Genomic DNA, 69,783 nt, shown 5'->3' on the forward strand with positions numbered 1-69,783 from the left:
AGCCTCCCTCCTCAGCAGAGCTGTGTCCCACTGAAAACACTGCAGGGGAAATGCATAGGATGGAGAGGAGGGAAAGAACTCAACAACAGAAACAGACAGGTGAAACCAGGGTCCTTTCAGGGTAGAAATATTCAGGAATTCCATTTATTTCTCAGCTACAGCACTGCAGTGCTTTAGAATGCAAATTGCCCCTTTAGCCCACCAAGCTTGGCTCTACTGCACAATACAGTATTTTGCACATCTGCTTAATGAGATGTGCAGAATGGGAAAACCAGATGTAATGGTCTCTGCTGCTGAGAGGAGACGACTGGAAACAGAACCTTTTGTCATAAAAACAGTCATGCCCTTCTGAACCTGTTGAATTCTGAAACTGTCTTGGGCATATTTTTGCAAATCATGATTTGGTATTTGCAGCTGAATGATCCTGAACATGGTCTTGCAGCTGTTCCTTTGCAGCTCAGAAATGGGGTTTGCTGCTGTTGATATTAGTTTTTTCCCAAAAATTTAAGCAATCTCTATTTTTCTGCTTTTAATTTATTTCATAATTTAAAAGCTTTTCTCTTATGAGATATATTTAAATGGTTTTGGATGACTTTTCCTGTATTTCACAGCTGCATGGCCCAAGGCTCAGTTATAAAGCCTTGCTGATTCAGTTGAAGAAATGTGCTTGACCACATCTGTTTCTGTGTTAATTTTCATCTTTAAGCCACTGCTGGAAAGGAAAAACCTGTAAATTCTAATTCCTTCCCTGTCCACTTTCTAGGTTTGATGTAGTTTTTAATGCTCCTATGAATATGAATTGTGACTTGCCAAATTAGTGTGAATTAAATGGGAAGAGTCATAGCACAGTTATTCAAACCACTTCCAGGGGATGAGACTGTTCTTCTAAAATAAGTCATCCACAAGTCTGTAACACAACCAAAGCTCTCAGCATTTACTTTACAATGTCCCTGAGCCTCAGAGAGATGATGTCGAGACAGACTTTGCCTTATTCTATAAAATCCACACTCTGGCCTTTTTAGAAGATACTATCTTACTTTTTAAGGTGGGCACTGAAAGTATCTTGAGTATCTTTATCTGTGAAGCTGTGTCACGTTGAAGCCTGGGTTCTGCCTCATTTGCTGAGCTCTTCACCAGGATCACACTCAATCCTCACATCTGCAGCTCCCACCCAGCTCCTCTTGGTAGAAGGGATTCTCATTCCACTGAGTTTGTCTTCCTGAGAAACAGGGACACTGCTTGGCTTCACACTGATGCTCCTTGTTTCTCAGTCATTAAATTGAAAAAAATGTGAAGTAGAAATTTACTTCCAAAATAGAGCTGTCTTCCTTAGGAATTTGCTTCAGTGGGGACTGTGAGATATTCTCTCTGTAATGATTTATATTACAAAAATAGCTCTGCCCTATGTCTGCAAACAGTTAGAAATGTGAGCCTGGAAAAGCAATCTAGCAGCTAACTCCTCAGCCCTAGAGCTTAAATAAACCAGTCATAAACAAAATGAATTACAAAAGCAACTGAAGAACTAAACTTCCCTATAAATACAACGTCCTCTCCTCGGAAGTCTGAAAATACTCCAGGTTTTTAGCCTGACCCACAGGCTGCTGTATCCAGGATTTTCTGGCCTCAAAGCAGAGAGTGAGTTCCAGAGCAGCAGAGTTTCAGTGGCTGTGCTGAGCAGGGTCACAGAGCTCCCATCCCCACTGCAAAACGAGGTCCTTGAGAGAACATCACCAAAAATTCCCATTTACACACCTGAGCTAGCAGTGCCCCTTCCACACGCCCTGCTGGTGCCACTGCTCGCACCAGCGACCCTGTGTGAAGCCACCGAGGGCTCTGGAATGGAGCCTGAGCTCACTGGGCGGTGACAGCTCCCTCCAGGGACAGCTTTCCTCTGAGCAGGAACGGGGACTGGCACATTACACACGGTGCTCGCTTCCTCGGAGCCCGCATGCCCTTTGGCTGTGGTTTTTATCTCTGTTTACTATTGAAAAAGCTTTAGCCGATTATGCTGTGTCATTCAGTTCCCTGCTAGAGTGGATGTCAGAGAAACTAGAAAGTGTGTGAGTGCAAAAGAAGTAGCTGTAATTTTTTGTGGCACAGGCAAGGTCATTAGAAATTATATGAGGCGATGAGCATGTGAGGATCTTAGATCAAATTTAACTGCTTTATCTGGAGACTTGAGAAAAGAGAAAAATGTGCTTTTTACTGATATTACCAATTAGGGAGCTGCCAGGTGGCCATTTAATAACCCAGATGTGCTCCAGGATGCAGCATCAGCAGAGGCTGTGTGTGCAGTGGAGCAGGGGAGAGCTTTCCAGGGCACAGCACCAGGCAGCTCCTCCTGGCTATGGGAGTGACTGGGGTCTGGGAGATGTGACAGCAGAGGGAGCCCAGGGTGGGAAATGCAATCCATGAAGGGATGAGAGCTTAGGAAAATTGCAGAGAAGGAGAGAAATGCAATGAAAGAAGGAAATGCAATGAAATCACAGAGCAGTTGGCCCCTGGCAATGGTGCCCTGACTCCGCATCACACAGACACACAGGTGTCCCTGGTGCTGCTGGGCTGATTTAGAGGCAGCTGAGAGCAAAGGCTGGGTGAGTCATGGAAATGGGTTGCAGCACCTTCCCCTTTTGTCACTAGCTGGAATCTGTGTCTGTCACACTGATGTCAGCCCAGTTCCTGCTGGAAACTGCATCATCACTGGCACAAGATCAGCTGCTGTGACTCTCTCGTGCCTCAAGGGACCAGAGCCTCAGACAGAGGCGCTGGAGCCCAGGCTTCTTGCTGATCCCTGAAGTACACCAGGAATGATGTAGGAGAGGGGGGTAACCTTCCACTACAGACTGAGCTGTCTGGGCATGATGCCCAGTGAGAATTCGGGAGGAAGGATTGAAGGGAGCAGCACGTGAGCCTGGGAGGCAGCCAGCAGGGCTGAGCCTGCAGCTCTGCCATCAGCAGGAGGCACAGAGCTCAGCTCAGCTCACTCCAGGCACTCCCTGCCCCTGCCACGGAGTCAGCCATAGAGATGGAATAAATACAGGTCCCTGTGGCAAAGCCAAAGCTAATCCTTGCTGCTGACAGACTGGGAGAGAGGGTTGTAGGAAAACAGTCCTGCTCCTGGTTCCCCAGAACTTCTTGAATAAAATGTCCTGCACTTGTCCCTTCAGAGTACAAACCCAAGGCAGAAAAAAGCCTCAAAATCACACAAGGAAAGAAACTGCATTGCCATGAAGCCTGTAAAGAGACAAATGTTGCTAGAGATGGTTCTGAAGAGTTAATTGCAGGTACCTTTATTGGAGGGATGCTGCTGTGAGGAAATAAAGTCAATTCTGTAAGGACAAGAGAAGCTGGACCTTTATCAGCTGCCACCAGCAGTGGGGAAGCACCAGCTACAGTGGCTTGCCATTTATAAAAACATCTGGAGATAAGAAGCTTATTTTTTGGCAGAGTGGTAGCTGGCTATTCCAGCAAGCTCAAGTGGTGGTAATAAGGATTTGGCAAAAGAACAGGAGAGGAAGACACCTCATCTTAACCTTGCATAGCCTCTGTTCTTCTTGCTTCCCCCTTGCAGCAGGAAGCACTGTGAGCTGCTTTAGCAGGATTCAAATGGAAATGCTCAGAAATAGCCATCAGACTGCCTTCCTTTGCTTTCTTTACTTTTTCAGAGTGATGCTCTTTTCTCTTAACTTTCAGGCACAAAGAGGCTGAAAGTCTTTGGGTAGGTTTGGGCATGGCGTGGCATTTTGAACACCAACATCCCTGGTTTGGTTTGTCTGGGAAGCTGCTGAGCTGATTTTGCTGCTTGCTGGGCTGGTTGTAACAACTCGAGTGCATGCTTTGGATGAGCTGATGTTATTCCCAGTGTGTATTAGCAAGAATAGAAATCTGCCATAAAATCATGTTCTGCAAAAGCAGTATTCATTTCCTCATTTTCTGCTTTAAAATATCCTGCATTTGCAAGCCTGGCCATCTGCATCACAGCCATTACATGTGGGAAGTATGGAATGTGTCTTATCACACACAGAGCGTGCACAGCAAAGGACATCCAAAGGTTATGTTGTCATCACGTCAAATGGATCTGTTTATTCTGAGTGCTGGAGGAGCAGAGCTTAATCAGAGCATCAGCCATATGCAGATTTGAAATTAGATTTTACAATAACCACCTGTCTACTGTTTTGAATCCTTGTCATATTCCTTGGGTTAGAGCTGTGCTTGCTCAGTGAATGTGTGTGCTGGGAGAAAATCATCTAAAAGCCTTCATGGCATGATGTAAAAAGCACTTAAATGCATGTTTATGTATGAGTGTGCAAGGAAGCACATGTCTCTCATGGCTTTGTGCTACAAGCTGCTGTGAGGGCATTCCTTTCATGTAAAAATCAATAGTATTGTGACTCCCCACATAAACTTCTTTTGCTCTTCTTTTTTTGGCTCATAAATTTTGTATGCCTTCAGCCAAAAAAGTCACTGTGAAGTGATGCAGCATTTGATCTTTCTCTTCTGTAAGTTTTTAAAGGAATAAGTACAAACATGCACATAATGTTTGTGTAGTGCCTGCCACAGTTTTGTGACTCACAGCATTCTGCCTTTAAGGAGTAAAAAAAAAAAAAAAAATCTGTCTGAAAGCTTAAGCCTCTCTCCTCATTATGTTGCAATATAAAAAAAAAAAAGAAAATCTGTGCATTTGGTTATTGCAAGCTGCATCAAGGCAGTAGTGAAAAGAGCAACAATAGTCAAAGTAATGGTTGACATTTTAAACACTGGCACTTGGAAAGAAGTGGAATTAAAAAGAATTGTAGAGCAAAAATTGACAAATAACTTGTACCACCGCTTAATCATATGCTCAAAACTGCCTGAAACAAGCAAGCACTACAGGCTTTTTTCTTGCTTATCTCCACTGTGATAATTATTCTTCTAAAGCAGTAGCTGCTCTCCCTGGGGAAAACAGAGAGTTCATTTTTTAAAAAATTCAGAGTATTGGCCCTTCCCACGGAAGTCAATGGCAGTTTTTCATTGAATTCAACAAGAACTTGAAAGGCCATTAAATGAGATCAGTAATGCAAGAGCTTTCCAAAGACATCCTGGCCCAGATGCTCCCTCCCGACCACAGGGAGCAGCAGTCACAGTGCTCTTAGGCTGGCCACTGCCTGAAGCTGTAGTGTCCTCTTTCCAGAGCAGGAGCTGTTCTCACCACTCACACAGTGCACTGAAATGTGGTGACTCAGAGCTGCGTTGAGTCAGGGAGGTGCCCTGGCTGCCCAGCTGGGCTGAGGTGAAGCTGCTGCCTCTCTGCCTCTGTCCAGGGTTTAGTGTGAATCTCAATGTACCAGGAAGGTGCCAGAAGTGTGGCCTGAGCTTCCTCCCTCCAAAGCCGAGGGCTTTGTTTACACCAGGATGCTGAGATGGCCAAAAAGCTCCACTTTTCCTGTGCTTTCCCTTTCAAGAGTTTGACCTCGGGCATGTTTTGCTGCTTGAGTTCTCCAGGTCCAACCACCCCCGCGGTGGGATTTGCCCATTGCTGGACCACGTTCCCTCCCACCCTGCCTCAGGCTGGACCCAACACATCAGGCAGGCACAGGATGCTCCCTGTGCTCTGTGGGTTACAAGCTCACTGCTCGCTCCAGCTCCTCGCCTCAGCTGCGGAAGGTGTGACTTTGTACGTTTTGACTTTGCTCATTCAAGCTCACAAAACAACCGCATCTGTCTCGAAACTCAGGTGTGTTTTCTCATCCAGCGAACTCTTCGCGGCAAGGCGCTGCCGTGGAATCGCTTTATGAGCCGCGGCCACCGCTCGCCGCTGCCCCGCCGTGCCTCGGCTCCACCGGCGCCTCCCGCGCCGTGTCCCGGGGGCCGGGAGGGCTCCGCATCCCTGAATTTCCGCGCGGGGCCCTCTGGAGGTCAGTGTTCGCCCGCGCTGCGCCGGACCTGTTGCGGGCCCGCGGAGGCTCCGCGGGCAGGGCCGGGCCGGGGGGAGCCGCCCGCCCGCTCCGAGCGCCGGCCCCGCGCCCGCCGCCCGCCCCATCGCCCGCGGGGGCGGCGGGGCCCGCGCTGCGCTGCCGGTGCCGGTGCCCGTGCCGGTGCCGGTGCCCGTGCCGGTGCCTGCGCGGCCGCGGAGCCGCCGCTGCCCGGGGCCGGCCCCGTCCCCCCGCCCGGGGCGGCGCCGCTGCGGCGCGGGTGGGGCCGCGGGCGGAGGCGCCGTGCGCGCCCGCGGAGCCCCGCGGAGCCATGGCGTACATCCAGGTGCGTGCGGAGCGGGCCGGCGGCGGGCCCCGGGGATGGGGGGGTCTCTGGGACGGCTGCGGGACGGGAGCGGGACCCCCCCCGTGCTCCGCGCCCGGTGCGGGTGCGCAACTTCGGGTTAACTTCTGGGGAGGAGTTCCCGGAGGCGACAGCAGCCCCCGGCGAGGGGCCAGGCGGGGCCGGGGCGGCAGCGGGGCCGGCAGCTGTTGATAGCGGGGCACCGGGGCAGGAGGGGATCCCCGCGGGGCTGGCGAGCAGCCCTCAGGCCTCTCTTTGCTGGGGGAGCGGGATGGCCCCGGGGGTCAGGAAGCCGGTCCCCGTCCCGCACAGGGATTTATTGGAGGGAGGAGGATGCTGACCCTGCGGGCAGGCTGAGATGCCATGGGCCGCCCCGGGCTGGGCACGGTCCGGCGGGCGGGGGGCACCGGCGGGGTGAGGGGGCTGCGGGGAGCCCGGGCTGTGCCGTGATGGATGGATGGGCTGTCCCTGCTTTGGGGGGCTGAATTTTTGTCCAGCTGGTCAGACCCTGAGCGACCCCCGAGCCGCCCGCTTCCCAGGCATTGCCCCGAGCGCAGCCGTCCTGTTCGCGATGAACCGGAGCTCGGGGGGGCATCTCCAGCCGGGCGGGCGCTGGTTCCGACCCCGCTACCGACGCCAGCCGTGCCCCGTCCCGCGGGGCCGTGTCCGCTCCGCCCGCCCCGCCGCGCCCCGCGCTCCCCTCCCTGAGCCGCCGCCCCGGGAGCGGGGATGCTGCGGGCGCTGTCCCGGAGCCGGGCTGGAGCGGCCGCGGGTGGAGCCCGCCCGAGATGTCCTGCGGGGCTCGGGGCTCCCGGCGCCCCCCGGCTCGGCGGGGTCTCCAGTGGGGCCGGGCAGGCCTCCCGTAGGGGCCCGTGGGTACAGGGGGGATGCGGAGCAGGGCATCAGCAGCACCCCGTTATCAGTCACGGTGGGATGGTGGGCGGTGTGAGGGGACCGCACTGTCCCCAGGCTGCGCTGTCCGCTGCCGATGGAGCTTGTGAGCCTTTCCTGGGGTGTCACCGCGGTGTGTGACCAGCGAGGACCCCACCCTGCTGCAGCATCCCCGGGGCACTGCCACGCTGGTTTGTTGTCGCTGCTCTGAGGACCTGGCTGGGATTGGTGGCTCTGCTAACCTGGAGCAGGTACCCCCAGCCAGGGTGGTGGGGATGGAGCCCTGCCCCCAGGCTCGCCCTTGGTGAGGGTTCACTCGTGCTGGAGACTCCATCTGGCCTGTTCTGTGCTCGGCCAGTTGGGATGACGTGGCACAGCGTGGTGGTGCCTCCCTGACCCCGGAGACGGAGCCGTTCTCCAGGGGTTGCTGAGCACATGGCAGCTGCTGTGCTCCCGGGCATCCCCCAGCGCCAGCCCGCTGCCACAGCCCTCCCCAGAGCCCTGTCCCTCCCCAGACCTGAGTCCTTCCCCGAGCCCCGGTCCCTCCCCAGACCCCTGTCCCTCCCCACAGCCCTGTCCTTCCCCAGCCCTGCCCCTCATGCCTGGTGCCAGCAAGGTGGGGGACCAGGTGGTTGTGTTTGCTTTCCTTTCATGGGCCCCTGCATTTCAGCCCTGCATTTCAGCTGCTGTTGACTTGTTTACCTCTCCAGCACCGTCACACTCAGTCCTTACCCCTGTCCTCCCATTTGGGGGTGGCCACAGGCTCGTTCTGTCCCAGTACTGTGGGATGGCCGTGTGCCCTCGGGATGGCCGTGTGCCCTCGGGGCTGGTGGCACACAGGGCTGGCCTCCTGTGCCCCGTGGTGGCTGGGAGGGCTCTTGGCTCTGAGCCTGCCGTGTCCCCGTGGGCTGTTTGGAAAATCCCTCTCTTTGTGTGACACGTGCTCGGCCTTCGATCGCGTGGCACCGATCCAGCCGCTTTGTTTTAGAGCAATTTAAAAATCCTCCTTGCAGCTCTTCTAAACCACTGGGGCTTTGGCTGCAACTTTGCATTAATAAGGAATGATGAAGCCCTTTTAGCCATTTAGCATTTTCTTAAACAGCTGGCCCATGGGTATCTGTAATCACTGTCTTGTTTCATTGCACCACAGCTCTTCCAGTCTTTTAACTGCTCCTAACAAGTGCTGGCTTTTTTGACAAGCACTGGCTTCCAAGAAATTTAAAAGGAAGGCTTGCACCAAAACGTGCTCCATGGAAGAGTTCTTGGAACTAAAGGCAACTTCTGCATCCCAGCTTCTTCAGAAAAGGCTGCTTGTGTCATGTCATGAGCATAAAGCTAGGAGCCAATTTCTACACTTGGAAGAGTAGGATGGAATTTTTTGTGGTTTTTTTTTCTTTTTTTTTATTGTTTTGTTCTATGTTTTTGTATTGTTTTGGTGGGTTTTTTTAGGCATTCCCCATATACAAAGACAGCCAGAGCAAATAGGAAACTTTTAGACATTATCAAGGTAATCCAATAGATAAGACATTTCAGCAGGTATCAGAAATGCTAGTGAGTCTCCAAAGGAAATGGGTCCATTATATGTATATATAAAATTCCAAGGGTGGCTTTGTGAATAAAAACCTGGTTTGTGATGCCTTCTTCCTTTGCTGTAGATTTTCCCTGTGCCTTGGGGGAGGTGTCTGCAGTGCAGATTTTTGAATGGGAATGTGGGACTCAAGCCTTTAACTTCTATCTTTTATGTTCTTCAAGTCACATCTGAGAATGAGGCTGAAGGTGCCAGAGATGTGTATGCAATGGAGAGTATTCAGTCTGTCTCCCTTCCTAGAAATGTTGCTTTAGTGAGTTGGTATTGGAACTCCATTGATATGGGCTGAATGTGGAGAAAAGCCTTTTTTTTCTGCTGAAAAATTTGGATATGGTTTGCTGTCAGCAGCAAGTAGTTGCTGCAATTAGAGTCAGGTTACTAAAGAAAATAAAATAAGTGGTTGCATGTGATACCCATTGGCAAGAAGCAATGAGCAGGATTTTCATGCTTCAGAATGGGTTTGGGAGTTTTGATTGTGGGAAGGGAGGAGCAGAAGGAGCTTTGTAGGGAAGGATTGGAAATGGCAGAAACTGATGCCCAGTCAGACCTCCCCTTCCTCTAACATCTACAAGGTACTGTCTTGCCAAAATTCAAACTATCCCAGGCTGGGGCATGTCATGGCAGAAAATTTAAAGTTGTTTGAGCATTGCTAACTTGTTTTTGTCCTTTTCATTTTGTTCCCCTTTGCTTCATCCTGGATGTCTAAAAGGACAGTTGGAACCAATAAATGAGGTGAGTTAATCTGATGATTCACTCCCCGCTCTGTCTCCTTGCTCCATCCTGAGGGGATTGTCTCGTGTTTTCTGACTCTCTACTGATGTCCTGGATATAAGTAATGCACTGCATTTTGGGCTGGTAATTTTTTGGTTTGCAGTGCCCAGATTTTGTTTATGGAAAGAAATGTGTGTTTTACTGTAGCAAAAGGCCATGTTCCAATGAAGTCTTCTCTGCAGATCAGGTTCCTCTGAGGAAACCCCTCCACGTGGTCCACACTCATGAATACTGCAAATGTCTGGAGTATTTTGGGGAGATAACCATGGAGAATCTCTCATACACTTTATTTCTGCAGTTTCTCAGGAGCATCTCAAGGTCACGTACAGCTGTAAAGCAGTTTGACCTGGGTGCAGGTGCTGTGCCCTTGTGGCTGTGTGTGTCCTACAGAGCACTTGTGCTGCTTAATGAGCCCTCCCTGAGCAGCAGAAATTGGGGCTGGTGTGGGTGGGAAATGAGCTGAGGTTTGGCTCTCTGCTCCTCTCCAAGCAGAGCTTTGAAGTGGGGGGAAGGCTGTGGGGATGGTGTGGAAATGGGAACACAGGATGCTGCTGCTCCACTGGGGAGCTGACACAGCTCTGGTACAAGTGGTGCTGCCAGAAACCTGAGAAATGAGACACTCTTCTGGGTCAACTATTGTTCTAAAAGATATCATTGAAGATTCTTCATTAAATTAATCATGGTAGCAGAGCAGAAGCATGAGGATAGTGTGCTCTGGCTACCCCATTTTAGTGGTGAGTTTGTTGGGCTGTAATGCTCCATGTGTATGGATTGTACAAATATTACTGGGACATCTACAGGCATGAAGTGTGTTCACATTGCTGTGTTAATTAAATAGATCCTTGCTGGATTAAATTGAAGCTTTCACTTACCTTCTGGTAGTAATTCCTTCTGTTGTATGTTTGCTGATCTATTAGATTGTTGATGTGTGTGGAGGAATATGCGTGTTTCCACTCCAACAAATTGCTGTGCCACAGTGCTTTGTAAATCACCCTCTTGCCAACCTCCATAATAATACATTGCTACTAGAGGGGAAAATACCTGCAGAGAATGCTTATTTTCCTGCCTTGTTATGGCATCGTGGGGTTGGGCTGGTAACTGCATAGCACTTGTCTGTTGGTATAGATGAAATAAATGCAGTTCTTAATGTTCTGTTGCAGAAACACAAACACAAATACAGCTGGGTGTTTTTCCCAATAACCATTGATGGGCTGTAATCCTGTGCTCTGGTTTGCCATGGCTGCAGGGTCTGCTCGCTCGCCTCTCCGATCTCTTGCTGTGCCGCTGGACTTGCAGGAATTGTTGTCAGAAGTGCTTTGACTGCAGCTGTTGCCAAACAAATGAAGATGAAGTTGAAATCCTGGGACCTTTTCCTGCTCAAACTCCAGCCTGGATGTAAGTTTAGATGCGTGATTTCCTGGCTTTGACCAAGAGTAGGGCTGCTCAGCTGGGATGAGAGAATTTATATGAATTGCAATGGGACACTCAGAGGATGCCACTTAGAGAGCAGGAATCTCCTGAGGGTGGGAATGCTGGCTACTCCTGGCATGGTGAAAAGGGCAGCTCTATTAACTCAAATAGCAAGGTTAGTCTTTGTAAAAAGTGTTTCTGATGGGAAGGACAGAAGTTGTTTTGTAAGCTGGCATAACAAGGATAGCTGGTTTAGCTGTGCCCCTTCTCTAAAGATGCCTTTCATCTTCAGTCCTATTTCCTCTTCAAATGGACCAACCCTTTGGAGCACTTCAGCTTGGCTGAAATGCTGATGAGGTTGTGTAGAAATACTTTCTTATCCTAGCATGAAGGTGGTTATCATACAGGCAGATGAAAGGCATGGCTCCTCTGTGCTCTGAAGGGGAAATTCATTTAAAGTTTCATTCAGCAGGACTTGATCTCCTGAGTCACCATAGTACTCATCAGAATTTCTTCTCAAATCATTAAAGAACCACAGCACCAGGTCTTATCTGGAGCTTTGATTGGTGTGTTTGCAAATCCACTACAAAGGAAGTCAGTGAAGTCTTTCCTCTTTCACTCCCTCTCCGTCAGGAGTCTGCAGCACAGGGGTGACCCTGTGGAGGCAGCAGTGGAGCCAGGGAGGGAGCAGAGCTCTCTGGTGTTTAGTGGCTGTTTTGTCAGCTGGGCTGGGCTTTGTGGAGCAGACCCTTTGATGGACACTGCTTCAGCATGTCTGGAACTTGTGGCACAGGAGAGCCCTGCTCAGCACATCCTGTGATGCTCAGGCTTTGGTACCTGGGCACTGAGGCACTCAGGTAATTTTATCTACTCCTGTGAGTCTGTGCTGCTGTTCTGTCTCAGCTCTGGAAGGGTCATGTCTTGGTGCTGCATGAAATAAATTTTCTCATGTTTAAATCTCAGTCTTGTCCACATACTCTTTTGAATTCAGGTAGAAAAGGATGGTAATTAATACTGAAGCAATAAAAATAGAGCTGTTCAGGATGTGTTAGAGTGGTTTTTAGATGTGGAGCAGCATATTTAAGAGTCTGATATATGCTCAGAAACTGATTCACCTGCAATTAATGGGGAATGGAAACAAAATCAATGCTAAATAGGAGAGCATCACGCACAGGAGAGCACAGTGATGAGGCTGCAGTATTGGACGTGGAGAGGTTGGTGCAGCAGCAATTACATCTTGGGAACAAGGAGCTGGGCTTGAGGGGAGAGGGTGATTCAGAGCTTATCTGCTGTGCTGAGCAGCAGAAGGGACATCCTGTGTGTTTTGGGGTGTGGAGTGATTGTTCCAGGGTGAAGTTTTTGAGTCTTGGATTCTTCTGTCTGGCTAAAGGGCTGATGTGAGTGCTGGAGCCCTGTTCTTATCATCTCGAATCTCAGCTCTATGGTGCCTTTGCAGATGAGTTGGACTTTGCCGTGGGCAGAGAACATGGAGACCTTTGGACTTGTAAAATGCTCTCTGCAGCCTGTATTGTCTCTCCCTGGTCCTGCTCCATCTGAGAGCCCCTACATGGAATGGCCATAAGCAGAGGACAACACTCTTTGGTGAAAAACAACCCAGTTCTTCAACCCTGTTGCACTTTGTGCTTCACCCACAGATGCTCACAGCCCTGGGAAGGGTCTCTGTGACCCCAGCCCAGGCCATTTTCCCATCTTTCCATCCAGCTCTGGGTGGTTTGGTGCAGTTTGTGATTTGGTTTGGGTCTCCCTGTTCTGCTCCAGGCTGAGAGAAGGTGAATTCCCAGAGGTGAAGGCTGAGAGGGGCAGCAGGCACCAAAGAGGAAGGCACAGGACAGGAGCCTGGGTGCTGCCGTGGCCCAGGGTCACTGCAGTCACCTCTCCTGTGACACCACTGCTCACCTGTGACCTCTGAGGGTGCCTGTGACACACAGGGGTGGATCAGCTGGACAGGAGGCTCTGCTTGCTTGAAGATGCTGTGGGCTCCTCTTGAGCTGGCAGGGACCCAGAGTGGGGCCAGGCTGTGGGATAATAATGCTCTGTGCTTCCAGGGTGGTTTGCTGGAAAATGGTCAGGGAGCACAACAACTATTTGAGTGGGGAGGACAAAGGGAGATAGGTTCTCTATTTCTCCCTAAGATGTGATTGAGAGGAGAGAGGGAGAAAATGAGCCTGTAGAGGAACAAGGGTCTGGAAGAAGAAGAGGAAAAGAAAGTAAAAGGCATTAGCCAGATTTGGTATATTTTGTTTGCTGGCAAATAGGAGACCCAAGCTTTTTGTGTGGAAATGATCCCGTGTTGACTCAGAATTCAGAAACCAAAGAAGAATTCTGTTTTTGCTGTGTTGATCTTATAGTTTTATATCTCTATATGCGTTTTTGGGTGTAGGGAATGATCTCTGGAGTTAGATGAGTTAGTTACTCAGAGTAAGAATTTGGACTTGTTCTTACAATAAGGTTTTTAATGTTTTTAAATGCTCAGAGATCCGTGTATACTAGTTGAACCCCTCATTTTTTTTTTTTAATTTTCCTCTCTTATTTTTGGAGAGGGGAATTTTGTATTTAGTGGATTTCCCTACAAGGAAAAACAGGTTTGACGTCACCTTATTTTTCATTTAGATGCATGCTTTGAATTTGGGAACAAATCAATTTATTGTATTCCTTGCTTGCAGCCTGGAAATGTTTTAAAAATAGATCTATGTTTTCAGCTGAGGTCTTTCCATCTTGCCTATGCTTCATGGGCCTGAGACACTGGTGTGATGTAGAATGCAGTTTGTGCCTTCCTCACCTTCCTACCCACTCCCCAGGGGAAAACTGTTTTTATGATCCTCATTGGTGAATGAGCAAACATATAAATGCCTGTGGTTAATGACCCATCCTTTCTATTTTGGCCCCAGGTTTTCCCTTTGGCAGCTCTGAGAAACCTCATTGTCCTGGAAATTCGGGAGTGGGTGATAAAGCTGCAAGTTTAAGCCCTTCCTCTTGGGAGAATATGGATTTTTCTGACTTTCTGAATTTTTTGCAGTGGCAGCTTAGGGAAAAAAAATATAATTCTTGCAATGAGTCCAGTTCAATGACCTGAGTGCGTGGTAACTTTTGTTATTTCATGAGGAGCACTTCCATCCTGGTCCTTGCAGAAATGGCCTGGGAATGAGGGTGGATGTCTGAGCTGCTTGTTATGGAATATTCTACACAAACCCCAAAGATAAACAGTGCACACTGTGAGTCTGAATTGAAATCAGGACACGACTCCTCTTTCCAAAGGTTCAGATTAAACAGAAACAGAGCTGCTTTAACCAGAGCCAAAGTTTATTTGAGGAAAAATTATTGTGGCTCAGTAGCAATTTCCTTACTAAAGGTCATCTGTATGTTATTAACTCACTATTACGTTTACCCATTGTAGAACATCCTTAATGCCTCTCTTCCTGATTCCCTTTTCACCCTGCCTTGCTCTGTGCATTTGCTTCTCAAACACAAGCATATCCAAATGCCACCTGTGATTGTGTGGACCTGCATTTAGGCATGAAAAAGCTATTTGTGTTCTAAGTACTGATTATATATCAAACTGGATGGTTTGGACTGCCTTTAATGGGCTGCAGAGCTGTGCAAATATTGTACACCCCTTTTAGCACAGGGTTTGGTTTTCATTATTAACAGATTTTTTTTTAGTGTGGATGAGTTGTGTGAGTCTGACTTGGTGAAATTTGCATGGATCCTGCTGTGAACTTTGTGGCTTGGATGAGAATTTCCAGTTGGTTTTGGGGGTTGGTTTGTTTTCTTAATGCTTGTTGGGCTTTTATGCAAGTTTACTGCTTTCAGCAGAATATATCAATTGCTCTGCTCCAGTCATTGGTTACTAATGAAAATGATTCAATATATTTCATTTATACCCAGCTGAGCTGTGCACATAGAAAGGGTGGCTTGGAAGCAAAATTCCCACAGAATTCCCCTTTGCTTTGCTCATTCTGTGCTGATGCTTTCCTTGTGATCTGCTGCTGTTTTCTGTCTGGTGGCCTGGCTGTTCTGCAGGATGCACCACACGTCACGGAGCCATTGTGTGATTCCATCTCCACCAGCAGCACTCCCTCTGGGCACACAGCTGCAGGCTTTACCTCCTGCCATTGTCACTGGCTGCTCCTGCCCTGCTTTCAGCCAAAGCTGGGAGATCCTCACTTCTTTCAGGAGCCACTGCAGCTGGGACATGTTGGGGGTTTTAACCAGAATGTTGTTTTAGATAAAAACAACTTGTCTGTACATGTATCTCCCCTTTCAGTTTGTTTAAATGCACATATTCTCTATGATGCCAGCCTTCTGTGGAGTCTTCTCCAAGATGCTACAAAACTCGATTTGTCATTTAGATCCTGCCAAATTCCCTGCTCCCACCAACATCCCTGGGCAGTACAATTATTGTCTGCTGAGAACCACATCTGGTTTATAGACGTGGATAAAAAGCAGCCAAATATTTTAAAAGGCATGCCAATAAATATCAAATAATGAATTGCGTCTGCAAGATCAAGTTTTGAAACTTAACTGGCAAACCTGCAGTGTTTTACCAGGGGGTGTGTGGTAGGTTTGGGATCTCTGAGCATGGTGATTTTCTGTGCTGGTTCCTTCCTAGTGAAGTCTGTGCTTCCAAAGTGTAGCTCTGAATTACAGCAGGAAGATACTGTTTGAAGTTTGTGGGGTTTTGGTTTGATTTTTTTTTTTCCTTAGAGAGAAGTATAATATTGTGGGGGGATAGAATATAAGACATTGAAGATAGTGCAGAAGGTAAGAGATATGTAGAAGATAGTGCAGAAGGTAATCTCACCCCTGAGGAGTTGCAGCTGTACTAATTACCAAAGATTAGGAACAGGCCTGCCCTTAACAGGCCACAGCTGTGTCCAATGAGGATGAGTGCTATAAAAGACTGGGTGAGGAGAGAGTTGGAGTTTGTTGGCTGGGCTGTGAGGTGGTGCCTATGAGAAATCACCAGGAAGGTATGGAACTTTTGCAATAAGATAACAACATAATATTTCTGATCAACATCTGAGTCATATTTGCCTTAGTGGCCTGTGTCATGCTGAAATACTGATAAAGCAGTTTGAAAGACAGGCAGAAAGGTCAAGAATCTGTTTTTTTACATAGATCTGAAGTCAGTTGCTCAGCCTTTTGCTTGCCAGACTGATCAGGAGATACCCCAGACTAGCCCAGAATGCCAGAACACGTTGTTATCCTGTATATCCTCCTTGCACTGGCTTGAATCACCCAAAGGTCTCTCATTACACCAGGATAAGCAGCCAAAACGAGGACAAGGATGGGGACTCTGACAATGCCACCAGCGAGCTGCCTCCTGCCCTGCAGGACGTGTCCCCTGACAGACGGCGCTCGTCCTCGGACACGTCTCGCTCCGCGTACAGCCTCACGCGCCGCATCTCCAGTAAGGCTCCTTCGCCAGAAATGCAATCCTTCTGGGGCACAAATCAAACTGTGCTGCTTGCTCTCATGTCTCTTGGACAGGGAGCCAAGTCAAGTTGAAGGCACGTTGGTTAAAAGCTCATCCTGTTCTGCAGGAGTGCAGGGGAAGGGGCCAGCCCTGTTTTTCTTGCTGAAACACGAGCGGGGTTGTTGCACGTGGACAGGGAGGGAGGAGTGCAGGCCAGCTTGTGCCCCAGCCTGGCTGATAATTGTGGGCAAGAAAAGGGGGAAAACCCCACTGTGGAGCCTGTGCACAGACACAGAACAGGAGCACCCAAAGCTGATGAGCGCCTGTAATTGCTCTAGTGCTCTTTAGTTAACTGTGGGCAGGGCATGGGGGAAAGCCCCACTGTGGAGCCTGTGCTGGCACAGACACAGAATAGAAGCACCCAAAACTGAGGAGAGCCTGTAATTGCTTTATTGCACTTCCTAACAATCACATTTGTGTTTTTCTCTCATTCAGGTCTGGAGTCAAGGAGGCCAAGTTCTCCACTAATTGATATCAAACCCATCGAGTTTGGAATAATTGGAGCTAAGAAAGAAATAGTTCAGCCAACTATCCTGCGAAAAACCTACACCCCAGATGACTATTTTAGAAAATTTGAACCCAGGCTGTACTCTCTTGACTCAAATAGTGATGACATGGACTCCTTGACAGATGAGGAGATCTTGTCCAAGTACCAGCTGGGCATGCTGCATTTTAGCACACAGTATGATCTGCTGCACAATTACCTAATAGTGAGAGTCATTGAGGCTAAAGATCTGCCTCCTCCAATTTCTTACGATGGCTCAAGGCAAGACATGGCTCACTCCAACCCCTATGTGAAGATCTGCCTCCTTCCTGACCAGAAGAACTCCAAGCAGACCGGAGTGAAGCGCAAAACGCAGAACCCAGTGTTTGAGGAGAGGTACACATTTGAAATCCCCTTTTTAGAAGCCCAGAGAAGAACTCTGCTTTTAACTGTAGTGGATTTTGACAAATTCTCACGCCATTGTGTTATTGGCAAAGTGTCAATGCCCTTGAGCGATGTCGACCTTGTGAAAGGTGGACACTGGTGGAAAGCCCTTGTGCCTAGTTCTCAGGTAACAGAATTTATCAGATTATTGCCACAGTTCTTCTTGCTGTTTTGGGGGTTTGTGTGTGTGGTTCCTTTGCCTGTTGGCAAGTAATGCTGTTTCTAATTAGTAATTGTCATCTTGTTAATGCAACATCTGCTGGGTTGGGATTATGTGGGCCTGTGACTGGTTTTATAACTCACACTGTGAGGGAGAGGAGCTGGCTTTATAGTCACGAGCAAAGATCCTGTGTCAGCTTAAACGAGAACAACTCAAGGCTGCTCTGGAAGTCTGCACCTTTGGGCAGGTGTTTCTTGTGACCTGCATCCCTTCTCAGGAATGCTGTGACCCTGTCCCACCCAGGTCATTCCTGTGCTCTGGGGGGGAACCACTGGTGCCATTTAAGTAATGATTTGATTCAATAAAACATGCAGAAGATGAAATCCACCCAGACCTGTGGCATAATGCATTAGCAACAATCTGCAAAGGAGTGGCAGACTTGTTTTCATCAGATCCCTGAAGGAACTAAATTTGCCATAAATATTTGTCTGATGCACGTGGGGTGTTGCATGCATTTTGGGCATTCCAGCCATTCAGTGGGGTGGGCAGAGGAGATCAGAGGGTCTGTGTGCTTTCACCTCTGTTCAGTGGAAAGATCTGGGCTTTGCAGCCAGGAATGGTGGTTACCCAACAAGCTTTCCACTAGTGGTATCACCCATGTAGCAAGAGGCACAGAACCCTCTGAAAAACCAAGAGAAGAACATGGTGTGAACAGCATCTCAAGTGTTTTACTAAGGACAGGAAGATTGGTGTAACAAGCTTGCCTCTCTCAGTTCCTTCCCAGCTCACAAATTGCAATTTCCAAGGAGTCCTTGCTGAGTTAAACCCTGTTGGATGGTTCACTTTTCCTTTGATTTTTAGGTGCTCGCAGAAGAGTGCCATAGCCAGAGATTCTGGATGAAATGAGCAGTAAATCATTGGCCTCACTGCTGTTTTACACTGTGGGTTCAAGAGTCTGATTTGGAGTGGAAATTTGCGATCAGACACTCGTGGAAGGGGAATACCCTGAGCAGTGTTTGGAAGTGAAGCCAGCGGGGCTGGAGAGGGGCTGGGGGCACTTTCCTCTCTTGCTCAGAGCTGCTGCTCTCTGCAGAGGGCAGGAGGATCAGGGCCCCAGGTAACTGAGACAGGAGTGTTGTGGATTACCTTCAACGATGCTCAGGCAAGAAAGGAAAGTTTTGCAAGTTGTGCACAAGTGAAAACCATGGGGTCCCTGAATGTGTGCTCTATGTAGGGCATATCTTTGCATCCCATTGTCCTCATGTGAGTCCCACCATGCAGTTTTGCTTCTCCCCCTGCTCCCTACTTTTGCATGATAAATACTTCTCTGTATTTTGCATCTCTTTCTGAGTAACATGGACTCATTCCACAGCCAATACAGACCTTGATTAGAAAAGATCATCTCTGCCTTCATGTGCCAAGCTCAGAGCCAGCTCTTCCTTTCCCCCTCTCCAAAGTTTCATTGAAAGCTGCTGCTGTTTTCAGCAGTGCTGTCTGCTTCACCAGCATTCAAGATAAATTATTTATGCAGAAGTTGGCATTTCTGATATTTATAAAAGGAAAGAGAAAGACAAAACTCCATTTGAATGCACAGGCTTAAAAGCCTTTGCGTTTATCCCCTTGCTATCATATGGAAGAACTTAGGCAAAAATTCCTCCACACTTTGATCAGTAAAGTGGTTCTTTCATACCTTTTTGCTGGTTTTACCTCAGCTGGCAGATTGCAACTGTAAAGGGATCAACAGTGCTTATACAGGACATCCAGGGATGATGTTTGGCATTATCTTCTCATATTTTCTCAATGATAAAATTTTTAAAGTTCCTTGAGTAAGGCATGTTTCATCCTAGTGGTGATTAAATTAATTGATCAAAGAGTTGAGATAAATGTTAGGAGAAGTAAAACAAAGCTTATTGCTTTGAAAAAATACATTTTTATGTCTTTCAGTAACAGTGATGTTTGTGCTAGAAACTTCTGAGGGATTTTTTAATACTAGTTGCAACCTTCTGCCTATGGAATGATAGATTTGACAGGTTGACAATTTTTTTATACTTCTCACTTTTTTGGTTGATTAGCTGAGGGACAGACAGCCTTTATCAGTTTCTTGTTGGATTGAACCTGAGCCTGCTGAAGTGTGCTTTGTGTTGAGAGTTGCTGATAGGCAGGGACAGAAATAAATATCTACGTGCAGTTGCATTTTATTTGGCAGAAGGCATCCTTGGATCCTGGAGAGCACCACAAACCAACCACTGTGGTGCAGTTCTGATCTTCAGGCAGGAAAATTTGCCAGTCTGGGGCTGTGACACGGAGCAGCAGCTGGCAGCACCCCCAGAGCCACAGGAGAAAAGGCTGGACCAGGTGCTTGGAAAGGGTAACAGGAGGAGAGAAACACAGACAGTCATAGATGTGATATGTGAAGATGAAAGACAAATTACATGAATTTTGTTTTTTTTATAGAATTTATAAACAGAAACATCATGAGCTGGAGGGAGATGGAGGAAAGTGAATCCAGATGGCAGGAGCTGTGGGGAAGTTTTCTCTTCATCCTGGTGGGAGTGGGAGGGTGGCAGGCACTGTGAAAGAGCAGAGAAAGTGGCCAAGTGACACAAGCTAAGATGAGCACCTGCTTTGCACTTGCTGTCTCCACCTGGGAGCCATGGACACAGAGTGTGCTGATAAAGGCAGGTGCCAGGTCCTTGTCCCACCATCACACTGAGCTGGAGCCTGCCTTAGCACAGGGCTGTGCCAGCACCTGTGAGCTGCAGAGCTGGGGAAGGCCAGGAATCTTGTGGTGCATGCAGTGTCAGCAGGGACAGTGAGCTTCTCCCGGGTGGGCATGGTCCAGCTCTGCTGCCAACAACTCTGTTGGCTCCTCTGGGAGCTGCAGCAAGATCAGCTCCTGAGGCCTGTGGATGGGGTGTAGAGCTCCTCACTGTTGGAGAAGTATTTTCATCAGCCTGAGGAGCCAGAGCTACAGACTGCTGGTGCCAGGCCCTGGGCAGGAGGCTGTGCCTGCACAGAAACACCTTCTGAGCTTGGGTCTGCGTTCGGTGTTTAGGGGGATTGTGGCATTCACATTCTCTGAAAAATCCCTTTGCCCAGGATTTTTCTTCTGGGAAGCTGAGTAGCCTCAGAGAAAAGGGAAACAACTGTTATCTCATCTGCTTCTCCTGTGTTTTGCTCATGTGTAGAATGTGTTTGGAGATTGTTTCATTGGATTCTGGTGTGAATTCTTTTGACTCAATGGCCAATGAGTGCCAAGCTCATTGTCGGGACTCTGGAGAGAGTAACAAGTTTTCATTATTATCTCTTTAGTGTTCTCTAAGTATCCTTTCTGTATTCTTTAGTATAGTTTAGTATAGCAATCTTTAATGTAACATAGCATCATAAAATATTAAATTAGCCTTCTGAGAACATGGCGCCAGATTCATCATTCCTCCCTTTGTCTGGGGGCAACCCAAATACAAAAGGGGATTGAGCCCAAAGTGGAGGCACAGGGAGCTGCTGCCTGATGCATCATCAGAGCCAGCAGCTGAGCAGAAGGACTTCTTGTGGAAAATGTCAATGCAGGTATTGCCAAATCCTTTATCCTTGGTAGTTTTCCCTTGCAGGGTAATTATTGCTTTTCTAAAACGCTGTAGCTGCTCATGGAAAGGCTCTTGAGTCCAGTCCCCATAGGAACACTCTGCACTCCTTAAATATCCCCTGAAACATGTGTGGCTTTGCTTAATTGCCATGAATGAAGTTGGCAGGCCTCGCTGAGCTGGGCTCACATTCGTGTTTTTCGCCGCTGAAACGAATTCTGAAGCACATGTTCAGGACCCCAAGTTTTATTGACATATGATTCACTTCTCTTTTGGCAGATTTGAGTGGGCAGGAATAAATGTTTTAGACCAGCAGTAATGAGAGCTTGGAGATCATTTTGCAAAAGGAAAAAAAAAAAAAAGCCTAGTTATGGTGGGAAAATAGCATGAAGTTCCTTCTTTCCTCAAATTAAGCCGTTTTGGTAGTAGAGAGAGTGTGTGTTGGACTTGCTTATTTAACTTCATACTATGAGTGCACTGGAATGACCTGTCAGTTGTGATGTTCAGGATGGTACAAGGTGGTTCCATGGGGCCATGTTAGCTCATCAGCTGGATGGTGAAATCACCCTGGAAGTTTTCCTGTGGCCAGTGGAGGAGATGCCCCGGGCAAAGCCTGGCAGGACACCCCCACCCTGCAGGTCACTGGAGTTAGGTCACTGTGATGGATGCTTGTCCATCATGATAACAACATTTTTAACTTTTAACCTGTGGTTTATTTTCATATTTTGGCTTGTGTTTTTCTATCTTCTTTTATTTCACTCTGTATGTTTGTTTTTCCTTAGTTCAATTTCAGTGGAAATTGAACTTTTTTCCCACCTTTCCTTTTTGAGTCTGTAAAGCTCCAGCATTGAAAAATTTTTCTTCTTGACTGTTCTCCCTTTATCCTTATCTGTATTCCTGGTCACCTCACCCTTCCCCTCAGTGCTGTTCACACCTTGCCCTTGCTGCAGAGAGCTGGGCTGCTGAGGTGTGTTTGTGGAGGAGGAACAGAGAGGAGAGGCTGGTGGGGTCCAGGAGCAGGACCTCTCCATGGGATATCTTCTTCCCAAAGCTTTTTGCACAATAGAGGCTTTCTCATGGCAAAGACAATTTGCCTTTAGAAGGGGTTTTGTGACTCTCTTCATCCTACATCCAGTTGGTGCCAGTTATGTAGGAAACACTGCTCTTATTCATTGGTAAGTATATTTTTTTTTCTCAGGTTCTGGTCCTTAATAGCTCAACCTTCCCCAAGCAATGGCTGTGACACAGGATGCTGTACAAAACCTGTTAAAGCAAACTGTTCTAAACCATCAGTTTCCTAATGTGCCTGGAGGTACCAACACAGAGCACTTTGAGGAGGAAAATCAATCTGAAACTTCATTAGGAGCAGTGCATGGGTGTCAGTGCTGATGCAATAATGTGCTCTGCTCCTTTTGGGAAGGGTTTCAGCTGCAGAATTTTGCTGATGTTGTAACAATGCACAAAAAACAGTCTGGGGGGCTGTGAGGAAGGAATTACCTGGTCAAACAAGATGTGCATTAATTAAAAGCTCATCTTCCTTTGGGGGAACCTCTTTGTGTTTCAGAGATGACAGAAAAGATTCTGGTTCAAAACTTCTGGGTTCAGCCCAGGCAGTAACTGGGGAAGGTTCTGGATCACAGGCGAGCCCGAGGCTGCAAATCCAACCTGGCAGAGTAATACAGCCAGGAGTGAAATGTTAATCAGAGCTTCAGGAGAGCCTCAGACATCCCAGACTCGGTGTCACTCCCGCATCTCATCAAACAGGAAATTGCTTTTCCAGGGTCATCTGGGAGCTCGGCACGAACTGCTCGTCATCAACATAATAATGGCAGCTGGAATGATGCCTTAGCAGAGAGGGGCTCCTCTGCATGGCAAAACACCCAAGGCAAAGCCAACACTCTGTAGTTTCCTGATGGACAGACCTGGGAAACACAAAATGCAGGCACTTCCTTGCCCTGGGGTGAGCGCTGTGCCCATGGCAGCTCTTGTGCATGGCTCCATCCTTAGCTCAGCCCCTGCAGGAGCTGGAGCTCTGGGGATGCTCCAGTGGGGCAGAACAGGATGGTGATGTTTGTTCTGTTCCCCACGGATGTCCCTGAGCACGGGCTGGAGTTAGGTCACTGTGATGGATGATTGCCCAGTGTTCCCAACCTGGGTGACGAGGCTGTCACAACACCAAAGGGAGCCATGGCATTGTTGGGAAAGGCTCAGGGAGCTGGAACCTCCTGCCTGTGCCTCCCTGTACCCCCTGCTCCTTGGGGCACCTGGGAATTGTCTGCTCAGTCACTGATCTCAGCAGTGACTGAGCACGGGGCAGGGACAGTGCCAGCCTTGGTGACAGCAGCCACGGATTCCTTCTCCTGTGGCTGACATCCCTCACTGCCAGCCACAGGGCAGCGTGTGGAGCACCTTTCCCAGATCCTGTGGCTGGGCTGGAAGAAATGCATTTATACCAGCAGAGGCATTGGCTGCTGGCACTGAGAGCCTGGGAAAGGCTGAGTCACCTGCCTGGCGAGGGGAGCTCTCTGTGATCTGGGCCCCCTTTTGGAGACCCCCATTTGGAGACCCCCTTCTGGTGCTGCTGCTCCTCCCTGCTGGCTGAGCTCCCCCATCCTGCCCTGGCCTTTGGGCAGGGGCTCTGTGTTCCTCCCCTCAAAATAATTAACACAAATGTGGGCACTCCTGGAGAGCATCAGAAGGTGCTGTTGAGATTTGTGAGATCAGGCTTGATTTGAGCCTGATTGAAGCTCATAGTCTGCCTGCTGTCTTTGGTGGATCACAGAATCTAGCATTTTGTATCTCTCCTTATTCAATTTTAAGCCTAGATAGCCAAAAGGATTTTTCTAGAAATCCCTGTTAGGTCAGGTCCTACAGAAAATTAGGTCTTGTGGAAGCCTGGGTGGGTTGGTTACACTGTGATGGTTGCACTGAGGGGCTCCTTCCATCATCTCTGCAGGGTGATGGGACATGGTTCTGCTGCCAGTGCCCAAATGGGTGTTACAGATCCAGCCTGGCACTGTCAGTGTACATCATCAGGCTTTTTTTTTTTTTTTTTTTTTTTTTAATAAATGGATCAGAAATGCAAACGAATTGGAAGCAGGGAGCTCTGCCTTCCCTTGCTGAGCTTCATGGCTCCTCTCTGGCCCAGGGAAACGCCTGCAGCTCTTGGATAAGGTCAACAGGTTCCATCAATGGACAGCTCCATAAGTAATTATCCTGAATCTTAATGCAGATTTTCAGCACTCTAAGCCTGAGGTGCCTGGAAAGAGCCCCATGCCAGCCTGCCCCCTGGCTGTGCCAGCAGTTTGGTATTTGCAGCTGGAGCTGTTTGTCTCTCCCCAGCAGGTGATAAAATCACTGAGCAGTTTCCTCATTTGCACTTCCAAATGCACCTGAATTTCCAGGAATTTAAGCCTGAATGGAACCTGACCAGCAGTGAATGCGAGCAGGACTGGGTCTGATAATGTGGTTTATGTGTTATAAAAGATGAGCTGGGGTGGAGGGCTGCCTCGTGTGGCTCCTGCTGAGGGTGGTGGTGTGGGCACTGTGGTGCTTCCATCCTGTCCTGGTAATAGGATTAAAAGTCACTGGCTGTTCTTGATGATAAACATGTCTGCAGGCTGTTCCAGCCACAGACCTGAGAGGAGCATTTTTGGGCAAAATCAAATGAGAGAGGATAGTTTACATCAATTGGATGGTGTTTAAACCACCTGGGAAGTGAGACTCTGGGATCCTTGTGCTGGGCCACCCCAGGGTGTGTGTGGCTGTGCGAGTCCTGTGTGTGTGTTCGGTCAGGTGTGTGTTGGAGAGTGGCTTTTTGATGGAAAGAACTTAAAACATCACATATTGGCCAGCACTGTGATGTGGGAACTGGCCCAGGTTGAGGGAGGAGAGGTTCCTTCTGGGTGAGGCAGGAATAATGCAGCAACAAAAGAAAACGCATGTGGTAAATGTGAGTGTGGGTGCTGTAGAGTCACAGTGTGACCCACAAGCTGCTGTAACAAAAGGAATTTGAGTTAAGGAATCAGATGCTTTTCCTGGCTGGGTTTCCCAGCCTCAGTTTCCCTGAGGCACTGATGTCTGTGCCAGGGGCTGTGCCTCTGTGCTGGCCCACACAATGATCCTGGTTCTGTGGGTCAGTTCAGGCTGTGGCTGTTCTGAGAACCTTTTACTTTACTGTCTACCCATAGTCTCTGGTTTCTGTAATCTCATATTTGGGGCATCAGTGAAGACATTTAATCCTTTTGTTATGATTGCAAACCACTGCAGCTCCTTTTCCTCTAGGGATGGGCTCTGACACCTGACCTGGGTTGGTTCTGGGCTGTTTGGGATGGAGCACCAGCTCTGCACTCGTGCATGGCACTGGCACTGGGCAGTTGGATCAATCCCTGCCTGCTGTGTTCCAGCCTCCAGAGTGCTTCAGTGTGGGCATTCTGCACCCAGCAGTGGGAGCCTCTCAGCGCCATGGCAGGGGGCAGAGGTTATTTCAAACCCTCACACCTGAGCAGCAGTGATGTGGGCTCTCCAGCTCTTTACTAGTTTTAAGCATCGTTAAGGAAAAGGCAAAGGAAGGATGGCAGAACAACAGTCACCTTGGTAAGATCAGAACTGCCTGGAGCCATTAAAAATGGAGCAGGTGGAAGCTACTGACCCTGTGCCCCTCTCTCCTCTTTGCCTGGCTGCTGGGGAGCTGGTGAAGGATTGGCGACTGGAGAAACATCTCCTTTTGGGGATAGTTCCTTTCTTGTTTCCACTCAGCTCAAGGTACCAACAGATGGTTCCTGGTTGCAGTTCAGAGCGTGACTAAAATTCATTTTTCAGGCACTTAGACAAATGGGATTTATTTAATTTCTCTCTCTTCTCTTCCCCTCTGAGCTGTGTTCTAAATCTTCACATTCTCTTTTCCCTGCAGAATGAAGTGGAGCTGGGAGAGCTGCTGTTGTCACTGAACTACCTACCCAGTGCAGGAAGGCTGAACGTGGACATCATCAGAGCAAAACAGCTGCTTCAGACAGACATGAGTCAAGGTTCAGGTAAAGGGCAGTGCATTTCTCACATTACTCATGCTCAGATTATATGTGCCTCTAAAGCAGAGCAGTGAGGCTGCAGTTTGTGGGGGACCCAGGGGGATTTGATGCTCAGTTCCTGTTTATACAAGGCTCTGGATTCTCAGTCCCTCTTGTATGGATAGACAACAATAATGAAAGTATTTGAACACTTACTCTGGGGTACAGTGGAGGGCTTGCCAAATTTAAAGTAAAGGCAGAGGTGAGGAGCCAGGAGCTTTGGTCTCCCTGTGCTGTGAGAGGCAGCCCCTGGGCACTGCTCCCTGGTGGAATTTTGGTCCCTTTGGGCTGTGCTGTGAGAGGCAGCCCCTGGGCACTGCTCCCTGATGGAATTTTGGTCCCTTTGGGCTGTGCTGTGAGAGGCAGCCCCTGGGCACTGCTCCCTGATGGAATTTTGGTCCCTTTGGGCTGTGCTGTGAGAGGCAGCCCCTGTTCCCTGCTGGCCCTGGCCACTCTGCCTGGAGCTGCTTGGTGCCTCTGTGCTCAGGTGGTCTCCCCACATTCCTGCCCCAGCCTCTGCTGTTGCCAGAATCTTGGCATTTCCCAAAAAGAGCAGCATGTCAAGGCTGACATTAGCTGTGGTTTTGGCAGGGACTGTTTTTAATCTGGCTGCCTGGTTTTGTGCCCACTGCAGTCTCTGGGAGCAGCACAAGTCCCAGCCCTTTCCAAAGGCCATTTCCCAGCTCAGTCCATCCCTGTGGTGAGTGGGGCTGCTGACTCATGATCCCATAACACAGGGCCTGTGCTTTGTGCTCTTTGCCAGATCCCTTTGTGAAAATCCAGCTTGTTCACGGATTGAAGTTAACAAAAACCAAGAAGACCTCCTGCATGCGGGGCACAATAGATCCCTTCTACAACGAGTCCTTCAGCTTCAAGGTCCCACAGGAGGAGCTGGAGAATGCCAGCCTGGTGTTCACAGGTCAGTGTGGTGCTGCTGGCAGCAGCTGTGGGTGTGCAGGGCTCTGCCTGTCCCACCCTGGGAGGTTAAGGGGCACTCTGTGCTCTGCAGAAGCTGTGCCAGCACTGCCAGCCTGTGCTAGACTGGAAATGGGCCGAGGAAGAGGAGGAGCATTAATTGCCCTTCTCAGGGCACCCAGCCTGGGCACAGAGTGAAACCTGAACAGAATGAGAGGACAGCAGTGAACAGTCACAGAGCCCAAGCACTGGCAAAATAACTTCTGGTTCTTGCTGTGGTTTGCTGGTGAGAGGGGGCACCCACAGGTGTTCCACAGTGGCCTCAGCTGCTCTGTGAGCAGGCCTTGCTCGTGCCTTTGTTTCTGAAGGGCTGGCACTGTGTGCCAAGCCCTGCCTGGCACAGCTGAGATGGACCCAGCTACAGCCCACAGAGCCTGGGGCCACGGGCAGGCTCAGAGCTGGCCTCAGCTCTGTCAGCACTGGAGGTGCTGGCTGGGATAGGAATTTCTATTTTGAAGCAGTTTCTGTGTCTCCTGTATTTGTTCTCAAGGCATGAAGGCAGGCAGGAGTGGCAGAGCACAGGGCTGCTGTCCCAGGCCAGGGTCCTGCTGGGGCTGGTGGCATTCTCTGCCCTTCCCCACCCTGAAAGCCTTGAGCAGGGCTGCAGGGACCCCTCTGAAGGGTGGGGGTCCCTCCCATGCCATGGCTGCTCCCCCTTTGGAGCTCAGGCACCACCAGGAGCAGGCTCAGAGGGACTGGCTGGGGGGGCCCACACTCTCCGACCACACTGGGCTCTCATGCTTCACAAACACTTCTTCTGACAACTTCCCATCATTTCTTTTGCTGGAAACAATCTGCCTCTGAAAGGATGTATTTTGAAGCATTTTTTAATTTTACTTTTCACATGGAAGATACAGGTGTCAAAGCTGGTTCAAGGAGCCTTATTCCAACCCATTAATTTGTTTTCAAACATGTTGGAACAAAAAGTGATGCTGATTAGCAGCTTAAATGTTGCCCTTCATGCTCAGAAATTTCCTCAGCAGAACACCAGTAATTAATCACTGCTTGGCACGCATGTCAGCCTGGCTGTACCTTGCATGTGCGGGGATGGGTTTGCTCCTGGAGCTCCCGTCAGGTGCTGCTGTGACAGGCCTGAGTCACTCCCTGTGCTTTCCCCTTTGCTGCTGGCAGCAGAAGAGGCAGAGAGAGCAGGGCAGTGCCCTTGGAGGGCGAGGGGAGCAGCGCTGCCCAGCACAGTGCATGGAGCCAGGATTGATGGGTGTTTTTCCCTGTGCAGAGGGGAGTATTCCCAGGGAGCCAATGGGAACCTGGCTGATTCATCACCCTGTGCCACACAGCACTGAGTCTCTGAGTGGGGCTTCATTTTCTGACTGACATACTGCTTGCTGTGAGTTTGCAATAAATAATCCCGGGCCAGAAATGTCTCCAGCAGCTCCACAGCTGGGAAGGAACGTGCAGAGCTTTGGGAGGACCAGTGTGTCACAGACATATTTTATGAAAATTCCTTCTGCTAGGATCTTTTTCTCCTGAGAAGCTTCAGCTTCTCTGTGTTTTTCTGCTTTGGAATGTGATTTGGAGAATTGTTTACCCAGCACATGAAATTGTTTTTACCTGATGACCAATGACAGCTACCTGTGTCAGGGCTGTGAGCAGCCACAAGATTTTATTATCATTCCTTTCTATTCCTTGCAAGCCTTCTGATGAAATCCTTTCTTCTATTCTTTTAGTAAGTTTTAATATATCATTTCCTTTTAATATAGCATATATCATAAAGTAATAAATCAGCCTTCTGAAACATGGAGTCAGGATTCTCTTCCTTCATCCTGGGACCCCTGTGAGCACCCCCAAAGCAGTGAGGGGTGAGGGCCAGGGTGGGCATGGCGCTGCCTGGGCTGGGGCTTCTGCTGTGCCCAGGACACTCTGGTGTGAGTGTGGGGTTGGTGTGGCCAGCAGAGCTGGAGCCAGGGGTGCTGGTTGTGTTTCTGTGTGTACAGCCCTCTGCTGGGTCAGTGCCTGCACTGTCTGCCACAGGGATCTGATCAGGGGACGTGGTGGTGGTGAGGATGCTGAGCCACGTTCAGTGTCCGTCCCAGTGACAGAGTGACTCCTGATGGTGCTGGGGCTGTGTCCCCAGTTTATTGCTGTGTGCATCTGTGGGTTCTGCTGACATGAGTTTCTGAAGGTCTGGGGTTGTGGTGTTCCCCACAGAGCTCCCTCTTGGCACCTCACAGTATTATTCAGCTTAAGGGCTCGTCAAGGGCTTTGGGATCCTCTGTTAAAAGATAATCAGGAACAAATGTTGGGCAGTATGGGTATCTTGCAATGTGAGATCTCTCTTTTGCATCTCTGCATAGCAGGGGTGTAGTTTTGTTTTGCTTTTTTAACTTAGGTGCTTTGGGGTTCTTTTTTGCTGCAGTGATGGTTCTTTCTGTTGTGTGTTTTGTTTGGAATTGTTTCTTATTTCTTTTCTCTTCTAGTCCATTAGGTCAGTTAATTAAATTTGCTGTTGAGTCAAAGTCCAATTGAAAAGCAAAATAATCCTGCTTGAAGGGTGGGTGATGATGCTTTGAATGGAGAGAAGAGAGAGCTGTAAAAGCAGCCATGGGAGCCAGAAGTGAGCATGTCTTCAATAATTTAAAGGAACCTTTATTGTGGCTTTGTGTTTTGGACCCAGTTTCCAGCTGTCTTTACATTGGCTTGGCTTCATGGAAAGCCCTGGAGCTGTGCCAGTTCCCATCAGCTGGGGCTCCTGCTCCCCTGGGGCTGGACACTGCACAGCAAGGCACCATCCACACTAAGTGAGATGAATTTTGTTTTCCCCCCTGTGTGTTTTTCTCCTGTGCATCTTGGATCCAGCTGTCTCTGTTCAGTGCACTCTGGTGTGGGTTTCTCCACCCTTTGCTGTGAGTTACCAAGGGTTGTGAGTGCAGACAGATGGTAAAGCACCATCCCTGCTCTCCTGGAGGTGCTCTGCAGGGCTGGACTCCACACCAGGCTCAGGGCTGAAGCACAGCTGGGTTTGGAGAGGGCTCTGGGGCTCCAAGATGATGTGCCCAGGCACAGCTCTGTGTTAGCCAGGACTGGTTGGGCTGGATCTTTGGCCTTTCCTCCTCCTCTTCAGGCACACAAGGATTCAGTATTGTCAATTATTGGCATTTACAGACCAAAATGCTTCTCCTTCCACCTTAGTGCAGAACACCCTGTCCCAGCTCTGCCTTCCCTCTGCTCCTTCCTCAGATGCTGCTGGGGCTGTCACTGACCCACAGTCCCAGGCCAGTGCCCAAAATGAGGTGGGATCAGCTCTGGTGGAAATGTTTTCTCCAGGAAAAGCATCCAGGGTCAGAATTGCTGCTGCAAGTGTTGTCTGTCACAGCTCCTCCCCAAAGAGGCTGAAACCAGGAAAGCCACTGTACTTATAACAAGTCTGATGTCCTGACAAAAAAAAAAAAAAAAAAAAAAGAAAAAGGAGTGAGGCAACAGCTGGTGGAGAGGAGGTTTGATTTTCATTTACTTCATCAAATAGGTTGTCTAGGTAATGAGCAGCCATTTACATGTTGTAACAGAAATGCACTCTTTTGGGTGGTTCATTTTTGCACTTTCTGGGGGTTTTTTGACAACCTGACACAAATCCCCCATCTCCTGCCTGAGTGCAGGCAAGTCATGGTCACCTCCTGCAGGGAAATGGGGCAGGCTCTGAAAGGTGCGGTGTTCTAGACATGAGAGCAAACCTGTGAGCAAAGGTGTTGCTGTGTCTGATGGCAGGGGGAAGGTGGAGTTTGACCCTGACAGCAGCACTGGCAGCTGCTGCCAAGATCAATTCCATGAAGAAAAAAGAGTATTTGAGATGCAAGTGCAGCCTGTGTGCTGGGAGGGCTGGATGGGCACCCACAGGCCCTGTGCTCTCCCCACTGAGGGATTTGGGGCTGTGCAGTCAATCTCAGTCTGTCAGAAAGCTGGGGCTGTGCAGCAGGAAGGCAGAGCTGAAACCTGAGCCCTGTAGTATTTTGTTAATGATTATAATGTTGTTAATAGCAATCATCAGCAATGCTGTTTGCACTGCAGTAAAGCCCAGATGGCCCAATAAAAACCAGCAGCACTCCAGGGCAAACTGTGTCTCAGTGACTCCTCAGCATCTTCTCATCACTTACCATAAAAAAAAAAAAAAAAACAAAACAACCTTCAGCACTCACAGGGAGGGGATGTTTGTCTCCCCCAGGTCCTCGTGGTGGCTGTGTGTCTTTCTCCATTTAAATGAGCTGTTGGAATGTTTGCATGGCAGGATCTCTGGGGTTTGTTACACAGGCAGAGTCCCCAAAGAGGGAGAAATCATCTCCATGCTCTGGGTAGATCATCTCCATGCAACTGTAGAGGGAAAATCTGCTTTTCCTTCTGGCCTGGCTGGAAGGGCAGCTGGGCTGGGACAGCCCTGGGGCTGAGGGAGAGCAGCAGTGGGAGCCATGGCTCCAGCAGGGCAGGATGCTCTGCCTGGGACAGAGGGAAGCAGGCTGGGCAGGGAGTGCTTGTTGGTGGAGGGATTGACCCAAAATGTGTGACCTGCACTGGTGACATCTTCACAGTCACTGCTGCCTGGGGGTGCAGCTCATGGGCACTCTTCTTCTGGTAGGATTTGCTGATACTCCTCACTGTTCAATGTTTTAAAAACTGGCAATGTCTCTGTTTTCTGTAAATACTTAGGACCCATTTTCCCATTTTATTTTTTTTTCTTTTAGTATTTTTGTTCCTGAGAGTGTTGAGACTCTGCAGAGCTGTACCTGTGGTTTCAGTGGCTGCAGCAGAGGAGCCCTGGCAATGCTGTCAGGCCCCTCTGTGCTCCAAGTGCTGCAATGTGTGTCTTCAGACCCCTGCACAACTTTAATGCTTTATTCCAGGGCTCTAATTAACTTCCAGTTAATTAAAATAACAGGTTGCTGTTCACTAACAATATACCTGGTTCCTCTGTTGGCTCATTTGCAGTTGGCCTTTAGGAAAATATGGGGACCATTTAATGAAGTTTGTATTTTGAAAGGGGAAGAAAAAGTAACTCTTGGTGTGTATTGATAATGATGCAGTTCTGGATATTGGGTGCTTTCACTGAAATGTTTTCTCTGTGAAGCAATGCTGCCTGTTTCAGCAGGATGAAGAGCTAGTGGGGCTTTTCAGTGGTGTTTTCTTAATTAACAGACTGATTTCCAAATGTCCCAATCAGCTGAGCAGGTTGAAAGTTTATAAAGTTTTTGTCCTGAGGCTTCTCCAGGAATGTATCTGAATTCAGATTTCCCTGGCTATGTGGAAGTGTGACCTGGAGATGCCAGCATCATCTCCTCCAGGGATGGAAACCACCATGTCTGGAGTCACCACACATCTGCAGTTTGACCTGCCCATCTCTCCTTTCTCCTCTTGTTTTTGCTTTCCCACATGAGAACCCAACAAACATTCAGGCATTTTGTCTTTTGCACACAGATATAGGGAGGAAATCTCTAATATATGAGCCAAATTACGCTGTTTTTTTCCCATGCAGGAATGCAGGATGAGGATTTGGTTTCTCTTTTGAAATACTATCATAACATCTCTTAGATGGAAGGATAATTAGACAACTCACTGCTAGAAAATTGTTTCTTGTCATCTATTAGCTATGTCTTTTGCAAGTATTGGACTGTCTGTATATTTCCCATATCTAGAGCTCAGAAGCAAAATGTAATCCCTGACTAAACCTGTGTAATCCTATCTTAGCCAAAGGAGAAAAAAATGGAAAAAACCCACTGATGTCAGCACTGTGTTTTCTGGGATTTATACCTGTTTAATTTAGATCAGAATTTGCCCTTTGTGTGTGGTGTTATAAAACACTCCATCCATTCATGCAGCAGCCACCATATGGTCCTTGCCCAGGTCTGGGGAGGGCAGGGAGCTCCTGGCTGGTGCCTCCTGCCCCCAGGCCTTGCTGCAGCTCTGGTGGCCCCACAAGCTCCTGGCAGGGGTTTGGGGAGATGCAGGGCAGGGGAGACCCCTGAGGCCCAGCAGAGCCCCTTTACAGCATCTCTTTGTGCATTTCCACATGTCCACATCCCCTTTGGGAGGAGAAGGGGCCCCACCGCTCTGCATTTCAGTCCCTCTGTCCTTGCTGGGCTCCATGGAGGTGCTGCTGGAGCAGGGGACAGCAGAGGGGCAGGCAGAGATGCTGGGTGGGGTCCTGCAGGCCCAGTCCTGTCTGGGGGCACTCAGGGAAGATGCTCTGGGGTGAGTTTGGCTTTTTGCAGCAGACTGACTGCTTTAACAAGGAGAAGTGAAATGCCATTAATCAGGGTGAGAGCAACAAGATGCTGACCCTTCCTGACCCGATCTGTTGCTTGCTTAGGAGGCAAAATTAGATTCATCAAGTCTCCTGACTTAGTTAATAAATGTACTGCATCTGATGTGGCAGCAACTGCCTGTCCTGGAGCTCTCTGGAATCTTTTGATAATCTTTTTCTCCTAAGGAAGGGAGCAAGCCCTCCTCTCTCCAGGCTGATAATAGGTGCTTGCTCCTTTTGCCAAGCCTCTTCATTTAAGCAGTGCCATGGCTCTGCTGCCCTCAGCCCTTCATCTTGTTTGGCTCACACTGCAGTGAAAGGAATTGTTCAAACCCCTTGCAGGGCCATAATCTGCCTGTGTATCAAAGGAAGAAAAGTCTGGGTGGCAGGAGCTGCTGTGGCAGCAGAGCATTGTCTGCAAATGGAATGTCTGTGCCTGGCCTTGGCTGCCTCAGGAGATGGATGGTGCTGGCAGAGGCTGCCTCTCCTGCATGGCTGTCCCTGCCTGTGTCTGCAGGTGCTGTGTGGCTCTGGTGTTGTCAGGTGTGTAAATGTGCTTTGTTGGATCTTTGTTGGGCTCATAGTGCAGAGAATTAAGATGCAGTTTTACAAAAAGGGGGAATTAGAAGTGGCAAAAGGCAGCCACAGACACTCCTTTTCAGTATGCTCTGGGCTGTTGCAATAGATGATCCCAGCCCATTATTCCAGTGTAATGATGAGGTAATTTCATGAGGTGTCATCCCCGCTGCCCTTGAGCTCTGCAGGACACACTTGTGCATTCACAGCTCCCCTGCAGCCTGGATCCCTGTGTCTGCTCCAGGATTGAGAGCAGGCTGTGACTGGCACACTCCTGCTTTGGGGTGCGTGTGCAGGGAGGAGCTCCCTGTCCCTGGGGGAGGTTTCCAGAGGATTCCTGGAGGAGGTTTCCAGAGGGTCTCTTGCTGTGGCACTGTCCCTGGGGCAGCAGCTGGGTCTGTGTGTGGCCATGAGCTCCAGCAGTGCCGGCTCCCTCTGGAGCTGGGCAGGTGCAGCCACTGCAGGGGAAGGCTGGAAAGAGTTTAATGTGCTCATCAGACCCTGGTGGAGATTAAACTGATAAATGGGAAACCACGGCATCTTCTCCCGTGCTTTTCTCTCGTCTCTACTAAATATGACAGGCCATGCTGGAGGAGCAAGGGCAGGGTTTGGGCCATGCCTGTGACCTTCTCAGTGTGCATCATTAGTCCAGCTGCTGCTGCTCCTCCTAGCACCTCTTTGTGCTAAACAGCCTTTGAACATTGATGTCAAGCAGTTCAGGAGCAGCTTTCAGTCCTACTTAACCTGGCAGCTCAGCCCCACTGGCTGAGGCCCTGCTGGGCACAGAAAGGGCTGGACACTGGGCACTGGCTCCTGCCTGCCTGAATGGGCAGGTGTGTGAAGGGGGCACTTTGTGAGAGCTCACCAAGGGCTGAGGCTGAGTGGGAAGTGCTGAAGTGCTGATGGGTCAGTGCCAGCAGGGATGTGGTTCTGCCAGAGACACCACACAGTCCCATGAGATCCGTGTGCTCAGGGGGACTCTGCCCCTCAGCCCCCTGTGTGCAGCCTTGGGCACGTTTTTGCTGGTTTTTCTCTGAGTTACATGTTTTAGCTGCACTGCAGGTGATGGTGCAGGTGGCTGCAGAAGGGTGAATTGTTGGTGTGGAGCTCTCCACGCTGACATTCCCTGCTGGTGCTGCGGGACAGGCAGCAGTGAGGCGCTGTGTGGCCATACAGGGCAGAGCAGCACGCCCAGAACTGCTGAGGAATTGCTCAGTATTGCTGAGGAACTGCTGAGGAACTGCTTCGCACACCTGGCAAAGCGTTTGCAGGAGATGCAGATGTTTCATGACCCCAGCTGCAAGGCTCAGACGTGTCCCCATCCTGTAAATGATACTGATAGCCTTGAAGTTACCTTAAGGAAATTTTCTTAGTTAATGCTCCTCCCTGGCCATTCCCAGGATGCTGATGTGGTCAGTCAGAGGATGAATGATTTTCTGAAATGCCAGATTAAATCCTGCTGCTGCAGGTGACTCACAGATGATGATGATTTGCAGTCATGCTCTGCACAAGTGCTCTGTGTGCAGCTCTCCGTGCAGAGGGGAGGTGAGAGGCATTTTGGCTGGGTCTGGTGCCAGGGCTGATGCCAGCCAGGCAGCCTCGTGGCTTAATCACAGAGTGGAAACAGCCAACTGGCCAAAAGTGATTCCATGTGACTGAGGCTGGTGGGAGACAAGGGCAAGCTCAGGCAGATTTGCAGCTCCAATGCCCACTGCATCCCCTGGGCAGCAGCTCTGGGCTGTGCAGTGCCCTCAGCCAGGCTGGGGGCTCAGCTTTCCCTCCTGTGCAGGAGCCCAATGGGGAACTTGGGCCCTGACCCCAAAGGAACAGTTCAGTGGCACCCAGGCCCCCATCAGTGGGATATGGATCATTTAGGAACGCTGCATCAATAAGTTCATAACGTGAAAATGTTTTATTTACACCATGTACCTTGTCCTCAACGATTCCACTCTTTTAATGGATATAAGTAAAGGTGATTTGCTTCTGTATTTCAGCATTTCTGTTATAAAGAATGTCTTTTTAAGAAGCCTTTCTGTTTCCAAATGTGTCCTTCTGAAGAGCAGCTGCAGAAAGAATTGGTTTGACCTCTGCTTCTTTAATTGCTTTTTGCTCTGTGTTGGCCTAGAAATGGATGTTGCTATTGCGTAAATTACTGTGAGGGTGGAAAAAGAGCTCATGAGATCAGGTGTGTAGTTTCTGTCAGGAAAATATGCTTCTTAAATGGAAAGCAGCATCTACCAGTTCATAACCAGAGTCTGGATCAGTCTGAAAATCCCAAATGTTAATTACTCTATTTTCTGCTATTGAGCAGCTCCGTGGTGTCACTGTTTCTGTGGACAGGGGCAGATTGAATCTGAAATTTACTATGAGCTCCTTTCAGACTCTGCCAGGGGATGTTCAGACATGAGGGAGCACAGCTCAGTCACACACCTGGACTCAGCAAATCCTAAATCCTGGCCCTTTAGCAGGGAATACAGCAGTTAGCCTCCCAGAAAGGCATGCCCTTGAATTTAAAAGGCTCTGACCTGATGGGTAGAGCTGAATTTTTGGCACACAAAGACCTCTCCTCATCTGAGGAAGCTGCTGTGGTGAAGCTGTGAGTGTGGAAACCTGAGGTCAGCCTAGTGCAGCCTCTTTTGGTCTGTGTGTGAATGAGAATTTGGCCTTGCAAAATGCCTTCCCTGCTCCTCAGCAATGAGTCTCTGTGCTATCTACATCACTTAATGATAGAAGCAACAATGCTTGTATAATTAGCCCATTAATACCCCAAAGGACTCAGCATGCTAATTACCTGACACAATGAGATTAGCAGGTTGCATTACAAGAATTCAAAGTACTTGGATCAACAGTAGAATGGCAGGTGCCCTTAGTTAGCACACCTGCTTGTTTTACAGTCCTGGCATGGAGTGTTTTTGAAGAATCAGTATGCCTGGGGTGCTTCTTCTCCACTGTTAATTTATCCTGTGATTAATTGATGGCCTGTAAGGCTTCTTGGTTTAAATTACTTGGTGCTGTCTCCCAGGATTAGGCTTTATCATCCTTAATTTTACCCAAAAAAACCCCCAAAAACCCAAACCCAACAACAACAAGACCAAAACCAAACAAACAAAAAGACCACAAAAAAAAAAAAAAAAAAAAAAAAAAAAAAAAAAAAAAATCCTATGGAAAATTTTGGTTTTGGGGGATTTTTACGTGGTTTTATCATAATATTTGATTTCTGTAGGCTAATAAATCATAGCAAAACATTTAGTATAGTCCTGCTAGCTACACCTGTGATCCATTGCCTTGTAGGAGAACTCATTAATAACCCAGACAGGCTGTGTATTAGTTGGAGATGGATGGCTTAGAATTCCTGACTGTGTCCTCAGAAGGTGGCCTTTGCAAAAAACACCAACCTGGCCTCTTGACAGAGGCACTTACTTGATAACATGTCCTGATGGCATCAGCCCCAGATAACTGATGGTGACAGGCAGAAGAAGAGATTCAGTCTTCCTGCTGGGGTGGTGAACCCCAGATCATTTCTAAATGTCACTTGAAGATGGACTTACAGGGCTCTGAGTTGCAGGGTAGATTTTTCAGAGCAATTATTTGAACAAATTACTTGGGCATTTGAAGGTTTTGCTGTCACCTGAAAAATCCACAGGTAATTTGGTGAGCAGAAGCATCTCTGCCCATAAACTGTGTGTGTCAGAGCTGTCAGAGGGGATGGAGTGAGCTGTAACCTGGCACTGCTTGATCTCAGGGCTGCACTGGCAGGTGGACCCCAGACTGGTGCAGGGGTGAGGAACCAGCCTGGCAGAGTGTGGAGATGGCAGAGGGGCAGGTTAAAGTGATGCTGGTCCCTTGGGGGTGTGTTACAACAGGAGATGCACATCCCTGACCAAGGTGTGTGGTTGGAGTGGGGCTGAGTGCCTTGTGCTCAGTGTCCTGCCTGCCTGAGAGGGTGTGCTCACACCAGGGTGATGCCACGGGGGCTCCCAGAGCTGGTTTTACTGCCAGTGCTGGTTTCCAGCAGCCCTGCAGGGCTGGTGCTGCTGGCAGGGGCTCCATGCCAGGCTGAACATGCTCTGGCTGCACCAGCCCAGCTGGATTTGGAGCTCCTGTTGACATTTGTCCTTAAAAATCCCTCTCTTTCCTGAGGAGATTTTTAAATCGTTGATATTCCAGGCAGTGCCTGTGGATAGCCTGGCTTCAGCTTGCAAAGACTTCCTTTCAACTTTTTAATGAGCTGAGGCAGGGCTTCAGTTTGCAGCACACGCAGTGCTTTTGCTGCTGTCTGGTGGGAGGGCTCAGCCTCTCCCAGGATCAGGCCCATCATTAGGGTTTGCTGCTGTCTGCAGCCTTTCCTTCCAGCAGACTGGGCTAATCCCAAGGACAGGGTGCTGGGCTGGTGTCTCCCCTCCGCTGCTTTCCTGGAGGTTTAACAAGTAGCTGCAGTGATAATTATGGCAGATGTTGCTGTGTAAACACCCTGCTGACAGCCTGGCCTGTGTAATTCCTGTCTGGAGCAGGGCAGGCTGTGGGTTAGCACTGGAGTGCTTTGTGCAGTGTGTTTGGAGGAGGGCACTTTGAGATGCTGCTTCTGCACTTCCCCAGGGTCAGGCTGCTGGGCTGCTTTTGGGATTTTGTGATGGCCAGGCAGAGTTTTGGCACTTCTTTATATGATGTAATTTTCCTTCAGGGCTGGACAGGACTTTGAGCAGCCTGCTCCAGTGAAAGGTGTCCCTTGCCCACAGCAGGGGGGTTGGAATAGGATGATCTTTGAGGTCCCTTCCAACCCAAATCATTTTGAGTCTACTTTACCTACTCATGGTAAATACTGTGGTAACTGTGGATTTGTGTCTCATTTATTTGAATTGTATTTCAGTCTGTAGTACAGCTCATTTTAGTCCTTCCAAGCTCCTGTTTCTAGCATTTTTCAGATGCTGAGTTCCATACAAAAAATGCTGGCACCTGGTGTCACAGACATATTTTATGAAAAATCCTTTTGTTAGGATCTTTCCTCCTGAGAAGCTGAGAGGCCTCAGGAATGAAATGTAAACAATAATTATCTGCTGCTGTGGAATGCAACAGGTGCATCTTTGATTGGTCTCATGTGTTTGTTTTTAATTGATGGCCAATCACAGCCCAGCTGTCTTGGACTCTGTGATCAGTCACAAGATTTTATCATCATTCCATTTTCCTTTCTATTTCTTGCTACCCTTCTGGTGAAATCCTTTCTGCTATTCTGTTAGTGTGGTTTTAATATATCATTTTTCTTTTAATATAATATATATAAGAAATATATATTTATATAATATTATAGATTTATGTATTATATAAATCTATAATATTATATAAATATATATTTATGATATATGTATATATATCATATACATAAATATATGTGATATTATATAGAATATATATTTTTATGTATATATGTTTATTATATATATTTATATATATAATATATATTTATTAATATATATATTAAAATATATAATATTATTATATATTACAATAATATTGTATATAAATATATATGATATTATATATATCATATATATATGATATTATATATATCATATATATTTATATACAATATTATTGTAATATATAATAATATTATATTTTTTAATATATATGGTGTATTAAATAAATATATAATATTATGTATTATTATATATAATATATATTTTTATATAATATATATCATAAAATAATAAATCAGCCTTCTGAAACATGGAGTCAAGGTTCTCATCTCTCGTCCTGTGAACACCACCACAACCTGTGCTGTGGGGGTTCATCTGTGTTTGTTTTCCTGGGGCAGGGCTGTGCTTTTCCCTTGACCGGTGTGTGTTTCTGCTCTCCCCAGTGTACGGGCACAACGTGAAGAGCAGCAACGACTTCATCGGCCGCATCGTGATCGGGCAGTACTCGACGGGCGCCCCCGAGTCCAACCACTGGCGCCGCATGCTGAGCGCGCACCGCACGGCCGTGGAGCAGTGGCACAGCCTGCGCTCCCGCGAGGACTGCGACCGCGTCTCGCCCGCCTCCCTCGAGGTGACCTGAGCCGGGTGCCCACGGCAGGGCAGGCGGACGAGATGAGAACCGAGCCGACCCCTGAAGCTCCCGCCTGACACCCCGCACGCGCCCCGCGGCAGCTCCGTTGGATTCGCGCTGGCACCCGGCTGTGCTGGCCTCGGTGACCCCACTGGGCCCGGCTGTGCCCCCGGGGCCGGGCAGCTCGTGCCGTGGCGAGCACGGAGTGGGTGCAGGAGCTGGGAGTTGCCTCTGCTGTCCTTCCAGTCCAATTCCATGGCTCATCCTCTCGGAGATATAAGTACCCGTGTGCTCTCGTCGGTGAACGTGGTAATTAGGCTAGAATATTTTTTTAAACGGTAGAACCTGTGGTGAAATCGATTCTGACTGCAGTTTTGTCCTTGTAGTAGTTTTAACAGAATTAAGCTGCTGTTAGTGTGTGTGTTTGTGTGCCCACGTGGGACAGATCCCCTGTCCTGTCAGTGGTGACCTGCCAGTCTCGATAGCAGTCTGTGTGTGCAGTAGATTCAGTGCTGATATAGCAAAATAAACATTTCCAATAGCATCTGTACTGGGAAAACCAGCTCACGTCCTTTCAAACATGTGCTGTGCAAAAAAACACCTGCTCCAGGGACTTTGGCGGTTAAGAAGACCCAGAAACCACAATTTTAATCTCTCACAGACTGCAGTGGCTCTTTCTGTGTTGTGTGTGTTTACCCAGGTAGTTCTTCAGGTCACCAAGTGAACTTAGCTACAGTCAAGCTGTCCTGTTGGTTGCTTCTGTACATTTTCCACAGCGTATTGTCTGGTATGATGGAGATTGTATATTTATTGAAAATAAAATTCTATTTAATTGTGCCATATAGATTGGGGTGATACTTGTTGAATTCACCTTTGTGTTGAGCTCCTTCAGTTATGCTTATGGCAGAAAAAAAGCCAAAATATTGGCAGTTACCCCATTGTCACTCATTGCAGATGAACTGGGAGCAGTTTGAGAGAAACTGGAGGTGGGTGTGGAGAGCGAGCTGGATGCCTTGGTCTGGCCATGGTGTTCCCAGCCAGACCCCAATAACACCCTGGGGGTTGGATGTGTCAGACTCCAGGGATGGCATGTGGCAGGGTGGGCAGCACTCATCTCCCTCCTCTATTCATTAAATGAAACCCCAGTACCTCTGTGCTTTTAATATTTTGATTTTTGAAAAGGAATAACAACACACATGACTATTTCACCTGTTTATTATTTATCTGCTACAGTTAGGGACAGGTGAGTCTCAAAAAGCAAAACAAAACCCAACCAAACCAAAAAAGCTCAGTGCTTGCTTTGGCAGGTGTCAGTGTGTGGGTCAATAATCCCTGCTGCTGTCCAGGTGTTCCTGCTGCAGGGCGGGTCTGTGTAGTTACTCTGACATCAGCACCCCTTCAGCACTTTGCCCATGCACCTGGCTCCTGCTGCTCCCCAGCACAGCTGCTCTGTGTCAGCAGCACTCAGCAGCAGGGCACTGGTGCCTGCAGGGCTGTGCAGGGCCATCTTCTTCCTGAGCACACTGTGGATGCTGGCTATCAGTTCTAACCTGCCTCTCTGCAAGGGGAATTTCTTCTCTGTCCTGCAGTGAAGTTGATGGCAAATCTGTGTTCTCTGGCATCCTCCTGGTTTGTCTCATCAAAAAATCACAGTGGAGAGGGACCCCACAGGCAGTCCTGGGCAAATGTGTGCTGTAGGGGGCTGATCTCTGCCTGTAGCTCACAAAGGCTCTGGCAAGGTTTCAGCAGTTACTCTGGTTGACATTAATATTCTTCCATGTGGGTCCTGTGGACAGCAGAACGAGCTCAGGACATCCATGAGAGCAGACACAAGCTTTGCTCAGCACTGGGGATGAAATGTGAACAGAGAGTAATCTTGCCTGAGTCTGTCCTCGAAGTCATGAGGTGTCTGTTCCACAGGAGGAACAGTCAGGATGCCAAAAGGTGGTGAGGGTGCCCAGAGGGAAGGTCAGTAGGAGCAGAACAGAAGCAGACTGGGGAGCTGCTGGCCTGCAGAGCAAACAGAACAGCGAGGGAGGGAGAGGAGCAGGAGGGATGAATCGTGGCCATGCTGCTGGGGCTGCAGCCAGCAGGTGAAGCACATCTGATGTTTGGTGAAGTTGGAAGGTAACCCAAAGTGCAGCTGCGGCTGGCACTGCATGCACGGAGTGCCTGCACTGTCCCCGTGCTGGCAGCAGAGCTGGTGCCCGGCTGCTGTGCCAGGCTCGGGGCTGTGCCTCAGGGGCAGCTCAGAGCTCCCAGCTGCACTGGGGGACGCCGCTGCCGTGAGTCTGGCTTTAGAAACCAGCATAAAAATTAGTCAGGATCTCTGCTCCCTCTTTAAACATGAATATTCGTGCTTTGGGAGTAGATTAATATGCTCAAAGGTTTTTGTTCTGTAGTTTGCTAGAAGTTGTTTGTAACACTGGCTTTATCTGAGGATGGCACACAGGAAAGAAGGGAAAAGACATGCCTTGACTTCTAATAATCCAAATTCCTTTATTTTTAGCATTCTGCTGTAGCAATGGGCTTTTCCTTGAGCCAGATAATTTCAGATCAATGTATGGAAGGGGGGAGGTGTTCTTAAAAGGCTTTATTTAATATGAAGGAAACTTAATATAGAAAAGTTGTTTGAATGAGTTACTGTCTCTGGAGTAGGTCTGGATGCTTTACTGTACTGAAAGCTTGGTGTCACCCCAAATTGTTTATACTTGAATCTCTAAAAATGGGTCCAAAATGCTGAAAATTTTATTCTGTAGCTAAGAATAAAAAGGGAACAGCACTGAGAGTGTTCCTAAGCAGTTCCTTCAGTGCTGATTTAAGGCATAAATTGGAAATTGAACAGGACCACTAAATTGTATAGTATCTGTGCCTGTACTATTTCCCTTCGGAGTGCAACAGTTAGAAAAGGATTTTATACAGTGCTTTTAAAAATCTGACGTTTATGTCTAACAAAACGTTGACCACAGGAAGGAGACACGCTGAATTACATGGGTACAGACTGCTGTATCATATCAGGTTTTCTGCTGCATGACGGCATGGACCCAGCACGGACCTGGCAGATGGGCACAGAGCGAATTCCTGAAACAGCCTTGGAGCCCCGGGCACAGCTGGGGGATCCTTCTTCCAGGCTCTTTAAGTGTGTCAGCGCATCGCCTTGCTCTGGGAAAAAATCCCAAACCAAACATGGGAGAAAAACCAACAAACCCCACCCCCTGAACCGAACCGAACCGAACAAACCGAACCAAACCAAACCAAACCAAACCAAACCAAACCAAACCAAACCAAACCAAACCCACCACACAATGGGGCACTGACACGTTAATAAACCCACAGCCCCGCAGCCCTGGGAGCCTTTCCCTGCCTCCCTCCCCGAGTGTTCGCTGCCGCAGCCGCCGCTCCCCGGTTGCAGCGGGGTCCCGTCTGTCACCCCGAGGTGACGGGCTGTCCGAGGGGCGCTGCGGGATGGGGACACCAAACACCGCCTGGGGCTGCACTGGGGGGACAAGGAGGGATGCTGTCCTTACTCCTCTGCGGCCGAGGGGGGTGACAACAGCGCTCTGGGGGCAGCGTGCGCCCGAGCCGGGCTGGGGCAGCGCACGGACCCCGGTCCCGTCCGGGCTGCGCGGAGCGGGGCCGGAGCCGGGCTGGGCAGCACTGAGGGTGCGGGTCCCGTCTGGGATGTGCGGAGCCGAGCTGGGGCCGGGCTGGGCAGCGCTGAGGGTGCGGGTCCCGTCTGGGATGTGCGGAGCGGGGCCGGGGCCGGGCTGGGCAGCGCTGAGGGTGCGGGTCCCGTCTGGGATGTGCGGAGCGGGGCTGGGGCCGGCTGGGCAGCGCTGAGGGTGCGGGTCCCGTCTGGGATGTGCGGAGCCGGGCCGGGGCCGGGCTGGGCAGCGCGAGGGTGCGGGTCCCGTCCGGGCTGCGCGGAGCGGGGCCGGGGCCGGGGCCGGGCTGGGCAGCGCTGAGGGTGCGGGTCCCGTCTGGGATGTGCGGGGCTGGGGCCGGGCTGGGTAGCGCTGAGGGTGCGGGTCCCGTCTGGGATGTGCGGAGCGGGGCCGGGGGCGGGCTGGGCAGCGCTGAGGGTGCGGGTCCCCTCGGATGAGCGGAGCGGGGCCGGGGCCGGGCTGGGCAGCGCTGAGGGTGCGGGTCCCCTCGGATGAGCGGAGCGGGGCCGGGGCCGGGGGCGGGCTGGGCAGCACTGAGGGTGCGGGTCCCCTCGGATGAGCGGAGCGGGGCCGGGGCCGGGGGCGGGCTGCGGAGGAGCCGCCGCTCGGGGGAGGGGGCAGCCCGGCCCCTATATCCGCCCCGCCCGGCGGCCGCCCCAGAACCCGCGGGGCCCGGCCCGAGCGCGACCCCCGCTCCCGGAGGGACCCCCAGGCCGGCCGGAGCCCGGCGGGACCCGCAGCCGGCGGGACCCCGAGCGCAGAGCGACCCCCGGGGCTCCGGCCATGGGCCGCGGGCGGGCCCTGTGCGCGCTGCTCGCCGCCGCCCTGCTGGCCGCGCAGGCCTTCCCCCAGACCAACATCAAGATCAGCCAAGGTGAGCGCTCGGCGCCGGCCGCCGCGACTCCATCGGGCGTGGTGGGGCAGGGAAGGAGCGTGTGCCTCCCGCAGGGCCGGCAGCTGCTCCAGAAATCCCTGACTTTCCTTGAAATCAACTTTCTTCTTTGCCATGGGGACGTGCCAAGGGCAGCCCCGGTCCTTGGTTGGGGATGCCAGAGGTCTCTGGGCTGGCTGTGTCTCAGCAGGCACTGCTGCGGCTCGGGGCTGTGCCCTGCCGTGGGACCGGTGTGAGGAATGAGGCAGGAATGAGACACACATGGAGAGTGCAGGGCTGTGGCAGGAATGAGCACACTCATGGAGGGTGCCGGGCTGTGGCAGCAATCCTTGCACACTCATGGAGGGTGCCGGGCTGTGGCAGCAATCCTTGCACACTCATGGAGGGTGCCGGGCTGTGGCAGCAATCCTTGCACACTCTTGGAGGGTGCAGGGCTGTGGCCATGCAGCCCAGCAGGACAGGCTCCTCGTTTATTCACGCTTACTGCGTGTGAAACAAACACAGGATTCTCCCTTATTCCCCTTCTTTGCTCCGAGCTGCTGCTGACTGCTGAATCTCACTTGGGTTTCTTCCAAGCTTTTCCACGGTGTCAGTGCAAGTGGGAGTTGCTGCACTAGTTTGTTTGAGCCCTGTTGGGTTTACTGGGGCTGTGAGTGGAAAGGGATTCCTTAAGTGCTGCTTGGTGAGATCGTGAGAAAAGGGATCAATACAAGCCTGGCTTTCCTGCCAGACGCCTAATCCGTGGGAGCTTCGCCAAAACTAATTAAGGGGGGAAAAAACTCTGCAAGATAACTTCTATCTGTCAGTGCCAGCTGCAAGAGCATTGCTGCTGGTATTGGCTGTAGCCTCCCAACTCCAAACATGCAGAGGATTTGAAGCTGTAAAACCAGCTTGGTTTCATTAAAGAATTTTATAAAGCAATGCCCTTGGTTTGAGAGGATGTCCCTCCCAATGTGCTTCATCTGATGTTTAATATTTTACTTGAAAACTTGTGACATGTGCCTTAAAATCCTTCAGGGTGTGTAAAATATTGCCCAGTTGTGGGATTCCTGTCCATCAGTGGACATACCTTCCCCTGCAGCTCCACACAACCCCAGAGACACTGAGAGCAAGGTCCCTCCCCTGAGCACATCCTTCAAAGGTGGATGCTCAATGTGAGACTCTTTCATCTGTTAATGAAAAACAAATATTGCAAGTAACATGAAGGTGGCATTGTTTGCCCATGGTGACTGGAATGTCAGGGCTTCAGGAGTTGCTTCTAAAGCCATGGGTGAGTGGAGGCATCCCAACATCACACAACAGCACTGTCTTAGTCTCTGCCACATGCTCCTGCCCTCCAGCCCCCTGTTTAAATGCCGATTCTGTGGGTTTGCTCAATAAGGGGGATGTGGTGGGATGGATCTGTGGCTCAGCTGGCACCCCCAGCTTAGCCACGGGCAGTTTCTGCTGGAGTCATGCTGGGGGTGGTTCTGGGGCTCCCCTGTCCCAGCCCTGCTGTCTCCCCATGCCCTCCAGCTCCCCAGAGCTGCAGCAGTGCAGAGCCTGGGTGCAGCCCTGCTGCTGCAGGGGTGCCTTGGTGAGCTCCAGGACGCTGCTCCTGAGCCCCAGCTCTGCCAGCTGGGACCCTGCCCATCCCTCACTGTCACCACCTCAGCCCTGGGTCCTGGTGGAGGCCCCAGGCTTGCCCATGGCAGGATCTCCTCAGCTCCTCTCTGTTGGCATGGGTTTCAGATCAGCCTTGGGGTGTTGATGGGCGCTCTCCAAACCCAGCTGCTGGCCAAGAGCTGAAGAGGTTCACTTGCCTTCTCAGGTCAGATGGCAGCATTAGCTTGTGGGTGTGCCAAGGGGGTGTCTCCGAGCACCTCTGAGATCTGAGGAAATTGTCAGCTGTTGATTACATGGAGTTCTTTGATCCTCTGCAACAAGAGCATCTGCTGCCTGCACTGACCTGAGCTGGCCTGCTGTCCAAAACCCTCTGATGGAGCTGCAGCCCCTCAGGAGCCCTCCTTGCCTGGGCATCTCTTGCCAACCTTGTTCTAGCCCCAGATTTCACATCTCAGACCTGCAGATCGCTGCAAGTGAGGCAGCATTGCTCCTTGGGATGAAGTTTTCAGGAGCAAACCTGCTCTCCACCAGCTGAGTCCAGGGGAGCCATGCAGCTGGTGGTAGGTTTTTTCCCAGTAGCATCCTGAAATGAGGAGAAGCCCTTGTGAAACTGACTAGGATTTTCTCACTTAATTATTTCTAGTTGGAAATAAGCCAGCTGGGGAAGTGAAACTTTTCTGGCAGAGCAGTGCCAGCTTCTGTAAGATTTTGAAAAGTGATTTTCCTGGTAGTTCTACAGTGGGGCTCAGCTAGTAAATAAATAGAAAAGCTCCAATTTGGCACTGACACAAATGCAGAGAGCACAAAACTTTATTTCTGACCCCAAATATTTGTTTTCCAGCTTTTCTGAGTTAGTAACAGCTGCTTGATCTGAATCTTATCCTCAGCCAAGTCCGGACATTTATTCTGATGGAGCTGCTTTAAAAAACATGGTCCTCCTTTAAAACTGCTGCATTGTAAATTAAAAAAAAAAAAAAAAAAAAAAGGGAGAAAGGATTCTTGCAGTCATTTTTCACCAGGAATTTGGGGACAAATGGATGGAGTGACTGGGGATTGAGGATTGGCAGGAACCCCGTGCTGCAGGCACTGGCTGTGCTGATCCTGCCCTGTGTGGAAGAGCTGATGTTTTGCTGGTCATTTAGACCCAATTGTCACTTTCCCTAAAAGTGAGGGTTTGATCTAAAAAGCCTCCAAATGCTTCCCTTGTCACCTTCTAGATCAAAACACCACACACAGCTGCTGGCTGGATTGTGAGGCTTTCCTGTGGAGCCATGAATAGGGCCCTATACTCACAACCCTACATCAGATTTCTTATGGTTTTTCTGCTACAAATATTTCAAATAAAGCAGCTCCCCTAATTGTTCCTGTCTGATAAACTGGGACCAGTAGCTCTCCTCCAAAGAGACAGACAAAGCCTCTGATCCTGACCTAACAGAAAAGATGCTAATTAAAAGCTGACCTCCCATATTTTCCTTTTTGGTATATTTAACCTTAAATTCCTTCAGGCACCTCTGGTTCACTGAAGCTCATCAAATTAATGCTACCTAATGGGAACCAGTATGGAATAACAAAGCAGGGCTGTCTCAGTTTCTGACTTGCTCTCAGCTGCTCTGAGCAAGCATGAGGGTGGTTTTCCCTGGAATTGGGGTGCCTGAGGGTGGTTTTCCCTGGAACTGGGGTGCATGAGGGTGGTTTTCCCTGGAATTGGGGTGCCTGGCTTTGAGGCAGGGCAGTGGGACACCCACTGCAATTAGCACTGGGGAGTGAAGGCTCCGTTTGCTGGAGGTGCTGCTGGGTGAAGCCCTGTGAATTTTGCCACCGTGCTGCCAGAGGTGAGGATTTTGTCAAGGCACTACAATAAAACCCCAGTTGCTGGAACAGCTGGTGGTGCCTTGTCTGGCACAGGCCTCTGGGCTGTCCCTGGCAGGAAGGAACAGCAGCCCCGAGTCTCTGCAAGCAGGACCAGATCCCAGGCTGTCCTTTCTGGGGGTACATGCCTCTCCTGTGAGCTGGTGGTAAAGCTGAAGCCTTGTGCTGAAGGTTTGACCCTTGTTCTGCTTTGGTTTTGGAACCCTGGCCAGCACCATGAGGGGAGGAGGGCCTGGCTCCAGGAATCACATCAGCTTTTGGGGTTCTTGGTCCTGCTCTATTGCTACACTGAAGTAGTTTGTGTCTCCTAGGGCTGTTCTAAGGATTTTCCCAGAGCATTTGTGGCCGGTTGTGAATCAGAGATCTGAACTCTGCCTTGCTGCTGAGCTGTCTTTATCTTACCCACTCTCCCCAAAAGCTATTTTGTTCTCCCAGCCCAGCAGGCCTTATCTTTTGTCTCCTCCACAGCCCATAATTGGTGCTGCTGAGGAGGGGAGAGCCCCTTGAGCCCCTCAAGGGTTTGTTGCTGTTGGTGCAGAGCTGCCCCCAGTCAGCTCCTCTGGAGGGATGCCTGGGGGTCCCAAGGCAGGCTGATGGGGTGACAGCCCCTCAGGGCTTGGCAGTTGATTTGGCCTTGCTCAGGAGGAAAAAAAGGCTTTTTGCATTTGTGGTTTGTCACCTGGAGGGGATGTGACAGCAGGACCCCGTGGGCTGGCTGGTGGCTGTTTGTAGAGCACTCAGAGATCCCCATGTGGAAAGAGCTGATGAGAGATGCAATTATCACCCAGAGCTGCCAGCACTGGCACAGGGAATGATTTGGCTCTATCAATGCTCACACAGCTGCTTTGGATTCACCTTGCCTCTCTTTTTCTCCGTGCTGTTGTTTCCTTTGCCACCTCCCTTGCTGCTGCTGGCAGTTTTGCTCTTCCCTCAAGGAAAGCCATTCCCCTGGCCCCTCAGTGCTGGAGGCACCTCCCTGACCTCTCTGGGCTCGAGGCTGTTACCTGCTTGGATGGTCTGATGGCATCTGACGTCTGCCCTCACCCCCTGCACCCACCCTGCCCACTGCCCACTGGCTTCCACAGCAGCACTGACCCCAACCACAGCTCCCTGGGATGTGGAACTGCCTCAGGGGGGCTGGCAATCCCCCCACGTTCACAAACCAGCAGCCAAGAGAGTTAATCTGCGTGCCCCAAGACCTGAGGGTCCTGAGGGCTGCATCCTCCCCACACGAGGGGGAGCAGAACGCAGAGCAGGTTGGAGGAACGTGTTAATGCCACTGCTGTGTTTAGACAGCGGCAACTCCAAAGGCTCCAAAAGGACATCCTGCCCCCACGGGGGCCTCTTCTGGGACAACTTCCCCTCTGTGCTGAAAAGCAGCAGGGGAGGAGGAGCAGCATGGCAGAGCTGTTATCTGCGGTGGGAAACCTTTTGGATAGGCTGTTATCTGTTGGATGGGCTGTTATCTGTGGTGGGATATCTGTTGGATAGGCTGGCACCACCGGCGGCACACGCGCCTCACTGGCTGCTCCTGGGCTGGGATCCTGTGCACAGCTGCCTCCAGGGACAGGGACAGGCCATGGAGGGGGGTTCCTTGGGGGAAGGAGGTGCAGGCTGTCCCTGCAGGAGGGCAGAACCCAGCCATAGCCCCTTAGCCCTCCCCTCCCAGCACAGTGGCTCCAGTGGTGCTGATAGAGACAAGAGGAGCCCTTATCTTGGTTTCCTCAGTAGCAAATGTCAGTGCCTTTATTTTAAGCATCCTCTGCCTAAAATTATGAAATGATGTCAAGCTAGCTTGGAATGTCCCTCCTGAAACTGAGAAACCCTCAACTTGTTTAAAACGTGTTTTGATTTCTGCAAAGTATTGCCTGGCTCCTGCAGCAGCTGGGTTTTCCCTGGATGTGTTTGGTGGTCATTTGCCTGGGTGAGGTGGGAGAGCAGGGCTGGGCACTGCTGCCTCCATCACCTGCTCAGCTTCCTGGCCAAGCTGTCTCACCACCAGCTGCTGGATGTCCTGTGCTCTGCCCCCAGCCATGCCTGAGCCTGTCCATGCCTACTCCTGCCCGCTGTTCTGGACAGAGTACGAAGGGCACTGCTACCGCTACTTCCCCATCAACAAAACCTGGGCTGAGGCCGACCTCTACTGCGCCGAGTTCTCCATTGGCATCAGGTCAGCCAAGCTGGCCTCCATCCACAGGTGAGCTGTGCAGAAACATCATCCCACACTGACACAGCCTGGGGAGGAAGGAAACTGGGGGCAGAGTCCCATTCCCACATCACAGCCTGTGTCAGCTGCAGGCTCGTGTTCCAGCCCACACATCCCTCTGCAGCAGTCAAGGCTGATGCACAGGTCACACAAAGGCAATATAGAAAATAAATGCCTTTTTCTGAACTGGCAGGAAAACTGGCATAGTATTCCCTAAATTTCCCAAAACTGTGGTTTTTTACTGTTGAAAAAGGGATAGAAGTACAACATGATTACACAGGGCTTTTTCCCTACTCCCTCTCCCCCAGCTCTCACCAACACTATGCTCCTCTTGCACAGGCCTGGGAAAGTAACCACCAGCAGCAAGAAGCAGGGAACCCATTTGCCCACTGGTCCTGTGGTAGGGTGAGTGCTTAGGGACACTAAATGTGACTATTTGCTGACATATCCTGTTGATTGCCCTGTACTGCTCTGTTTTGCCAGCTGGCAAGAAAACGTCTTTGTGTACGACCTGGTGAACAGCCGCGTGCCCGGCATCCCCACCGACATCTGGACGGGACTCAACGACCTGCGGCAGGTGGGAGCTCCCTGGAATCCTGTGGGAAAAGGCTTTGGAAAATTCACCTCTGTGTGTTTTCCTCCTGGAAAGCCACTTGGTGTTCTTCTTTGCTCTTTATACCCCTTTAATCAGGAGGTGGCCTAGAGTCTGTGGTGCAGCACGTGGAGAAACTTGTTATTTCACCTTTTCCAGTCTGCTTTTAAATGAGAAGTGTTACTGGAATTAATAGATTAACCAATAATTACTCATATCATCTCTTATTACAGAATTAATAGAAAGAGTATTGTACTCTGCTGGTCCAAGAAGAGCAAATTAACTGAAAAGGTCTTCAGTGTCAAAAACCACCGAGTTCCATTGCTCTCTTGTGCTACTCTGTGACTTTTGGAAGCTGACATGTTGGAAATATATAGTCTAATATGTTAGAAAGACAAATGGAGACCATCAGGAGAACAGTCTCATGTCAGCAATTTTTTGTAGATATTGGAAAAGGAATGGAAAAGGAAAAGGAATGCAGAACTGGGTGGGGGTGTTAAAAATATATAGATTTGATTTCTGGGCTTCCCCTGGTGAGAAAATTGTGAGGGGCTGTTCTTGGCAAGTTTCCAGTAGTAATACCCAAACGTGCTGTTTGGGCTTTGCTGAGTGGTGTCTGTCTGTGTCCCTGGGCTGTGTGGCACTGGGGATGGGGGTGGCCTCCCACCCTCTGCAGTCACAGCTCTGTGGTTACAGCCTCTCTCTGCTGCCCTCATGGCAGGAGGGTCACTTTGAGTGGACAGATGGCTCCTCCTACGACTACCAGTACTGGGATGGCAGCCAGCCTGACGATGGGATCCACTCCATCCCCGAGGAGGAGGACTGCGTGCAGATCTGGTACAGACACAGCAGTGGTGAGCACCCAGGGCACCCTCAGTGTTATTTGTGTGGCAGTAAATTCAATCCACCGTGGCTACTGCTTTTCTGAAGAGGCTGCTGGCAGGCAGAGGATTCGCATTGTAATTTTTTAGTATTATGTTCTTTTTTTTCTTTACAGTGAAAAGGTGTTTTCCTTTTCGCCATGTACATACATGCATACATGCTCATTTTCCCTCTGCTCCCATCTCCCTCTCCCATAGCAGCAGGGCAGGAGCATCAGCTGCCTTGAAGAATTACCAAATTTAGTCAAAGGTCGAATTTTCCCATTTCTCCTCCCCCATGGGAAGCCTGTGGGAACACTCATTGTTTTGCCAGCTTATCTCTCCCATACAGCCAGGACATCTTGCTGGAGTGGGACAAGACCCTGCCTGTGCAAAAATCCCACTTCACACCCTCCCTGCTGGTGAGACCAGCCAGGTGTGTCCAGGCCCCCAGATTTACCTAAATGTCTGTCCATGGGCAGCCTGTGGATCATTCTGGGGGAACAGGGCTGTGTTTGCAGCTGCCCCTCCACCACCAAGTCCAAGCTGGGGCCCAGCCTCCCCTCTCACATCTCCCAGGTGAGGATGCTGGGAGGAAGCATGACAGCGAGTGGCACAAATGGGAGCACATCCAGGGAAAGCCCCCCACAGTGGCAGGAGGCCCGGGTGCCAAGGGCAGTGCTTGGTTCCCTCTTTTTGCCTTTTTCCAGCTAATGCTTTGTGTTTTTTTGGAGGGCAGCACTGCGCTCCTGGAACGACAACGCCTGTGGCAGAGCCTTCCCCTTTGTGTGCAAGATCCCCTCGCTGGCCCTGGACTGAGGCTGCTGCTGCTGCCCACACCCCCTTCATTCTGGGCCACCTCTCCAGCTGTGCTGGGCTAGAACAGCCAGGACATGGATGGGCTGGCAGGGCCATGGAGCTGCCTGGATCCCCAGCCAGTCCCTGGCTGCAGAATCCCTGCTGGAGGATGGTGGGGATGAGCCTGGCACTCAGCACTGACAGGAGCTGCATTCAACAGCAGAGGAGCCCTCGGGCCTGAGTCTGGCTTTGGATTTCAGACCAACCATCACAGTGTGTTAGAGGAAACCCGTGATTTTACCAGTACACCAAACTGTTAGCACCCAAAAATAGCCGTGTGTAGGAAATGCTTCTGCCTGTTGATCTGTGAAGAGTGGAGGAAAAGTGTTCTTTTCTGTTAAGTTATGCAAAATGCCTCTTGTCCACGTTCTTTTTCTCTCTGCTAAAATAAACTGCAAACAGCAGGTGGAGGCTCCGCTGTCTTTCTTGCCCTGGAGTAGCAGTGATTCCCTGGGGCCTTGGGGTTTCATGTTGAAGTTGTTTTTCCCCCAACCTGCTCTGTGTGCTGGGGGGAAGCAGCTGCTGAGGAAAGTTCATTTTATGGACCCTGTTTTTTGGGGTGCATGGGGCAGCCTGTGTGCTCCCCCTGCCCTTTGCCTGGCCCCAGCAAGCACAGAGGCACCATGGAGGTGTGGGGGGCCCGGCAGTGCCCAGAGCCCAGCACATCTCTGACCCTGAGCAGGGGTTTGGCCCTGGCTGCCTGGAGAGCCCTGGGGCAGCTGGAGAGGGGCTAACACACACCAGCTGGGGCCAGCCCATCCTCACAGCCAGTCCTGGCTGGGGAGAGCTTGCAGAGTTTGCTGCGGCCCCGTGTCCTAGTGGGGTGATGTTTCCTCCCTAAGTCCTTGCTGATGTCCTCTGCAGCACAGAGAAGCGTTTCTGTCTCCCAGGTAAATATTTTTGGGGAGGTGTGTGTAGTTGTGGCAACTCCTGTGCCTTGTTTGAACTGCTCTCTGTGGAGATGGGACACTCCTGCTTGGACAGGGATGGATTTGCAGGGTTTGGGTGACAGTGGGGCTGTGTTGGTGCCAGGGCCCAAGGGAAAGGCAGCACTACTGAGGGAACACCAGGCTCCTCCTTGGGGGACACAGCTCCAAGGGGCACTGCTGGAGCCAGTCAGGCACAATAAATCCATGTTCCCCAGGGATCCCAGGCTGTGAACTCTGGTCCCCCACAGCCCTGCAGCGCCCAGGGGGCTTTGCAGGTAACCTGTGCAGAGGGGCCCCCAGAGGGGCTCCTTGCCCCCTCCTGGGAGCCATGAGTCCCTTTTGCCCCTGCTCTGGCAAAGCCACAGGGTCTGACCCATCTCAGATGAGTAAAGCATTGCCATAAAATTGTCTGGTCCCCCTTGGTGCCACCATCTTAGAAACACAACATTCCAAAACCAAGCCTTTCCAGAGTCATCATGCTGGGTGCAATTGAGGTCAGTGCTGAGGCTCCTGTGGGAGCTTGGAACTGCTTCCTCAGATGGCAGTGGAGCTTTCAGCTGTTTCTACTTGGAGTGAAGCTGGAAAATTGGTAGGGGTAAATAATGGTGTTGTAAGTGGAATGTGGGTGCTGGGAAAAAGTTTCTAAAATGAGAAAGTGCTGTCATCCCTGATATTATAATATACATATATATATAAATGGATAATACATATAAATCAAACACTATTATTTTTATTGTATTTTTAAATGAATATACACACTATTAATATATTTATATGGAAAGTTAGCCATTTGTGTAGTTTTCAGTTCTGGACTCCAGCAATGGATGTGTTTCTAGAGGCTTTTGTTTCACCTGAAAATGATAAATTATGTATGGATGATAACAGTGTGTGAAGAAACCAGCTGTTTAAAGAGAAAGCTCTTGGATGCAGCAAGGTGGGCAAAGCTGATGTGGTCTGTGGCAGAAAAGGGTTTGGAGAGCCAAGTGTGGAGCAGGACGTGTGTGATGAGCCCCTGGCTCTGTGCTGGAGCTGCCGCAGCACAGGAGTGGGGACAGCAGAGCCCAGTGTCCCCTGGGGCTGGCCGTGCCCCAGTCTGTCCCCGGGGTAGGGCTGGATGGACAGACACCCACGGGGTGGACAGACACCCGCGGGGAGATGCTGCTGCACGGTGCTGGCTCCAGGCTGCCCTCCCCAGTTTGATTTCCCCGCTCCCGCTGTGCCTCCTGTCCAGAGGAGCTGGGAGTTCATCACGGCTGGGGATTGGTATGCCTCGAGCCAAACAACTGTCTTTTTTCCCTGCAAGTGGTATGAGATGTTTCAAAAGAAAGGTTAAAACCTTCCCTTGGGAAAGTGTTTGAAGATCTGGGCCCTACTGTGGTTCAAAATATTGCTAATGGGGAGCCCAATGAAAGCTGTCACCTCCAATTAACATCTTCATTTCCAGGTAAAAAGAACTGAACATGCATGACCTGAAAGTCAGGACCAAAGTTAATAGGGGCTTTGTTTCCCAGCCCCCCCGTCTTTCTCTTTTGGCTCCAGGGTCTTTACTTTAAAATCAACCCTCTGTCTTTGCCAGTGTCTTCTGTTTCACAGTAATCAAATAAAATTCAGAAAACAACAGGAGTTTTCACCTCCTTAATGAACTTCTAGTGGATCTGGCTTGATGAAAGATGGGCCACGCCTTTTCTCTGGTTCCAGACTCTGCATGGCCTGGAGCAGCTCCAGATTCCAGGCTGAACTTAATTTTTCTGTTCTCCTTGTCCCATAACCCCTCACTCCCTTGTTATCTTGAATTTCTCCCTTCTGACTCGCTCTGTGGTGCAGGCAATGGGAAACCTGGCAGCAGCAGGACTCTCTGCCACCTTTCCTGCACATCACTTGCAAGTGACTGATTCCCGAGGGTCTTTCTATGACACTGATTTTCTTAGGGGTTGAACACATTCTTTTGTAATGCATGGAGGCTGGAGTAAGTGTAAACAGTGTGTGATGTAGCCTGGGAGGGAACCAAAATAGTCCTTGTCCTCCTTGTACCCCATTTCTGAGCTGTAGAGGCAATGTTGCCCCCAGCCCGGGCATGGCCGTGGGGTGGGATGGGCCTGCCTGAACCTCTGACCCTTTGATTCATTTTATTCCTAGTTTGGTTGTTTCCTGAAACGTGCTGCTGGATGCTGTGACACAGGACATGGATGTCACAGCTTGTGGGCACGCTGGTGTGCCCTGGCACAGCCTGGTGAGGATTTTCCTCCCTGGTGATTATCTTGACTGCTCCAATGCCTAGCTGGGCTGGGCTGTGCTTTCCTCTATTAATTCACTTAGGATTTTTTTTCTCTCATAAATGACTGAGAGAATGAGGGCTGCACGGCTGAATCATGAGCTTTTTCTTGTGCATTTCCCTTGGATTTAATTGCCTGAGCAGTGGCTCAGCTCCTGCCCTGAGGCCAGGATGCCGCAGAGTGGTTCCCTTTGACAGAGAACAAAAATATCTCGGGACCAAAACCGTGCTTTGAGCAGCTCAGAGAGAACATTACAGACTGGCTGAAACACTGAGCCCCCTCACCAAAAACCCCAAAGACCTGTCATAAATGATGTTACCCATCTGTGCAGTGGGGTCAGTGTTAAATCCCACAGCTTTAGCACATCCCAAAGGTCTGCAGCAGGGAGGGAAGGAGCAGTGGGGCACAGGGAGGTGAGCAGGTTTGTGCTGTGTGGGTCCCAGTGCATGTTGGCTTAGCTGAGGTGCTCCTGCTGATCTGCAGGAGGGTTTCCATCACACCTGATGCCATCTGCTCCCTGCTGCCAGGGAATGAGTGGGACAGTGGGAGCCAGCGGGGACAAACCTGCTGGGACTTGGATCTCCTTCTGGGCAGTGTGAGGGCTCGCCTGCAGCAGCCATGCCTCCTGAGAGAGGCATGAATCAGGCTGCATTTACACAGCCTGCAAGCTGCTGGTGTGTAATGGCACCTGAACTAATTGCCAAAGCTCAGTGAAACTTCCAGCAGCAGCAGCAGATCCCCTCAGAAAGGCTCATGGCTGCCAGGGGCTCCTTCAGGCTGGGGGCCCTGGGATGGGGCTGGCTCAGCACAGGAACCATGCCATGCCAGGGCCCATTGTGCTTTTGATTGTCTCCTTTCAGAACTCCAAAAGTCTCTTCCTCTTTTGTGGCCTAGGATTTCCAGGTCTCCTGAGGAAGCTGCCTTGGTGGGGAGAGCTGGCTGAGGGCCAGTGCCCTGTCCCTGTTTGGCACAGCTCTGCAGTACAGCCACCTAAAAAGGGTGGCTATGTTTCTCATTAACCACTTTTGCTTTGCTGGGGCTCAGCAACTTGGCTGGAAATTTTCCCTCCTGGGTGCAAATTGCCAGAGCTGATCAGAGGGAAAGCACAGATCTGACAGGAACACAATTCCCACTGCGGCCCCTGCTCAGAGAGCCCGTCAGCCTTGAAGGACACAGAGCCAGAGCACAGGTGATGGGAGAGAGAAAAGATCCACAGCTCCACCGTGCATGTGGGTGCCTGGAGCTGGTCAGAGAGGACAGGGCTGTTCTGAAAGAGCTGATGCTGCTCAGCAGCCCTGGCTGCTGTCCCCAAGCAGAGTCCTGGGTACCACGGTCCTGCTGTGCTGGCAAAATGTAGCTGTATTTGGGAATCTACCAAAAAAAGTCTAGTCCAGCTCTCAGGGTTACCATGGCAACTAGATATTTGCTCATTTGTATTTCTTGAAAATTATACTGGGCTGCTGATTGCCTCATTTGTGAAGCTCTTTGTCAGGACGCCAGCAAATCCCTGGTTGTTCAAGGGCTGTGAGGGAGCGAGCGGTGCTGTTGTTGAGCAGATTTCTGAATGGGAACTCAGCTGGAGTGTGGGTGTGTTATGACAGCATCCTCCCACAGACACCCAGGAACATACCCCTGGCCTAGGAAGAGGGTGCTTGCTCTGCTCATCCCCTCTGACATAATTTGTTCTTTTGCTATTGCTTGGGTTAACATAAAATCCAAGTGACTTGTGATGGGAGACTCAGGCTGGGACGGGGGAAGGCTTGACAGAAAGCTCTCTTATTGCATGGAAAGAACTCAAAATATCCTCCTCTGGCTGCTCTTGACACTCAGACACAGGACAGGAGAGCAAGAGGTTTGACTGTGTCCCCAGGTGTCCAGGGAAGGAAGCGAGAGCCACACGAGCGGAGGGGCCCCAGGAGCAGCGCCCACAGTGAGATGGGCTGGCTGTGCTGCTGCTCACAGGGGAATAACCACCCTCCTCTGCCTCCAGAGTGCACAGACACTTGCAGCAATACCAGCTCACATTAAACGCTTACTGGGTTTGGGTATTGCAAAGCTGGCACTAACTGTGGAGCAGTGGGAAAGGATGATGCTGCAGGGCTGGCTGGAACTTTCAGAGGAGGCTGGAGAAGAGGATAGGGCGGGCTTCTCTTTTTATGCTGAAGGAAAAATGAATTTGATTTGGATGCTGTTTAGGCTCTATGACCTTGGGTTCCTGAAAGTGACTTGACCCACAACCCAGCAGCTGTTTAAGAGCTCAGCATTCCTTGTCAAGTGTTTGCTTAGCAGCAAAAAGCCACTTACCATGAGCTCCTCTTTCGACTTGTTGAGATAATTAAATTAAGGGCTTGTCCACATGAGGATGTAAGACCTTCATGGGATCCCTCCCTGCTCAGAGTGCTGGCACAGGTGCCCTGTGGAGCACGGGGCTGCTGCACCTCATCCCCACCATGGCCAGCTGCCTCTGTCCCCATAGCACAGCACAGCTGCGTCCAGCAGACACTGGATGTGAAGATCCAGGCAGAGGGAGAGGAAGGAAACAGCAGCAGCACAGGTTCAAGCAATTAAATGTGGTATTTCATCAGTGTGGAGGGCAACTGCTTACAGGAAAGGGCCGTGGCCTTTATTAATCTCCAAAGCATTTTATGACATCATGGTCCCAAATAAATGCTGAATGCAAATGATGAATGTATAATCCAGTATGGATAGCTGCCCTGGATTTACATGGGTTGTGAAAGTGATTATAATATAGCAATAGCAATAAGATTAACAGCTCTAATGACATCTTAAATGCCAACTTTGCAGCCTGCCCTTTTTTCTGCACTGACTCCATCAAGGGATCAGCAGGAGGGGGCTGGGGCCTGTGTCTCTTTGCATGTGATCCCTCTGATCCCCCTGTGCACCTGCCCCACTGGGATTTCAGTGTTAGGGCCCCACAGCCACACAGGTGAGGCAGAGCAGCTCCTGCCCTGGCAATAACACAATTACTAAAAATCCTTGCTCAGATTTGATGGTTTTGGCTGTATTCTGCTTCTACAGGAAGTTCACCCTTCCCTGCACATTGCCCTGGCCCCTTGGTGCTCCCTGCTGCAGGCATGTCCCTTGCAGGGTGGCTGCCAAGCCAAAGCCACCAGGCTCCCAAAGCATCCTGGGGCTGGTGGCTTTGGTCCCTTGAACCCTGGTACCCTCAGGATGTTACTTTTGGGAAAGCACTGGTGAATTTTTGGGGAAGGACTAGAGAGTGTGTGGCTTTGGCTGGAAAGGGGTGAGGTGATGATGAAGGATGTGGCTGTCCTTGCACTCCTGGTTTTAGGAAACAGCCATACAAGACACAGAATGCCTGTCAGGGTGGGATTTTAACCCCAAAATGCCAGCGCAGGCTCTCACTGCTCATGTTGTCTGGCAGCTGCAGCCACCACATTTCCCCTCCCGTTACTTTCTCTATTTTTCTGGTTTAAACTGGGAAAACCCAAAAAAAGCTGCTGTTTTGTTTGAAGAGTTCAGTGTAGTGAATGACCCATTTTTCTTCTTGGATGAGTCATGGATCCTCCTTTGAAAGATCTCATTATTAATATGCCATTTGGGGCATGTCTGAATTTTCCAGCAGTTTCCTTGTCTGTGCTGGAATGAACCCACCATCATTAATGGCAGTGGAATTGCTTCTAGATTTATGTCTTTACAGTCTGTAGTTTGGGCTAAATCACCTTTGGTGTTTCAGGAGAAGTGAGACCATCCAGGAACAGAGAAGGAGCTACACAAATACTTTTGGCAAGATGGAATCTGATCTCTCTTAGCTTACCCAAGGCTGCTTGGTTTTCTGTGGGGTATTTCTGGCTCGCATTCCCCGTTGGAAAGTCAGGCAGGCTGGGTGTGCGCAGTGCAGCTCACAGGTGAGACAGTGCAGGGGGGATGCTGGCATGCAGGATGGAAGCCACCATTCCCTTCCCGGCCTTCACGTGTCTGCTCCAGGCACGGAGGGGTTCGGGAGCCCATCTGCAGCCCCGTGCCAGCTTTGTCATCAAGAGAGCCTCTCGCCACCCTCCCTGGTGTGGCACGTGCTGTGTGTCCCTCTTGGCATGCCCGGTTTCTGAGAACGCACTGCCGTATGTTGGATGAGCTATGGGCCGTGGGGATGAATCATGGCTCCCACTGCTGCCATCCTCTCCCGCCAGGATCTGTTACTGATGCTGCACAGCTGCTTAGGGTGGGGCTGTGATCAGGCTGGGAAGGCAGCCCCGGAGAGCTGGGTTGGGCTCGGAGCACAGAAAGATCTCAGAGCCGGGGCAGCTGCCCTGCTGGGGCTCTCCAGACGGGCCAGATGGGCCCCGGGGCGCTGGAAATGCTCAGCCCCGACTCGGACCTTAATGCACCGCAGATGAGATTATCCTAACGCAGGGAGCTCCTGGAGAGCCGCTGTGCCTGTCACCGATGGGCTGTGCCTGTCTCCGATGGGCTGTACCTGTCACCGATGGGCTGTGCCTGTCTCCGATGGGCTGTGCCCTGTCAGTCACCGATGGGCTGTGCCTGTCTCCGATGGGCTGTGCCTGTCTCCGATGGTCTGTGCCTGTCACCGATGGGCTGCTCTGTAGCCAGGCTTCCCCTGGGGCAGGCACCATGTCACCCATGGCAGACACCCGTGTCACCCATGGCAGGGCACTGCTGCCACCCTGAGCCTGTCCTCCTGTGAGCTCCTCTGCCGGCTGAATTTACCTGCAGCTCTGCCCCCTTAGCTCCTTCTGTTTTCACAGGGATTGTAGAGTACAGCCTTGCATCCAAAAACAAACTTCAGTTCTTCTGTTTACCAAGCTGGGACTGAAAGCTGCGACCTCAGGCAGTGGCAGCAGCCTGGTGGGGTCCCACAGGCTCCTGGGGATGCACCCCAAAGGACAAAGCCAGGCAAGAAATGGGGATAGGGTGGGGGGGGGTATGGAATGGAAGCAATCATCTGATGGATCTATTATTTGGGGAAAGGCACACACTGAGCCTGAGGTTTTTCTGTGAGTTTCTCTGCTGGAGCTCTGATGGTGCACTCGCACAGGTCGGTGTGCGCTGGGGGCAATGGCAGCTGCGCTGTGCGAGGGACAGGGGAAGGCAGACTCATTCCAGACGCACAGCTTGACCAAGGATGCTGTGAAATTATTTCTTTTCTCCCCCAGACAACACTCAGAAGATGAAGAACGGGTCAGTGACACCTGCAAACGCCTGGATGCCCAGCCCATCCCGCACTCAGGGCCGGAGGGGATGACAATGTCACCAAGGGATGAGGCGTCCGCAAAACGATTCCTGCGTGTCCTCCGCGGGTGCCGCTGCTCGGCGGGGACCGGGGGCTACACAGGAGCTGCACCGGGGGCTGCACGGGGATTGCACCGGGGGCTGCACCGGGATTGCACCGGGGGCTGCACGGGGATTGCACCGGGGGCTGCACGAAGCAGCGGCCCCGTCCCTGTCCCCCACGGTCCCCGCAGCAGCCCTGGCACAGCCGCCCCTGCCGTGTGTGACACCGGCTGTCCCCCCGCCGTGCCCCGCCGTGCCCCGCTGTCCCCCCGCCGTGCCCCGCTGTCCCCGCTATCCCCGCTGTCCCCGCTGCTCTCCGTTCCCATCCGTGGCAGCGTGCTGCCATCTCCCGGCCGTGCCCACCGGCAGGAGCGGCCGCCTGGCCCCGGTGCCCATGGCAGGGAAATGTCCCTCAGGCTCCGCTCTGTGCCGTGTCACCGCTGCTCCCTTCACCCTGTAGGTGACCCTGGTGCGAGGGGAGAGCCCCGAGCTCTGCCCGAGGTGCCACCGTGGTGCCACCTGACAGCCCGAGCTGAGCATCCGAGAGATCACACCGTGCACTGGGACACCGGCAGCTCCTTCTTCCAAACAACATGCCAAGAGGCTTTTTACTGTTTCAGCCCAACATAGATAAAGATTTTCTGTGAGTTTGAAAATTATTTACTGTTTGCTTCAGGGCCACGCTGCAATATCCGGAGCCACGTAATGAGCCCTTTCCTGGGCTTAAAAATGGAGCTTGGAAGCTGCAAACAAGTGAGTATTCTATTTTATATACAGTGTTTAGTCCGTGTGTGGCCAGGATTGAATGGTAACTACCACCACCAGGCACAGCAGGTTTCAGAAATGGTCTTCAGAAAGTAGAATATCTGATCCCTCTCTGGTGAGCCCCATCCAGAGCTAAGCATGACTCAATCCATCCATCCCCACAAAATCCACCAGTGTGATTTCTCTCAAAACAGATTGTGCTCTGACAGCTCCAGGGTACCAGCAGCTGTAGAGGTTATTTGTTGGAATGACAGCCCTTCTTTTTCGTTTGTGTGAGACCACATAACTCATCTGGGGTGCTTTGAAAAGGAAAAGAGAAAATGGAAATTATTGGAAAATATAAGTGAGTAGTTGTGGCTGCTGAGGCTGGATGTAGGAAATGCAGCCTGACAGCTCACTTCCCACACCAGGCTGGGGCTGAGCTGCCCCCCACACTGCAGTGGCATGTTCTGAACCCCTGGGGCCAGGTTGTGCTCTGGGATCCCTTCTCCAGTGGTAAAGCACCCACCACTGGCACTTGGTGCAGCTCCACCAAAGGTTTGGCTGCACCTGCAGCAGGGCTGAAATACCTCCTGGGGGTTCACCCTGAGCAAAACTCTCTTTTGGGATGAATGCTTTTGGGAGAACAGCCCACTGACAGTCATCCTGACCAGCATGTGTTCTACAGGTTCCTCCTATCCTTCCCATGGTCATAAAGCAATGTTTGAGCAGCCATTAAAAAACAGATTGTCTGGGGAGATTATCAAGTCAGAGTGTGCAGGTGTTTTGTTGATGCAGATGTGATCCATTTGTATGTGATGTCTCTGGTAGTGATGTAAACTGGTTTCCCAAATATAAGGCTGTCAATAAATCACTTTTCTGACACTGAAAAATAAATTTCAGTGATGCAGTACTGAAAGGAGGTGGGGGGGAGCACGGGATGGGGCTCTGCTCTGAGCTAATAGCCCATCGCTGAGGATGAGAATGTTAAATTGGTGCAATTCAGGCTGTTTTTCTTGCCTCTGCCCGAATCAACAGCAGTGAGTCATCCCGGCAGAGCCATCAGCTGCTCACAGCGCCTCGGTGTGTGCCAAACCTGCTGCTGTCTGTGTCTGCCTGGAGCAGGACTGACCCCACCACCCCCAGCTCCAAAACCATCAGCACTCCATGCTAACACGGGCTCAGAAGCCAGACACCTCACGTTTCATTCTCAACACCAAAAGAAGCAGTGCCCTGCTGCTGTGCTGGGCTGGGAGGCTGTGGCAGAGTCCAGATGGATGCTGTGGAAGAGGAGCAGGAGATGGAGGCCAGAGCTGCTGCCTTGCCAGTCCCACAGAGGCAGCCTGAGGGTCTGGGTGTTGTGCAACTGTTGTGACAGCGATATCAGAGCCCTGCAAGAGGAAGCAAAGCCAAGCTCTGCTTTGAGCCTGCCCTGCAGCCCCTGCACTCTGGCCACCCCTGTGCCACCACAGCGCTGCCAGAGCACCCCTGGATGCCAAGCCAGCGTTTCACCTCCCCACCCCAGCTCAGGGAGGATGCAATGCAGCAGGGTCAGGCCCAGCTGAGCCATGCCAGCCCCTCTGGGCCTGTGGAGCTGCCTGCCTGCCTCAGGGAGCCTGGAAATCGGGTGAGGAGAGGGCAGTGTGGCACAGTGTGGCCAGGAATTCAAGAGAACTCCTGGCCTGTCCCCAGATCCGTGACTGGAACACCCTGCATGCACCTCTTGCACAGAGCTGGTCAAGGCTGGTGGGGTCATACCCCTTCTTCATCCATGGAGATATTGTAAAGACATGTAGATGTGGCACTTAGGGACAGGGTTCAGTGGTGAGCTTGGCAGGGCTGGGTTAACAGTGGGGTTAAATAGCCTTAAAGGCCTTTTCTAACCTAAATTATTCTCTGATTCCATGATGAGTGCTCAAGGCTCCCCATGGCCCTGTGGATAGGAGGCATCACCACTGCCCATCCCAAAACCTCCTGGCAGGAGGAGCAAGCCAGTGCTTGGCAGGGGCAGTGCCAAGGCTGCAGGCACTGTGCAAGCCCTCTCTTCCACATCTGAACACACACATGGCCAGTGGCTGGGGAATGCCTGGGTTTATCCAGGAAAGGTGCAGGACATCGATGTCACAGAGCAGCTTGATAGGATTTAGAAAGGCAGCAGAAAAGCCTCAGTACTTGTCATTCTCCAGGTTTGACCAGGACAGCTTAGGAAAAGCTCAGTCCATGGCTGGAACTGGCCCAAGGTCCTTGCAGGTATAGGTGTGGCCCCTAACACCAGCAAACCCAGAAAATTCTGAGACCTGCTGCCAGGACCTGGGAAGAGCTCGGTTTGCTACAGAGCTGAATATCTCAGCAGCTTTTCAAGGTCGGTAGAGATGCCCTTTTGCCTTGGAAGTCCTTATCACCAGAGACCCTCTGCCTCCTGCTTTGGAATGGGAATGCGGCTGCAGTTAAAGGGGCAGAGCTGAGAGCTGCTGCTGCTTCCTGCCAGCCGGGGCTGCTGCTGCGCACAGAGCCAGGGCTGGGAGAGCCTGAGCCTGCAGAATCACTGCTATCATCAACACACCAGCCTGAGCCTGCAGAATCACTGCTATCATCAACACACCAGCCTGAGCCTGCAGAATCACCGCTGCTATCATCAACACACCAGCCTGAGCCTGCAGAATCACCGCTGCTATCATCAACGCACCAGCCTGAGCCTGCAGAATCACTGCTATCATCAACACACCAGCCTGAGCCTGCAGGATCACTGCTATCATCAACACACCAGCCTGACTGACCCTCTCCCCTGAGCACCAACCCCGCAGATATCAATCAACCGGCAGGCAGATTAGATCAATTGGATTTCTGCATCTAAAGCTGATGCCCGCTGATTGGAAAGCACTCCGGAGCACAGGCAGTTAACAGGGAGGTGTTTCCTTTTGTTTCTCAAAGGAGATAAGGATACACAATGAGAGGGGGCAGAGGAGACTAGGCAGCTGAATTAACAAAGAGTTTGGTATGCCTCTGGTCTGAGGGTTACAACAGCCTCAGGAATTCGCTAATTAGCTGTGTCAGATCATTATCTTGCCAGCCAGTGAGTGAAAAAGTAATTCAGTTTAAGCACACTTTTTTTTTGTTTTGCTCCTTGGAAGCTGCTTGGCACTGCTGCATCTCCCCGTGCTGCTGTGGTGCTGCCCAGGTTTCAGTCATGGATTCCCCGGGCTCTGTGGGACACGGGGACACAGCCACCTCCAGCCCCTGGGGTGACACTGCATGCAGCCTTGCTCCTTTTGTTTTCTCCTCCTTTGCAGGAAAGCAAAGAAGAAGAAAACATCAGGATTTGGGGTTTTTTAGTTGGTTGGGTTTTCTGTAGTTTGGGAGGGGTTTACTTTGTGTGTGGGGGGAGATGTTGGATTTTTGATTTTTGTTGTTGTTTTTTGCATCCAACAAGCCCCTGGATTACATTCAAGGATGGGACCCTTTAGAAAGGAATTCAGTCCTTAACTTCTTTCAGTCATAAAGGACCACATGTTTTGGATAATATTGAATAATTTAAAGAATACACCTTTGGTTTTCTGAAGGAGACACTGTGATAAATTATGACCACAACTCCCAGTCTCTCTCTTTAGGTCTGGCAGGGGGTTCCCAAAGGAGGCTGTGACCCCATGGGAAGCCCAGGCTGGAGCAGGGTCCTGGCAGGACCTGTGTAGAGAGAGGAGCCCAGGCTGGAGCAGGGTCCTGGCAGGACCTGTGACCCTGCAGGGACCCCACACTGGAGCAGGCAGTTCCTGCAGCCTGTGGGGGACTCACACTGGAGAAGTTCATGGATAACGATGTCCTGTGGGAGGGACTTCATGCTGGAGCAAGGAAGGAGTGTGAAGAGTCCTCCCCAGGAAGGACGAGGAGGTGTTTGGGTGCCACAGCGGAGGTTCCTGCACATGCTGGGTACATGGTGAGACAGGCTGTGTCCCCATGGGAACCACGGTGGAAATTGTCCCAGACAGGCCAGCAGGAGCCCCTTGCTGCAGCTGGGATCAAGGATGGGAATTCAGTGCCATGTCAACCCCCATAACCCAGCCCAGGGGACTGGGGCTGACATCCTGCTCTGCCTCCCCTAACATACAGCACGGGGAGTTAGCTGGAGAAGCTGAAACAATTGCTCTTGAATACATTCCAAAACTAATTTAATACACGATGTCTGCTGGGACTGGGTGAGTCAGAGCACTGTGATGGGACTCTGAATGTGCTGCAATTTATTTGTACTGAAGTTTAAATAAGATTGATGGAGCCATAAAGCCATTATTGAAGAGGCTTCATGGTGGAGCCCAGAGGGAAAATGAAGCATAGCAACAGGCTCTCGATTCTGTAACATCCTCCCACCTCACTGTGGGGTTGTGATGGTGGTAGGTCTTTGTCAGCTGGTTTGGGTCCTCAGAGAGCTGTGGGTGGCTGTAGACTGGTGTGGATGGCTGGCACTTGTGAGAACTACCAGAGCAAGAAGATTTCCCAGGAGATGAGGGGTGGCTTGTGGAGCTGTATCTAGTAAATAATGGAATAGTTAGGGTTGGAAGGGACCTCTGGAGATCATCCAGTCCAATGGGCCTGTCAGGGCAGGGTCACCTGGAACAGGTCACACAGGAATGCATCCAGATGGGTGTTGAAGGTCTCTGTAGAGGGAGACTTCACAGCCTCTCTGGGCAGCCTGTTCTGGGGCTCTGCCATCCTCAGTGTAAAGTTCTTCCTTATGCTGAGGTGAAACTTGTGTTTTATTTTATGGCCACTGGTCCTTGTCCTGATGCTGCACCACTGAAGGATCTGGCACCATCCTCTTGGTACCTTTGAGATATTTATATACATTAAAGTCAGTCTGGATTTCTGGTTTGATACGAGATTTTGTCAGAAGCTGGCCTTGAGGAAGAAGGCTTGCAGCCCTGGTGAAGACTGAGGCCAGCACAGTGGGGATGATTGCTCAGTGGTTCCAGTGCCTTTGCCCTGCAATGGACCCCAGCAGCAAACCCAGCCAGGCTGGAAGCTGTAAGCTGCCCATCTGCCACCAATGCTCTTGGAAGGAGAGCAAAGGAAATTGGATGGATGGTATAATAAAACTAGAAAGGATTATTGGCTTTGGTTTGCTTTTCAAAGATTAGGAAGCTCTTTCAAGTGTCTTCATTTATCACCTAGATATAGACCAGCACAGACAAATACATTTATGGTGCAAGGTATCTCTAAAGGTCTTTCTTTATACTTCACAGCTGTGAGGTATCAAACCCTCAGCTCTTTTGTGACGATTCATTCAAAGTAAGCTGTAAAGAGCAGCAGCAAATAGAAGTGAAGCTGTGGCAGTCTGCAAGCACAGGCTGGGCATCCCAGGGTCCCAGGCAGATCCCAAGGTCTCAGCAAGTGCTCAGTGTGCTTGGGTGGCAGGGATGGCCAGGAAGGGTTACAACAAGCCTGCTCCAAAATGTCTACAGGCCCCCTAGTTTGGCTGAACCCTCTCCATTCGGGTTTGTAGAAAGGTTTAGTGGAGCTGCTGCCTTGAGGTTTCCGGTTCTGTACATGTGTGGCTGACACATATGGTGTTTCCCACTTGGAAATCTCTTTCCAAACCTCAGCTTCAGGGCAAGAACAGGAAAGACAGGGGATGCACCAGGATTTCCAGCTGGGATGTTTCTATCATTACTGGATAAAAAGTGCTGAAGAAGAAAGCTTCTGGGTAATTCAGTCTGCAACTGGGTGTGTGTGACTCACCAATATGTTGACACGTACTCATTTTAGTAAAATCTGGTGTTTGTTTCACTGGTAGTGTTGATGTACAAAAGGCATTGAAATTAACTGCTGCATGTTAAAGATCAGTTAGGTTTCACTCCCACTGAAAATGACATTGGTATTTGGAAGACATGTGCACCCATGGCTCCTTTACACTCACAGGGAGATTAATGGCCTAGCTGCAGAGAGGCCATTTTCTCTGCAATGAACATCAACAAAATTTCGTTTCTAGCTCTGCCCTTCCTCCATTTGGGTATGATTTTGTGTGCTGGGAGGAAGGTCCTGGAAGGAGCTGGCAGTTCAGTGCCAGCTAGGAGCCACCTGCTGCTCATCAGACCCTGCTGCCTTCTCCTGGGTGACCAGGGGAGCTGGTGATGCACACCATGTGTGCTGGCTGCAGGTGCAAACATCCTCTGCCATAAAAGCTGCACCCTGGAAGCATCACCTGCCATAACAGCACCTTAGGGGGAAGAAGAAGCATCATCCCAGGTGCCTCCAAGGCAAGTGAAGTGGGGTCAGTTTGCAAGGCTGGTGCCTGGGGCTTTGGACTGCTTTTTAGAAAAATACATGAGGCAGGAGAATGTGTGGTTAAGGTACCTGCCTGGATTACCAAGAACACTGAGTTAAGCATGTCCCAGTTTCCAGGGACATCCCTGTGTGGGTGCCACCAGGCTCAGCTGGTGTGCTCCTTTGCTGGTTTGAAGCAGGGGGCTCTTGCTGCTGATTTTGTACTCATGAAACTTTGGATACAACTTACCCAGGATCTTGAGCCACTCCTTTAAAGGAAAGTGGTATTTCAAGGAGCTAAACACATCTCTGGGATGCATTATTCAAAGTAATCCTTAAATGTGGGGTAGCACCTGCCTGGACTTTCCTGTTCCTGCAGTTGGTGATGCAAGGAGGTGAAAGAGGCTGTTGCTCAATGCCTGTGACTAACCAACCCTTCCTGCCACAGCTCTTGCCAGGAGCACACTCCCTCCCTTCCTCCATCCCACCTCAGCCCTGCTGGAACCTGGGGTGCTCTGAGAGAGCAGATCTGGGCCAAAACACCCCTGGGGAAAGGGAGCTGGGGGGTTCTTTCCACCCTGATAATTTCCCTGATGTGGTAATGGGGCCAGGAGAGGTGCTGCAGTCATGGGGGAAGGCTGTGCCCAAGAAATATCCTGCTGCCAAAAGAGAGGAGAAGTGGAGAAAGTGGGTGATTTTTGCACTGCATCAGTTCCTGGAGTGGTTTTGCACTGTGCTTCCCCAAAGGTGTAGTGGTTCATTTTGGGCAGGACTGGTGCCAAAGCTGGTGGAGAGAAGGCTCTCCCTTTGACATGAGGGCAGTGTGCTTTTACCAAACAGATAAAAACAGGGCTCCTTCCTGCCATTTCTCCCTCTTCCAGACCTAGAGCTTCAAACACTGCTGTGTAGAGTATATGGACGCCTTTCCCTGTGTTTGGTTTATGCTGTCTGCCATCCCTGCATGAGGAGAGAGGCAAGCTGGGTTTGGTACAGATGAGGCACAAAGTGATTTCAGCTGCCAGGAGCAACAGACCGAGGCGACAGAGGGAGCTGTGTGCTCTGCCTCGTGTTTGTAGATGTCACTTGTCATTTCCAATGGTGTGTACGATTTTGTCAGTTTAATCAAATTGCTCCTTCTAACACCAGATTTGCCCAGGGGCTTCTTTCCATTCCCTCCTGTGTTAGGTATGAGGCACGGGCAGGGAAGGGCTGGGCACAGGGCACAGGCTGGGCACAGGGCGCGGTGTGCCAGGGGTGCCAGCGGCGCTGTCCCTGCCCAGGGCCGGTCCCTGGGGACTCCGGGGCAGCTCTGGGCCACCAGAGGAGTGTGTGGCACTGGCACAGAGGGCAGCAATGCCAGCCTCACGTCAGCGGCTGCTCGGCTGTCTCGCCTGCTGGGGACTATTTTTAGCCTTATCGCAGAAGCGCCTCCTCGCCCGCTGTAGTTGCTTAGCAGCCCCGCGCTGCCGGGCGGGCATGGATGATGATGATGATGATGATGATGATGATGATGATGATGATGAAGGCACACGTGCAGAGGTTTCCGTGCCGGCTCCTCCGGCCCCAGCGAGCCCAGAGCTCCCGGAGCTGCGGCTCTGTCCCCGGTGCCGGTGTCCCCTGCAGTGACAGCCCCGGCGGCTCCTGCATGCCCTGCCCTGCGCTCACCCCTCGGCAAGCAGGGCATTCCTTCCCGCTGGGTTTGCTCTGCTTGGGGACAGGCATCAGGAAAAGCGGCTTGGGCTCCAAACACGCCCCTGAGGAAGTCCCGAATGCG

The 69,783-nt window shown here is 50.7% G+C and overlaps 2 protein-coding genes across 2 annotated transcripts; both read left to right on the forward strand.

Annotated features, from left to right (window-relative positions):
* Positions 1 to 6,183: 6,183 nt before the first annotated feature.
* SYT17 (synaptotagmin 17) lies at positions 6,184 to 40,821 on the forward strand. The gene is made up of 8 exons (XM_058035571.1): positions 6,184 to 6,237; positions 9,449 to 9,466; positions 10,752 to 10,900; positions 16,198 to 16,346; positions 16,848 to 17,467; positions 25,994 to 26,114; positions 26,911 to 27,066; positions 39,803 to 40,821. Exons 1-8 carry the CDS (start codon positions 6,223 to 6,225, stop codon positions 39,997 to 39,999), a joined length of 1,425 nt encoding a protein of 474 aa, XP_057891554.1. The 5' UTR covers positions 6,184 to 6,222; the 3' UTR covers positions 40,000 to 40,821.
* A 3,389-nt stretch (positions 40,822 to 44,210) lies between these two features.
* Positions 44,211 to 52,590, forward strand: CLEC19A (C-type lectin domain containing 19A). The gene is made up of 5 exons (XM_058035820.1): positions 44,211 to 44,529; positions 50,053 to 50,218; positions 50,711 to 50,804; positions 51,541 to 51,673; positions 52,419 to 52,590. The coding sequence occupies exons 1-5, from the start codon at positions 44,211 to 44,213 to the stop codon at positions 52,496 to 52,498; spliced, it is 792 nt and encodes a 263-aa protein (XP_057891803.1). The 3' UTR covers positions 52,499 to 52,590.
* The last annotated feature ends 17,193 nt before the right edge of the window (positions 52,591 to 69,783 follow it).

Source organism: Melospiza georgiana, chromosome 16 (genome assembly GCF_028018845.1).
Source record: "Melospiza georgiana isolate bMelGeo1 chromosome 16, bMelGeo1.pri, whole genome shotgun sequence".
NCBI lineage: Eukaryota > Metazoa > Chordata > Aves > Passeriformes > Passerellidae > Melospiza > Melospiza georgiana.

Bases quoted from the DNA above. Each gene is read 5' to 3' on its own strand.
- SYT17 (XM_058035571.1), top strand. The intron at 16,347-16,847 runs GTAAGGCTCCTT...TCTCTCATTCAG, and splicing joins CCTCACGCGCCGCATCTCCA to GTCTGGAGTCAAGGAGGCCA. The intron at 27,067-39,802 runs GTCAGTGTGGTG...TGCTCTCCCCAG, and splicing joins TGCCAGCCTGGTGTTCACAG to TGTACGGGCACAACGTGAAG.
- CLEC19A (XM_058035820.1), top strand. From the start codon at position 44,211: ATGAGCGGAGCGGGGCCGGGGCCGGGGGCGGGCTGCGGAGGAGCCGCC. The intron at 50,219-50,710 runs GTGAGCTGTGCA...CTGTTTTGCCAG, and splicing joins AAGCTGGCCTCCATCCACAG to CTGGCAAGAAAACGTCTTTG. The intron at 50,805-51,540 runs GTGGGAGCTCCC...CCCTCATGGCAG, and splicing joins GACTCAACGACCTGCGGCAG to GAGGGTCACTTTGAGTGGAC.